The sequence below is a fragment of the Eleutherodactylus coqui genome, chromosome 3, assembly GCF_035609145.1.
Source record: "Eleutherodactylus coqui strain aEleCoq1 chromosome 3, aEleCoq1.hap1, whole genome shotgun sequence".
NCBI lineage: Eukaryota > Metazoa > Chordata > Amphibia > Anura > Eleutherodactylidae > Eleutherodactylus > Eleutherodactylus coqui.
Window position 1 is genome coordinate 23,234,852 of NC_089839.1, and position 72,089 is coordinate 23,306,940.

A 72,089-nucleotide genomic window follows, 5' to 3' on the forward strand; every position below is an offset into this window, starting at 1 on the left:
GGTCTACCAAAGGCTCCCACTTGAATGAAGCATGAGCATAGAGCACTTGTTGTGGATATTCTCAGCCACACAGTTCGTCTGTTGCGGTGTATACCCATGTCCTTATACGGTGGGCATCTGCCATTATATACAAGCGAACATCCAAAGCTGTAATCCACCGATGGCATTGAGCTCACAGAAGTATGCAACCCCAGGATATCTCACAGCAAGCCTTGGTAGAGGAGCCAGAGGCAATTCTAGACTTAGGATTTCCCAGAGTAGAAAGGCACCGCTAATAAAATCACCGACTCCAGGTTCATACCCTCGATACTCAGAAATGGCCACAGTGCCAACCAATGCCAACCTTAGGTTAGTTGGCACCCTGGGCAAAACTTATTTTGGTGCCCCTCGTCATTAGTAAAAGTGATATATATAGCACCGTTTGTATTCTGCTTGTACATACATACCCACACCAGAAAAGCTAGGGAATAAATACGGTACCAAAGCCAAGCTCAGTACATAAATACAGCACAAGAACTAAGCTCATAACATAATACAGCAGCAAACTAGCCTCATACAATAAATACAGCACCAAAACTAAGTTCAAAAAATAAATATAGCCCCAGAACCAAGCTCAGTAGATAACCACAAGACTAGAACCAAGCTCATAGCATAAATACAGCCCCAGAACCAAGCTCAGTACATAAATATAGCACCAGAACTAATCTTAGCACATAAGTACAGCATCGGAATCACACTCATAGCATAAATAGAACACAAACCAACCTCACTACATAGATACAGCACGAGAGCCAACATCAGTACATAGATACAATACCAGAATCAAGCTTGTCCATTAATACAGTAGTACACTTTAGCGGTTGTGTTGTGGTGTGCCAATGGGCTGATAGCAACACTTGGGAATATCAGAGGGGAGGAGACAGAGCCAGTAGGAGAATGATTCAAGTACCTCCACAGGACACTACTGCACAGAGGAAGAGGAATATCTGGCCATGTGGACCTAAGGGGAAGAGATCACCTCCAGCCTACATCTACCTTGTGCCTTTACCCCTGTAAGCTGATGGTTGGCATCCGGTGCGACTGATCAGGTTCAGGTTCCTAAGGCTGACCATGGTGCAACCTCATAGTAATGTCCATGAAGTCAACATCGCAGTAGCTCCCTCCCTTAGGAGGAGAAGGACGCCTGTGAGGCAGGAGACCTTTGTTACTGGTGGTACTGGCTCACAGGATAGAATATCTGAGCCCGAAGTCAGGGTGGGGGTCTCCTGATGGGGGTCTCACCAGTAAGGACCTCCGCTGTCACCTCCACATGATGGGTCTGATACCAGTGAACACTCCCCCATAGAAGCCCCCGGGTGAGGCTCGGTTTACATCAGCTCCTCTGGCCTGATTGTTCCTACGAGTTTTGTATAAACGGTCCATGACAAGAAATCTAAATGTGGGACAGGCATGAGCGGCCGTCGTCAGAGGGTCATACTCCGCTCAGTTTTCCCAGTTTTCCCATTGTTTGGCCAGTTCTGCTCGTTTCTCTGTGAGATTGGTTGTTAGATGTCTATCTGCTGATCCCACAAACACAACTTAATGGGCTTAAGCGGATAATGGATGGGAGCACTTAGTGCACCGGAGCTGCGCTCTCACATCCAGCGACCTCTGATCTCCCTCCAGCTGGGGCTCTGAGAACACGACATCCACATGTAGGCCAGACTGCCGTATGAGTCGTTATGGATGTAACAATACCAAACATGCGGTTTATAAATTTTTAACAAAAAAAAATCGAAAAATGCCCGAAAAAGTTTAAGGGGTGTTTTTTTTTTTTGCCAATTTTATTTTAACATTTTTTTAATGTCCCTTCATGAGACTTGAACCTGTGATCTCCAGTTTAAATGTCTTTACAATTTTAGGGCTTATTTAGACGACCGTATGTCGGCTCAGTTTTCACACCGAGCCGATATACGGTGTCCTTGTCTGCAGGTTGGGGGAGGATGGAAGAGCAAGGAGCAGGAACTGAGCTCCCGCCCCTTGCCACTATTTGCAATAGGAGGGGGTGAGATGGGGGTGGAGCTAAGTCCCGACGCTTAGCTCTGCCCCCGTCCCGCCCCTCCCATTGCAAATAGTGGCGAGGGGCGGGGAAGGGGCGGGAGCTCAGGTCCTGCTCCTTGCTCTTCCACCCTCCCCACCCCCTGCAGAGAGAGACGACGTATATTGGCTCAGCGTGAAAACCCAGCCGATATACGGTCGTCTAAAAAAGAGCCCTTACGTTGAGGAATAATTGTTCCACCATTTTTAAACACAGCGTTACACAGATTAGTGACCTCTGACCATCTTTGCTTCTGAGAGACTCTGCTTCTCTAACATGTTATCTTTATACAGTCATGTGTTTTCTCATTAGTACCACTTCCTTTTCCAGCCTTTTGTTACTCCATCCCAACTTTTGTGAGATGTGTCGCTGCCATCAATTTCTGCATGCCTTATTTTTTCCTTCCTTCCCCCTTTGATATGTCTTATGTTCTACTGTGACTAATATATGGTTAGATGAGATTTCCAAATTGTTGCATTCTATTCTTTTTTACATCATGTTACACAGTGTCCCAATTTTTGGTGAATTGGGGTTTGTAGTAGGACACGCTACGGGCTCATCTTAAGAGGCACTCATGCATGGCAGACCTGGGGTCTTCAGAAGGCCCCAAGTGGTTATGATTCCCAGGCAGCTCCTCGTGATCGGGCCGATCAGGACCCTCAAACTGCGACACTTGCCATGTATGACACGTGCTCGGCTTCCAATCCTGCTGCGTACTCAGACACTCGACGTGTGCCGTACATGGGTGGCGTAGGTTGCGAAGGGGTTAATTATGTCCCATCGTACGAGTCATTCATGAGGCCTCATTGAGTTATTTATAGGCCCCACTTTTTCCGGCAATAATCACATAAACTCCCTCACCTTGGCCAGGATTGTGCAGAACAATGCATCATCATCGCAGCACCTGCGAAACAGGTGCGGTGCCAGGCGGCGGAGGACGAGCGCTCGGCTTCCTGAGTTACTGCTGTCATAGTCAATTGTATCTGCATTGTTGAGACATAGATACAATGGAATTAAAGAACAGGGAGCGCCCCTCTCACCATCACCCCTGAGTGGGCTTCAGCACCTGCCCAGGGTCTTCCCATCCACAGCATGCCCATCTTGCTGCAGAGATGCCACAGATTTCACCCTCTACAATGTAACTTTGTAGCAGATTCATTGTGAGTTGGGAACTGCTGGTCTAGACTGTAACAAACCCTCAGCTGTATGAACAGCAGGAGAAGAATTGAAATACAACATACGCTACAGAGCTGCAAAACTCCCCTCACCAGTGTAGGTTTTCTTCTGTAAGGCTGCTTTCACACCGGCGTTAGGGTCAGTTCAGAGTTTCCATCTTTCTGCTCCTGTTTTGGAGGAGAGAAACTGAAATCAAACTGGGGCAAAAAATTGATCTTTTTTTCTCATCATTGATTTCAGCTTCTTTGCTACAAAAATTGAGCAGAAAGATGGAAACCCCGAACTGACCCTAACGCCGGTGTGAAAGCAAGCCTTACATGCTGCTAGTTATTAACGTGGCGCCGGTCGTCTCGCTGACTCCATTGTGTGCTGCATGGACCGCTGGGCTGTGGACAGGTTGGAGTTATGTGTGGTATGCTGCCCCTCCATGCCCAGCAGGCAGGGCACGTTACCACCAACTTATGTAACAGGGCAAGAATCCTGGCGAGCGGCCACAGACTTGGGCTACAAATTCCTGCCCATCACGGTGGACTTTATGCGGATTTCTGTATAGCGCTCCCAGGACTTGGAGGATGTTCAACACTGTGAAATATTTAGGTCACGTCGATAAGGAGAACACGCCAAACCCGGGGAAGCGACAAAGAGGAGACGAAGCAGGTCGGAATGTGCGCAGCGCCACAACAAGCTTGAGTCTTACCAAAGTCGATCTAGCAAGCAATTAAAAAAAACACGAAAATTAGAGTTTGTACTGTTTAATGCTCCCAGTTATCAGCCAATTCAGACTGGACAGGGCTGGATATTAGGAGTGGTGGCTAATTATTGCTTTCTGCTAGAAGTCAATTTAGGAAGGCAAAATACCAAGTAGTGTCCTTTGCAAGGAGTGATAGGAAGTGCAGAAGCCTCCCGACCGCCATTACTACTCTATGTCCTCTGCAGAGCAGAGACCCCTCCATAGCTGCTCCTCTACTACTAGGGTGCAGGTACACGGACGGGCCTCCTATGGGATAGGTCTGATCCTCGTATGGATCGAGCTGGCGGTGACAGAACACATTCATGGCATCACATGAGCAGTTACTCTTGGACAGGTAGTCTGAGACAAATCGCGGTACGTCCGGTTTTTAGGGGATTCTTGTTCTCAAGGATTGCCCATTATTTTCAATGGGAGCGCAAAAAAGACGCCTTGTACCGCCACGGCACGCAACTGGGAGCAGCTTTTAATTAATTTTACGTTCGGACCCATGTGTGATTTTTTTCAATGCACGAGAAAGACTGATGTAAAATATGGCGCAAAACACTTTTTTCGCACAAGCAGGAACATCGCATGAAAAAACGGTCAGTGACCTATATAGCCTAAATAACGCGAGATGTGTGTTGCGGTGTACGGTTATGAACCGCGTTCTTTTGAATGGGATCATATACACAAGTGATTTTTCTTTTTCCTGCATCGCAGTGCGGGGGAAAAAAAATTGCAGCCTGTCCCGTCTTTGGGCGTTCCCTTGGACTGCCTCGTCCATGGTCTTCAAGAAAAAAATATCACATGGCCTGCAAGGTGCGTGCGAGGGCAATGCCATGTCTGCCATTTGCTGATCATCCACTGGCTGAAACGTGCGCCGGAGGATCGCTACGTCCCTGCAGTGATGGGAGGAGTTTGACACAAAACGGCTTTGCATCCGCAAGGACTTTGCACGCTCCTGCGCGAGATATCGGGACGTGTTTCACGGCCAGATATTGCACTCGCCAGGGGCAAGTTAGCCTACACCCCGAGGCCACTCAGGCTAATATCACATGGGCGAGTGAGATATGGTGCTGTGAAAGCCGCGCCCCGTATTGCGCTCCCCACGAATTCAGCCTTGCAGCATGTCGGGGGTGTAGCGATCCTCCTCCGCTGCTGTCAGCTGTAGCTGAGCATCGCGGAGATCCTCCAATTGATTTCACTGGGAGACCTCACAGCGCGCGCACTTAGCATGTGGCGCGATGCCAACATGGGCCCCATGGATAACAATGGGGCTGTGACACGAACGCACAAGATAGGACATGCCGCGATTTGCTTCGCACATCGCATTGCGGTGCCATGCAGGAAGACATCGCTTAGGAGTATGACCTCAATCAAAAGAATGGCGCTCATATTTGTGCATCTTGCGACACACAAATCGCACGCCATTTTCTCGCCGCATGAAGGCGGCCGCACACAAGTGTTTGTTAAAAATCAAACCCGCAGCATTCGGCCCCCTGCGGGGTGCAGATTACTGGGTTATTAAATAGAGGTGTAGCAACAAGACAGACAAGCAAGTTGAGGTCACAACTTCTTCATCCCCTCCCAGCGGCATAGCAACCAGCATGACAAGTGCAGTATTACCCACACAATTGCGTATTTACCGCATTTCTGCAACCCGTTCATGTTAATGGGCGATGTAGTGCATGAAATACTTCACGACGCGCAACATAGAGCATGCAGGGTGTTTAATACTTGGGGCAAAACAGCTAGCGAGAGACGCATGGAGCCTCAGTGCTGCATATTAACTGTGTGTGAAAACCGCTTGTGTGAGAGCGGCCTTATGAAAAGGGGAAGGACTTGGGTTTAGGGTTCCATTTCGTTAACAATGGTAGCAGAGGCTCTCCCTTCATCATTTACTTCTAACAACTGGTTCTTACATAGAAGAATAGTGAGTGCAGCTCTGGAGTGTAATACAGGATGTAACTCAGGGTCAGTACAGGATAAGTAATGTATGTACACAGTGACTCCACCAGCAGAATAGTGAGTGCAGCTCTGGAGTATAATACAGCATGTAACTCAGGGTCAGTACAGGATAAGTAATGTATGTACACAGTGACTCCACCAGCAGAATAGTGAGTGCAGCTCTGGAGTGTAATACAGGATGTAACTCAGGATCAGTACAGGATAAGTAATGTATGTACACAGTGACTCCACCAGCAGAATAGTGAGTGCAGCTCTGCAGTATAATACAGGATGTAACTCAGGGTCAGTACAGGATAAGTAATGTATGTACACAGTGACTCCACCAGCAGAATAGTGAGTGCAGCTCTGGAGTATAATACAGGCTGTAACTCAGGGTCAGTACAGGATAAGTAATGTATGTACACAGTGACTCCAGCAGCAGAATAGTGAGTGCAGCTCTGGATTATAATACAGGATGTAACTCAGGGTCAGTACAGGATAAGTAATGTATGTACACAGTAACTCCACCAGCAGAATAGTGAGTGCAGCTCTGGAGTGTAATACAGGATGTAACTCAGGGTCAGTACAGGATAAGTAATGTATGTACACAGTGACTCCACCAGCAGAATAGTAAGTGCAGCTCTGGAGTATAATACAGGATGGAACTCAGCATCAGTACAGGATAAATAATGTATGTACAGAGTGACTCCACCAGCAGAATAGTGAGTGCAGCTCTGGAGAAGGTTGTGGGTGTGAGAGCTCTGCAGGAACCAGGGTGTGGTCACCAGTTGGAGAAAAACCTACCCAGCAAAGGCCACAGGTGCTGGGCTTGCTCCAGCCATGGAGTCCCAGACCTCCTCCCTCCGGCTTCGGTCGGGGGGAGGGAGGACTTCACCCCAGGAGGGGAGAGCATCTGGTCAGAGTGGCAGCAACGTCACCCTGACTCCCCTGGAGGAGCGCAAGATGACTCGCAGCCAGAGGAAGAGAGTAGAGGACCATGCGGAAAAACAACGTATGCAGGCAAGTTGGGCTGATCGCAGGGATGGTGAGTCAGTGACGGATGTGGCAACCCGTATTGCCAAATACATGAAGGACTATGGACATGTCGGGAGGCAGCTTAACAAATATAGGCAGGAACTGCACATTGCCCGCTATGATGCGGAGCGGGCAAAATCCCGTACCAGAAAATTGGCCATATCGCGGCAGATTGAAGCCTGTGAGGAGGCTATTGAGTTTTATGAGGAGGAGAGGGAAAGGATTCTTGAAAGAAGTGGACCTTTCAAAGAAAAACTGTTAAATGATGAAAGGTTCAGCAAAATGGCATCTGCAAGCAGCGGTGGCATTAAAGAGCGCTCTGCCAGGCACTCAAGCAGCAGCACGGGCGAATCGGACGGTGCTCAGGATGGGCGAGCTGCGTGCTCTGGTGAGCAGCAATCTTCGCTGCCAGGTGGGACTACTGGGCCCAGCATCCCAGCTGAACAGGTGAGCCTGCCCCTCACGTCGGGCGAATCTGACCTGGAGGACAGTGATGACAGCTGCAGCAGCAGTGGAGAGGGGGCGCTGATAATGCGGCAGATTCAGCTGCAGGAGTCCCCAGAGAGGCTGCAGTCCTTCTATTTTGGGAATGATTGTCCCCCAGACACCTCAAGTAAGAGGAGGAGGAAAAAGGAAAAAAAATATATACAAGAAAAATTTGTTTATGTCACCAAGCACTCTGGTTTGGCTGCAAGGTCAGACCAGGATGGTAACCCTGAGCTCCTAGTCCCGGGCTCTGTGGTGAGTCCGGTGCAGGGGACTGGGGAAGAGAGGGTTAATGCGGCCCAAAACTCCAAGTCCGCTTGTGCCAGTAGTGGGAATGGAGGAGTAAAGGAGGTAGAAAAGAGTGTTGGGAAAGCAAAGGGTCGCGGCCAGTCCAGAGGTGCTGGTGCTGTCGGTCACGTCCCAGTGGGAGGGGGGCGTGATCCGGCACCAGGTCCCACCTGTGGTGGCCTGGCTGTCCCCCCTGTGTCCCTAAAGCGCCTTTCAGGTGCAGAGGGGGCGCAGTGGGTGGTGGCCGGGTCTACCGATCCTCCCACCCATGGTAAACATGCTCCTGTTCCTGGAAGGGAAGTTGAAGGAACTACAACTCCCAGAGTGGCTAAGGTGGGCGGAGCTACATCCACCAAAGTAAGGAAAAATGTTAAAAGGCCAGACACTGAATCCTCTGAAGTGCATCTCCAGCCACACACTGGAGGTGCCACGGACTTGCCCTCTGGGCAAAAAGGGAAAAAAGAGGGTAAAAATAATAAAGGTCCTGGTCCAGCAGCTAATGGAGAAGTGAGTGAGGTAATGGATGTGGCTGTTGGTACCCCTGCTGCCCCTGTTCCTGCTGCCCCTGTTCCTGCAGGAACAGGTGTCCCCGGTTCCCCGGCTAGTATGCCACCTTTTGTACGGGAGGGTGGGGCTTCGGAGGGTAGTCAGGGGGTGGGTCAGGATCCAGTCGCCCCTCCAGCGGCGACAACATCTGGTAGAAGTTATGCCAGTGTCGCCGCTGGAGGGAGGGGGGATGGGTCCTCCTTGTCTTTGGGCTCTGGGGACGGCATTTTGCAACGGCGCCTCCTGGAGGCCTTGAGGAGGGGGGAGAGCTCAATGAATGTAGGGGGCAGAGTTGTGGATTTGTCTCTCTGGGTGGAGAGACATGGTCTTGGTGCCTTCCGAGAACAAAGGGGGGAGACCGTCTGGTTCCTGCCGACAACCGGGCAGGACATTGGCCGTAGGAATGTGGCTCGTCTTCAGTGGAGAGGCAATGACGCGTGCCCATCCAGGAGTAAGGTGGTGGAGCTTCTGCTGAAGATGGGTTTCAGGGCAAATGACATCTATGCCCTGATCCATCCTTATGGCACGTCTGAGTTCGACATCAGCTTTGCTCGCCCGGAGGGCCTCGAGCTCTTTTGGGGGAACTACGAGTTGATGAAGGACGAGCCCGGCTGGCGCGGTTTCGCTGCACAAGTGGTAACCCGCCAGACTGGAGTCAAGAGAGTGACCGTTTTGACTCGTTACGAGTCTCTCGCTCTTGCTATGACATCATGACTTGGATAAGTCAGTACGGAGAGGTGGTGGATATGCCCAATAAGAACCGGGACGAACACGGCATCTGGTCCGGAGCCTGGACGTTTATGGTGAAACTTAAGCGTTCAGGGAATTCTGTGGCCCACATACCATCCGCGGCCTTCCTTGGCAGGGATCATATCTTGGCCTTCTACCAGGGGCAGCCGAAGCTCTGTCACAAGTGCGGCGACCCCACACATTTGAGTGCAGCCTGTAATGTCATCAAGTGCGCTCTGTGTGGCGAGGTAGGTCATCTTGCGGCATCTTGTACAGAGATTAGGTGTCACCTGTGTGGTGACCTCGGTCACCCATTCAGTCGCTGTCCGCGCTCTTTCGCCAATGCGGTCATGGCCCCAGCGGAGGAGAGCCGTGAGGTTGCTTCTGCAGGGGAGGGGACCAGCAGAGGCGATGGAGCCCAGGAGCCAAGGAAGAACAAACATGCTGGGGCAGCCAAGCTAAGGTGCCAAGAGAAGCGCGGAAGGGGCAGGGAGCTGGTGGAAACCCAGGTGGCAGGTGGGTCAATGCTGGCCCCTGCTCCGGACGCAAATCATGTGGCTGAGGCTCCAGGGGACAGGGAGCTGGATGAGGAGGTCAGGAGGATCCAAAGGGAAGAGGATGCCACTTATTCAGATTCTTCCCACTATGAAAGTGTGGGTGAGGGCAAGGATGAGTGGCAAAAGAAAAAGCGTAAGCAGGGCTCCAAGAAAATGAAAAAAAGGGGAGGGAAATCTTCCCCTGCAACAGGCCAGGTGCAGGAAGGCAATCCAAACTCTCCTCTTGTTGGGCTCTCCAACAGGTACCAAGCTCTCTCGTCCTCGGAGGAGGCAGAGGGAGAGGTGCCTAGGACAAGTGTGGGGCCTACAGGGGGTGCTGAGCCTTCCTCTTGTGGGGCTTTGGTGACCTCCAGGGGGAGGGCTGGCCCAGAGCCCAGTGGCAAGGAGGACGAGGTCGAGGAGCCCCTTGCCATGGACCTTTCAGTGTCCAAGAAACGTGGCAAGGGGTCATCATCAGACCCGGATGAGAAAGGGGGTGGGAAGAAGAAAGCCATCTAACTCAATCACCAATGATGGCGGCACCTGCTCTGTTGACGCTGGCATCCATTAATGTTGCCAGCATTAAATCTGATATGGCTAGATTTGCAGCCTTTGATTTTCTCGGCCGCGTTGAAGCCGACATTTCGTTTTTGCAAGAGACCAGGCTGCCAAATTTGGCAGCTGTGCGTAAGGCAAGGAGGGAATGGAGGTCTGGTCCATCTTACTGGTCTCTTGTGGCCGAGCCATATAGCGGAGTGGCGGTACTTTTTACCGCAGCGGTTGAATGCCGACGGGTTATCGAGTTAGAAATAGGGAGGTGCCTGATCCTGGATGTTCTCATGAAGGGACAAAAGCGTCGGCTAATCAACATCTACGGTCCCCAAACCAAGCGGGACCGCAAAGATCTCTTTATGAGGATCAAGCCGTACCTTCTTACCAGTCGGCAGGTGATCTTTGGGGGTGACTTTAACGCAGTCACGAGGACCCGTGACAGGGGAGGCTCCCTAGGCAAGCTGACTTATGATAGCGTCGCACTTAATAGCATAGCTAGCGAAGCTCGCCTGGTGGATGTCCACATCCGGCACACCCCAGGCCACGCGGGTTTCACCTATTATAGAGGCGAGTGCAGGTCTAGAATAGATAGGTTTTATTTGAAGGAGGAAGCCATCTCTTCACCAGTTTCTGTTGTTGAGGTGGAATTCTCCGACCACTGTCTGATTTTGTTTTCCCTGAATGTTGCAGAGACCCTCCGGATGGGTAGAGGCTTATGGAGGCTGAATTCATCACTCCTGGAGGAAGCAGAGATAAGACAGTCCTTTGAGGATTTTCTGCAGAGCCAGGTACCATTACTGGATCTTTGTAGCAGTAAGTCAGAGTGGTGGGAGATGCTCAAGATCAGGGCGGCGAGGTTCTTCCGCCAGCTCTCTAGCCTCAGGAGCCTGAGTAAGTACCGTCTTTATCAGGGCCTGAGGAGGAAACTCGAGCATCTTGTCTCTACTGGAGGTAGCCGCGAGGAGATCTCCAGAGTGAAGTCTTTGCTCAAAGGGTGCCAGTATAATAGGCACGCACCTTTGGTTTTTGAGAGGGACTTCGGGAAGTACCACTCGCCCGACCCTTACAGAAACTGCAAGATGTCAGTGAATCGTAAAGTTGTCACTGGACTGATCGACGGTACGGGATCTCTGAACAGGTCCAGATCAGGGATTCTGGAAGTCATCAGATCCTTCTACTCGCACCTTTTGAGAAAGAGGGATCTAGATCGAGACGTGATGTCGGCTTTCCTGGCTGAAGCTGTTCCTGAGCCAGGGGGTGATATCTCCCTTAATGTTTTGACAGAGGAGATCAGCATAGAGGAAGTTAAACTGGCGATTGATGGGCTTGCGCTCAAAAAATCACCAGGACCGGATGGCTTAACATCCGAGTATTATAAGACCTTCAAGGACCTCTTGAGTCCCCTCTTGACTGAGGTTTTCAATGAGTGTCTTTCCTCGGACACTCTCCCAAAGTCAATGAGGAGGTCGGCTTTGATCCTTCTGTCAAAGGGTAAAGACTCAAGCCGTATTGAGAACTGGCGTCCCACAGCGCTTCTCAATACGGACAGGAAGGTTCTGGCAAAAGTGCTGTTTAATCGGCTGGTCAAGTTTGCACCCCGGCTCCTCTCGGGTGCCCAGCATTGCTCTGTTCCAGGCCGTAGCACCTTTAGTGCTGTTCTAGGTGTCCGGGAGGCAGTGGAGCAGGGTAGGGCTGGTCACTGGGAGGGGTACCTGCTGTCCTTGGATCAGGCCAAAGCGTTTGATCGGGTTAATCACGAGTACCTCTGGTCTGTTCTTCTGAGATATGGCCTGTCAGTGGGGTTTGTCAATTGGCTCAGGACATTGTACGCGGGGGCTGAGACTTTCCCGCTTGTGAACGGTTGGGTCGGCCACCCATTTGAGGTTGGGTCTGGCGTCTGTCAGGACTGTCCTCTGAGCCCCTTGCTGTACGTGTTTGCCATTGATCCTTTCCTTGGGAGGATTGATGGTGGGCCTATGGCGGGGGTCGGGATAGATCGGGCGATACCGGAAGCCACCTTCAGGGTGGCAGCGTACGCTGATGACGTCACCATCTTTGTGTCCTCGAGGGGGGAGGCAGAGTACGTGATGGCAGAGGTGGATCGCTACTCGGAAGCATCCGGGTCCGGCATCAACTGGGATAAGTGCGAAAGTCTCTGGTTAGGAAGGGGAGATCCTACATTTAGTCTCCCGGACACCCTTCCAGTGCCCCAGGACTCGGCTAAAGTTCTTGGCATCGAATTTGGCCGGGGAGATTACCCCATGCAAAATTGGGTGGTCAGGCTCGATGGTGCCACTCAGAAGGTGGCCCAGTGGAAGGGTTGGTCTTTGACCCTTCGGGAAAGGGTTAACCTGATCAAAACATACCTGCTCCCTTTATTCATCTACCTGGGCAGCGTATGCATTTTGCCAGAGCCTCTCTGGACCCGGGTCTACAACCTGTTCTTCCTAATGTTGTGGGGGAACAGGTTGAACCTTATTAGGAGAGATGTCACATACCGCACGAGGAGACTAGGGGCGTTATCTATGGTCAACCCCGTGGTGTTTCTCATAAACACCTTTGTTAAGATCAACATAGGCAACCTCTGGCAAGAGAGGGCTCCTCCGTGGGTATTCTCCTGTTGGGGATGGCTTTGGCCTTTCTTCCAGGAATGGGAGACAGGAGGGCGAGTGAAGGACCTTCGCACGCCGCATGGGCATCTTCCGGCTTACGCTACCGTGGTTCTGAAGGTGATAGGCCGGTGGGGTCTGGGGATGTGGGAGATCAGAACTCTGTCGAGGAAACTCCTCGATAAGAGGGTTCTGTTGACCCATTTCCAGAAGCCCCTGGCGCTCAAGGACTGCCCAAGTCGGGACCTGGAGGAAGGGTTACATTTATTGAATTCTGACAGGATCCCCTTGAAGTTTTGGGACTTGACTTGGCGCTGTTTCCACGGGAGACTGTCTGTAAGGGGCAACTTAAAGAGCAGGCCACTGGTGGATAGGGGGTTGTCCCCGCCAGGAGTGCAGTAACGTGCTGGAAAGCATGGAACATTTCCTGCTTCAGTGTCCCTTTAATACAGAGGTGTACAATCGGGTGGGAGCCTCCATTGGTTGGCACGCCTCTCGTATGCGGAATGGGTCTATGGGGCATTCAGGAACCTTGGTGGCAGGGACCGGTGCACTTTATTCTTAGTCAGCCTAGTGGTCAGGTTTCACATTTGGAATGCACGGTGTCTAGTGTCGACGGAAGAGAAAATCCTCCCCGCGGATGAGGTGAATAGGAACATCCTGGGTGACCTGGTGAAGGTGCGCTCTCTGGATTATGAGAGGTTGGGCACGACTAAAGCCTCTCTATGGAGAGGGTTTGTCTTTCGTTAGGGACAGTTTTCTTATTGTTAGGGTCTTTTTAGGGACAGAATAGGGAGAGGTAGGGACAGTTTTCTCTGAGGGTAAGTTTTTAGGGAAGGAGTAGGGACAGATTAACCATAGGGATAGTATTTCTCTATTTGGTCGGTGCCCGGCTTATCATATCCAGTCCTGGTGGAGGGCTGTGTGTGACACTAGTAGAGTTTTTGTTTTCGGTCAAAGATGAAGTATGTATGGCTGCAGGTAACTGAACCTTAGGCTTTCGGGTATTAATATGTAGTGTTGGTTTGTAGTTATGTAATATGAGATGTTATATGTTTTGTTTATAGGGTTAGGGGTTATAGATAGGTTGGGTGGGGGTTTATTGGGGGGAGGGGGGATATATGCCTTAGCCCTAGCTTGACAGGTCCCGGACAATGAACACTGGGCACGGACTGTTGGTGCGGGCGTGGCCCTCAGGCTGCGGCGGGCAGGGTGTGTGTATGCGGTGCAGCTCGGCTCGTCCTGGACATAGACATTAAGCACGGACTTGGGATGCAGGCGTGGCTCCCAGGCTGCACCATAGGGGTTTTGTGTGTGTGGGGTCTGGTTATATGGTTAGTTTAGGATTATGTAAGGTTTTATTATTTAGGTGGTGGGCATCACAAAAAAGAATAAAAATAAAATTAAATAAAAAATTACAAAAAAAATGGGTATTGGGTTATTATTATTACTTTTGGTATTGTTGTAAGTATTATTATATAATTCATTTGGCATGGATTTTCAGTTATTAGTCAAGTTCTTTCTTTTTTGGGATTTCCGGCTGAATCCTGAGAGTTATGAATATGTTTTCTTACATGTGGGTATATTGGTATATGTAGTATGTAGTGTATATGTATTGGTGAGGATGAGTGAGTGTAGTTTTGGAGTGCAGGTTGGTGTAGTGTGCTGTGTGTATTATTTGGACCAGATGGACCCTTTGCTTTTGTTCCTTTTGTCCTGCAGTAAGGCAAAGTACAGTTAATATAAGTGATAGTTTGCTTTTGTTTTATGTTTATGTCTTATGCCAAGTGAGCGATATTTATGTTCTGTTTATTGTTATGTTTTTCACTTTTATAATAAAAGATCTACAGGATGTAAATCAGGATCAGTACAGGATCAGTAATGTGTGTACACAGTGACTCCACCAGCAGAATAGTGAGTGCAGCTCTGGGGTATAATACAGGATGTAACTCAGGAGCAGTACAGGATAAGTAATGTATGTACACAGTGACTCCACCAGCAGAATAGTGAGTGCAGCTCTGGAGTTCTCCATGGGGAGCGCTGATAACATTCTTTCTGCAGCTGTCCCACTGGAGAATAGAGATGTATTTAGAGAACAGACCACCCACTGTTCTCTAAACACATGCAAATGAAGCTAGTTGTACAGAATGCAAAATGCCCAGCATTTCATGCAGGATTTGCGCGGGCGGTGGTGAACGGAGCCTCCGATGTAGATGTGAGCAGAACCACAAGTAAATCTGTGCCATTTCAAAGTGACTCAGCTGTTTGGGTAGGCATGTGCACATACAGACAAGCTGGACGCACCCTTTAATAGGAAATTCTTCACCATTCAGGCACAATCAATTGCATCTCGGTTGAATGATGAAATACAAAGAGAAGACGTCACAAAAAAAAGTGACAATTTTAGGTTTCAAATTTTTTTATTGAAAAATATTAAAATAAATTACATTTTCCATAACGATATTTACATACAGTGAGCCGGTGCCACACAGGACAGGGGTTCAGGCAGCAAGACATTCAAGACTACAAAGCACAATGGCAGCCAGCGTAGAGCAGATCATAAAACAGATGAGGAAGAGCCTCGAACATTGTACTCCGTCTACGAGGTTCAGGAATTATGGGGAATTCTGAGGGTTTAGAAGCAGCAGATAAGAATTTAGGTCCTCTAAGTTTGAGGAAATAGAATGAACAGAATAGTACAGTCCAGTTTTGAGTTCTCTATTTTACAACCTTCTTATAAAAAAGGTATTGTCCACTTACAAACTATCAATGGCCTATCCTTAGGTTAGGTCATCGATGGATGAGCAGGGGTCCCAGAAGACAGACCCCCTTCAATCAGCTGTGCACTGAGATGATATCTGCAAGAAGTGGATATCTCTGTTCTCACTGCAGTGGCCAAACTTGGTACTGCAGGTAAAGTTCCCATTGAAATGAATTGGAACTTTGAACTGATTTTCACAGGAAGCAGACCGCTCATTTCACTCTGCTGCGGCCGTGCGTGGTATTACAAGCAAAGTTCCCATTCAATTCAATGGGAACTTGACCTGCAGTACCAAGCTTGGCCACTGCAGAGTGAATCGAGCAGTCGACTTCCTGTAAAAATCTGTGCATGAGTGCATTGGCCAAGAGAACAGACATCAGCGGGTATATTTGGTGACAGGATAGGTCATCAATAATAGATTGGTGAAGGGTGTAAGGATAGGCCATTGACAGTATACAAGTGGAAACCTCTTTAAAGGGGGCTCTTCAAAAGTTGTCAAACTTGTACTGATGCAAGCACAGTGCTATAATGAATTACAGGTGGAGAACGGGTCACCACGACTAGAGAATAAATGTACCTTAGCTACTTTAATATTCTCCATATAGAGGACGACTTCCAAGATCAAGTCTTGAGACTAATGGCTACATATGATGCGCCGTCAGCAGACTAAACCCCTTTGACACCATAGCAGGCTATGAACTGGATCATTTCCAAAAATAATAAAAATGTGATCCAAAAACATTGGAGTTGTAAGGTTTACACAAGTTAGGAATTACAGATAACATCTATTATCCCATTACTTCATCACAGAGCAAAAAGGAGGAAGCAATAAGAGCAACAAACCAGGCATATTGGACTGTATACAGCAAACACTTCTCTATAATACATTTCACATTGTAGTCTAGGCTTCCGCATTGGGCTAAATGTCCTTGCGCAAATGTCAGTTCTTGATGGGTGGAAAGTATTGTGGTCATAGATGGAGTGTTGGGGAATTGTGGGGTTGGGGGGGGGGGGGGGGGGGGTTTAAAAAAAAAAAAGTCTACAATGACAATTAACGGGCCTGGTTTGAACATGGACTAGTCGAAAGAGGCTTATAAAGACCCATAATCAACCGTGAGTTCTGAGAACATTACACATCATTCCAGACCCACACTGACATTGTCATCTGTTAGCGGCAAAACGTTTCTCAAAAAGTTTCAATTTATTAGGAAAGCAGCAGCCATTACTAAAAGTGTAATGTCCAGCCTGGTAGGGTTTCTGACCAGGATGGGACCTCCATCACCTAAAACCCAACTTACAGAACCAGAAACACCATCTCCAATAGCTGGCATTAGATGAATGAGGAGTTTGGAGTGTAACATGTAACCGCTGCAGATCACAGACCATGAAATGAAGGATGAGAGATTGCCCATTGTAGACAAACCCTTGAAACATTATAAAGCCAACATGAAGACTTGAAGATCTGGCTTGCGTACCGCTGTGTGCCTAAAGAAATGTGCCAATAGAAGCCACCACCAGTTTCTGATTTAGTAGTCCCTGAACGACAAGACGCTTCACATTTACCTGATCTCTCAGCAATTAGGGAAAATATATATATTTTTTAATTAGGGTAAGAGCCATTAGCAGCAAATTTTTGAATTCCATGGAGTTCTAGATACAGAATATGAAAGTTGTCCTACCTACAAAACATGCCAAGAAACCATTAGGTGGCATTATAGACCAAATGGGACCCACTGACATCAGAATATAGCCCGACTTTTACAAGTCACGTTGCAGAACTCAAAGTAACTTGTATCTCAAAAACCGAGACATCCTGGCATGGAAAACAAGGATCTCCTATGGCGGGAACAGCCACAAGCTGCTACAATGCAGAACCTGTACTGTAAGGCTACATCCACATGGAGCCGGAGTGCTGTGGATTTAGCCTCAGCACAAAAGCCGTACCATTTGGTGCAGAATTCACCCCTCATTAGAAGATGCGGACTCCACACTGCTGCTGACATGCCGCAGACTAACTCTGCACCACATCTCAACTTCCACACTGATTTAGCGCAGAGTATGGACAAGATTTTGAAAACCTCATCCACATTACTGCTACTGCAGGTGGAAGATTCGCAGCACACCCAGCCCATTAGAACATGGCCCAAGAGTGACCACGAGCAGCAGGAAGACATGAAAGGGTTGTCCCAACAATTCCAAGTCCTTACTGATTCTTCGCTGGTCTCCATTCTTTCTGATCCAGTAATACTGTATAAACATGGCTGCTGCAACCAATCATTGGATGTACCACCAATGTGTAGATACCATTGAGGTCACCATTGTGGCCAGGGGTTGGATGCAACAATCACAAGTCATTGCTGGAGAAGACCAGACTGGTGGAGGACTGAGGAAGTAATGGCATGGGTGCGACAGGGGACTGTCAATTACTACTCATGGTTTGGGGTATTCAAGTCTATAGAATTGCTTCATATAACAAATTGTTCAGAAGGCTGGTCTAAAAGGTCCCATAAGCTAAACACCTTCAACAACTGTTGAACTAACCATCATTCATCCAACAGTTACCGGCTGCCCCACACACACATGAACATTCGGCTTGGCCAACTGTTCGAGTTTATGAAGTTAAGCTGCAGTCAGACGGCTCTGGTCCTAGCTTATTTCCCAGGAAACAAAAGGATCAGGCGTTGAAATTCAAAGTCATCCACCTCTGCCGTTATTGGTGGGTTCCAATGACTAAAAGCTCTTTTATGCGGGCCAACTGTCTGGCGCAAAAGTGCCCAACATCCATCCCATTTATAGTTGCTCAGTGAATGGAGGCTGCGTGATCTGGATATAGCAACAACTGCCTGTTTAGACCAAATGATGACAGACCAATAGGTTTCAGGTCTGCATGAAAGATCCAATCAGCGATTTATGGGTGGTCAGTCCTTCACTGCACGATAATTGTTAGGGGGTACATGCTTGCAAATGGTTTGTGCCAATGGACAACTTGCACAATTGTGCTGTGAAGAAGGGCCTTAACCTCTGCAGCACGCGAGGGCCTTAAGAATAGACCTAAATTGTGATGTGGAGCATTCCACCTCAACCCATGTTCTCCCAAAGATTATATACACGGGCAATACTTTTGATCAAGATATTCAGGCATCTTCTCTGCTGCACCATAGAGGAGATACATCATCTCATCACAGAGTCTCTCACCTAAAATCAATATGGCTCTGCCAATAAAAACCATCATTTTAAGAATGTGTTATGAGTGCAGATCATCAAGTCCTCCAATTTGGCCTTCATTATATATACCAAGAGATATTTACATGGCTGCAATGTTGGAAGCTTCAAGTTTAGGATACAGTACCAACTGCATGACACAAAATAGACATTACAAATAAAAAGACAAAAAGAGGGGTCCGTTAACAAAAAGTTGGTCAATTTGCATAACTCAGGAGTGGAAGTTAAGATTGGCGAACAATCTCTGGATTGAGTCAAGTATATGGGAAGCGGGCATATGATCTAGAACCAACCTTTTGGGTTACTCATTGAACGTTCTATGGGACCAAATAAAAGCTACTCCGCTTCATCACAAGTTCTTTGGGAAAGGGTGGGCAATCCCATCGACCAGTTATATCATCGCAACATTTAGGAGGAGAGTAGAAGTGGCAACATATGTGGAGATGGCTTTATAAGTTATGGGTGCAGTTTGTTTTTTGAAGACCATACAAAACTTCTAAAATCTTAAAATTTTTCTAGGACAAGGCCTTTAAAAATAAATAAAAAAAGTTTTCCCCATGTCGAACCCCTCATCACATAAATAAGGAATACACCAATAGGTTAGAAGACAGATTAAAAATACCAGATCTACACATACGCAAAAAGTCCACAGCTCTATTAAATTCAAGTATCTTCACAGGAGGAAATAAAAATGGACACAGGAGGCAGGAGAAACTCGGAATCAGACGTGCACAGTTTGTTGGAGCCACATCTTCGGAGAAGACAACTTGGCGTTGCGTTTTTTCCTACATTTACTCTACAAAAAGTCCAGTGTAAGAAGGAGCCAACACTCAGTACACCAACAGTTTCTGGATTGGACTGGCCAACGCAACCTTCAACGGGTTTGGAGCCAACCTACGCGCTTAAGTCATTCTAGTGATCAGCCAGATCTGGCCAACTACTGGTCTAAATGACAAACAAAAACATTTTCCAGAACCAGCACCATTCTGAAAGGAACCAGTCAGATATCAAGTCTGAGGAGCCGTCTGGTCACGTATCGCCCTTGTTGTTAATTTTATTGTACTCGTTCACAAGTTGTTCGTACGGAACAGAATCCGTGTCATTGCTGGAAACGGAAGTCTCGTCTAGACAAGTAAATGTATCCAGTCTAGTTGGAGTTTCAGGGTCTTCGTTATTTTCCTCTATGGAAGATTTAGACTTTTCTTCATCTTCAGAGTTATCACATTCTTCCTCCTCATCCTCATCTTCTTCCTCATTCACAAAGTTGATATTGTTCTGAAAAATCAAGGGTTTATAGTCTTTTGACTCCCAAGGTTCTCCTTCCTCTTCGCTGATACGGTCTAACTGGTTGATGAAGATGGTGGCTTCTTTGTCCTGGAGGGGCCTCATTCCATTCTCCTTCTGATGACCATTGGAGAAGGTTACAGCATCGTAGCCAAATCCGTTGCGTTTAGTATAGACGACCATCATCTCCTTGCCTTTATTCGGCACGGTACCAGGTAGATCACCTTTCAGGAGTCTATCGCCGCCGCTCTTTAAACCATTTTTGCCAATCTGTTTAATCAGATCATTGTAAGTTTCCTCTTTTTTAGACAGGAAGCTTAGGATGTTGATGTCCTTTGAATTCGCCATCGGGATCTGTTTGTTCTTTTTGGTCCGCGGGTCGTTTTCAAAGAACTCTTTCCTTTTTTTACGTCTCTTTTTAATGGCCTTGTGGACCTCCACAAACATGCTGACCTTCCAGTTCACAAACAAGGATAGCCAGGCCAAACCGAGATAAATCCAGATTTCCACAAAATATCTGTAGAGGGCGCCGTAAGACACCTTTGGATTCACACCTGACAAACAAAACAAAAGTGTGAATAGTATGCAGCATCACATTATATGCACATGCAAAGACTAAGTGGGCAGTTTTAGACAAGTTCAGTGGTCACAGTTACGACCAATCCAGAGTATGCAAAAGCCCCCCCTCACCACTGTAGCTATAGTACCGTAAACCCCTGTGCTGCTGCTCTATCCAGCAAGGTAGTAAGAAGTGTTAGTGAGCACTCAAGCTGCTTCATCGGGTTATACATCTCCATGCATAGCTGTCCTCTCCTCATTTTCTGCTGGCCAACACTTGCTGAGCAGGAGACGGGGGAGCAGAAGGCCTGTGTTGTGTACAGAGCAGCATAGCCTGAATGAAGTCGTGAAGTGTGGATGAAGACTGATCCAACTGTTCCGCTCTACAGAGCCTCTTGTGGCTAGGAGGCACTGCGTTAGTCACAGGATGGAGAGATTGTGCCGGGATGAATCGTGGCTGGAAGAAGTCTTCATGGTGGTCTGGGCTCAAGCCAAACTTTTGCACCAGGTACCATGAAACTTTGGCCATGCCCCTTGGCACCTCCATAGGCTATGAATACACCATGACCTGTGGCACCTGGCAAATTTTGCCTTCAGTTCATTGCATCCACAAACACATGACACCTCACTAACATGTACCATGCACGAGAGGACAGGGACTGCAATTGCAACAGAGCTTGTTCACACATTGGTTATAATGGATGGAAGAGATGACTGGATTAGATGGTGGATGATGCAAGACTACTCGACTTCCCTCATACAACCCATACGATTAAGTGCAATCGTTTCAGCTTGGACGTTATGGAATACACAGAAGAGACAAACCTGCTACGTAGTCTCCAAAACCAATGGTGGTAATGGTGATGAAGGAGAAGTAGAGGCCTTCTATGTAGTCCCAACCTTCCGTCCTCATAAAGATGAATGGAGGAATGACCAGGTGAACGACGACGCCCCATAAGATGAAGATGGCCGTGCAGGTGATCTGGGCTTTTCTCTGCAGGGAAAAAAAAATAGAAGTTATAGATTTTTCCTTCATATAGGAAAAAGCGGACATTAAAAAAGAGCCATATTGTGAGCCAAACCAAATATAAAAGGGGGGAGGGGGGTTTGCTTATCCAGTTTTAAACCCCTTACGTAAAGTCTATGTCAGCAGTTGACTAAACAGAACAAACAAATGTTGCCTTTCTATATATGTTTTCCGAAAAAGATCGTCTGCTTTCAAAAACTTCCTGCCCAGACAGCTGCAAGCTACAAAGTCTACAGTCAGCAAGTATTAAGCATAAATAATATATACTGACCCTAAACGGCCGCAGAAAAGACAGAAAGGCACATGTTTATCCACATGATGATCTCCATAGACAGTCACAGAACCAGTTAGTTTTCCAAGTTCCGAGTTACATATTGTGTATTATACTCCAGAGCTGCACTCATTATTGTACTTCTGGATGCCAACAGCACAATAAGGAGTGCAGCTCTGGAGTATAACACAGGATGTAACTCAGGATCAGTACAGGATAAGTAATGTATGTATACAGTGACTCCACCAGCAGAATAGTGAGTGCAGCTCTGGAGTATAATACAAGATGTAACTCAGGATCAGTACAGGATAAGTAATGTATGTACATTGTGACTCCACCAGCATAATACTGAGTGCAGCTCTGGAGTAGAATACAGGATGAACTCCGGATCAGTACAGGATAAGTAATGCATGTACACAGTGACTCCACCAGCAGAATAGTGAGTGCAGCTCTGGAGTATAATACAGGATGTAACTCAGGATCAGTACAGGATAAGTAATGTATGTACACAGTGACCCCACCAGCAGAATAGTGAGTGCAGCTCTGGAGTTTTTGATTCTGCACATTTTCTTACCAGAGTGACGCCTCTTTTAGTGAGAAACTGTCCCAGTCTTTTTGCTCGTCCTGCAAAGAACTTCCCTAAGGCGCTGATCCAAGTCAGGCAAAGTGGCACCCCAAATAAGCCATAGATTATGCAGAAGAGCCGCCCGGCCGATGTCTTCGGGGCTATATTACCGTAACCTGGAAGGAAGATTATTACATAAGTACAACAAATAATGAACACGGGGCTCTTCTCTACTGAACACACTCATGAATCACTAACTATTGGGTCCCCTACTGTAGGGGCCCGGAATACCCCTACTTCTGCATTAGTGGTGGTTAAGGAGGTGGAGACCAGAGTACCATCAGGTTGACAGCGTTTAATGGTCATTCACTAGCCGCAGCCAGGACCCCCAGTCTGATGGCTCCCACTGCTCTATACAAGCCCTTCCATCTCACACTCACCGATCGTAGTGATGACTGTGGCGGCAAAGATAACAGCGTTTGCCCAGTTCCAGTTGTTGAAGGTAGTGTTCCCAGTGATCGTCACACCTTGACCAGCAGCATTAGAGACAGTCTGTGGACAGAAACAGAGACTTACAATCAACTGAGTCAAGATATGAAATCTCTTAACTGCCATTTGGGGAACATCAGAGAAAGGAAAGAATTGGGCAGGATGGGTTTGACCTTCCATTGATTTCATAGGAAATAAGTGGCAGCAGAGAGGTCAGCAACTGCTCGGGTCCGGTTAAACTAAAATGGGATGAAGATGCATGTTGATGGGACCTCATGTGTAGCTTTGAGTGATCTGAACCAGTCGAAGCTTGTTTAAAAGGAAAACACTCACTAGCTTAAAATGTATGGTGGTCTAAGGTGTGGGTGGCAGGGAGCACTAAAAATTTTTGCAAAATTTTTAAAGCCCCATGCACAAACTTCTATGGGAGTGAGCAACCTTGTCCAGGCTGAACCCACCAAAGATGGCAAAGATGTAACCCAGCAGTGTGGATGACGGGTGACATGGGACCTCTGTTCTTTGGATCGGTGGGGGCCTCAGCTTTAAGACCCCAACGAATGAGCAAGTTATCCCCCTATCCACAAGAAAAGGGGTAACCTTCATTCTGGTACAACCCCTTTAAGGAACTTTAGACGTTCTTTAGGAGTTTATGAGTGAAGGACAGTTCCTGCCAACAAAGGTTACTTTTTTTAATCTACAGATCAAGAGAAAGGGAAAAATAAAACTATAAAAGCATTAATAACTAACTCTGCTCTTGACTTTGTACCACTCTGTATCTAAGCTGGCTGACCCCTTCTTATCTCCAACATGAAGGATTAGATGGTTGTTTATTTAGTGCTAAAACTATGCCAAATCCTGGCACCGACCGCCCCAGTCCTCTGAGATATACAAAAACACACCCGTCTCCACGCCACCTAAATCAGGGCATTTACTCTGAGCATCCTGTTACTCATTTCTATAGGAAGAGCCCTATAAGAGGAAGAACAGTCATCTGAGGGATTATGTAACGGATTACTCAGAAGTGGTGGAGCTGCCACTGACATCAGCCGGATTTACAGGTTCTGATACTTCTTCCAGACAGTAGCGTTTCCTCTTGTAGAGAGCGCCAAGTGGGCATAGAGACATATAGGCCATACAACGCTTCCCTGGGAAGTTTGGTATGCAAATGAAGGTATATGCAGCACCACTAACTGGAAGGCATCTTCCCCATAAGGAAATGTTCAACCTTCTAACAGATGTTGTAGCACCAAAGGATAGAAGTCAAAACTAGTCTTCTCTAGAAGGAAAAACACAACCATTTACAGACAGCTGTTTCAGGGTTCCTGCCCTTCAGCAGTATAAAGTAGGGTTCTAGTTGGGTGGGAGGCCTGTGATATGGGTTCTAGGAGTACCGCTTCTCCTTGTGGAGAGCACCAAGTAGGTGTGAGGAGACATAGACCACGCAATGCTCCCTGGGAAGTTTGGTATGTAAATGGGGACAAGTCCCCCTATTCCAATTGGCACTCTCCACAAGGAGATAAAGTAACTCTCATGGCTCCCACCCAGCCAAGCAGAACTCTACTGTGTTCTAATAAGGGGCAAGAACCCCGAAACAGCTGTCTGTAAATGGTTGTTTTTTTCCTTATGGAAAAAGATTCTGGTTTGGCTCATATCCTTAGTCATGTTATAAGGACTATTAAAAAGTGGAACATGGACTACCTTTCAATAGGAGGCGCTGCAGAGTCATTGTACCATCTTCAATTCACATCCTATATTGGGGAGGGGGGATTGTTCAATATTTGTTTTTTTTGCACAAATTCTGCCACTTTATAAAGAGGATTAAGACTTGGCCATACGGATCAACCATATAGGGGGAGCAATAGGATTCAACATATGGATATAGGGCACTCACCCAGCTATTGGCCCCTATATCTTCCTGCCACATGACTAAGCACAACACGTGTGGTCAAACAAGATGACCTCCAGGCAACTCCGAGCGCTTGACCCACAGTCTACAAGGTCTTCTGGATATGAACAGGAGATTAAAAAGGCAGGCTTTTCATTTCCTCCTTATCCTAATTCAGAGACTGGAAAATCAATTTAGGACTCATGGAAAAAAAACATGAGTCCAGATGTGGAAAGAAAAGTCTCTCGGGTCTTACAGCAACAAGGACAAAAACTAAAAATGTTCGCCGTCTGCCCCATCTATGGTGAACGCTCATCTCTCCCACAACACAAGCCTAAGGGACCGCGGAACAAAAACAAGAAACCCAAGAGGAAGGACGTGTATTCTGCACCATCAAGCCTAACAGTTTACTTAGCGTTGACGCAATGGGATCAGATTTAGAATCGATTTCCATAGTTAAAATTATCCGGATGTTTTGGAATGAAAGTCATGTAAACACAAACAACCAAACTCATGGGAAGGACAAACAAACCCATAAGCAAGATCTGTCCTGGGTCATGTTCAGAAAGTATGGCAGAGCACTCTAAAAAGCACTTAACAAGTAGTGCCTATTATTGGCAGACCACAGCCCGATGACATCATCGTCTTGTCCTGTGTCATCAGTATCCACCACGGGGGTCAAAATCCTGAGGGGGGAGGGGGGGGGGGGGGGAGAGACGGGGGACTCCCCTACCTTGACAGCATGTCTTCTGTTGCCTCCAGCTCTACGGATGCTCATATATAGTTAGAGCAGCTGGTCCAATCTAGATTCAGGCGCTCATGTCTCCCAGCACAGAAGGCGCATAATAAGGAGTGCAGAGGGTAGCATTCAGGCCATGGAGCTTTAAGGGACCCATAAGAGACCAATAATATAAATAAAGCCATAGTTGTGTGGTCCTGTTGAAGCTGCAGGGCCCCAATGCAAAATCTACAAGTTACAGGTTGGGGTTGCTGCAGACCCCATTATGGTTCTGCATAGTTAAAACTTTCCCCTTGATCTTGTCCAATCTCTAAACTAAGGCTAAACTCCCAAAACAGGCCTTTATTGGAGAGGGTGGAAGGCTTCTCTCCGGCTTTGCAGCCCTGTATATGCCCAGGCCTGCCTACTATTTGATCTGTATCTTGAACATGGTCCAGATTGTAAGACCTACATCTGAAAGCTTGAAAGGGTTTAGTCACTTCATAAGTTTCACTTGTACAGAGAGATTATAATACTAACCCTAACAGAGTCCCCCCTGAATAGAGCAGGAGCCAAAGGACTTCCTCTCCCACGTGCCTCAGGGTTCGAAGGAGCACTCCTGCCCTAATAGCACAAGGGCTCCCTTCCTCTTCCAAGTGCACCAGGGTGCAAATATTCCCCACCCTCCCCTCAAGTGCACCAGGGTGCAAAAATTTCCTCCCCCCTCCCAAGTGCACCAGGGTTTAAGTACATCCTCCCCTGGAGACAACTAGCCCCTCAACAGCACCATGATTGCACATACATCCCCCACTACACCCCAGAGGATGCAAGTGTAATCACAGTGCCGTTGAACCTACAAATGACTCTGTGCTCCGGGGGACATAGTGACCCTTCTTGTACCAGTTCTATACAGTAATATTTAAGTCCTGTTTAGCGCATCACTTATAGTATCTACTACAGACAGCCCCATTATGGGTAATGCCCCCCATAGGTCATCTAATAAAAAAAGATGACGTAATGGCCATCTAGTAGTCCCCGCAAAGGCATAATGAAGGTCACAGTGTTATCTGTTGTACCAGCAGCTTCCCCTACATACAGGAGCCTATAGCCTGCCGCTCCAGGGAGGACATCGCAGGCCATGCAAGGAGCTGGCAGTCTCCAGGCGTCTTATTTAAGAACAAACTCCAAAAGAACCCCTTAGGGTCAGGAATGAAGACATCTAGGCATGAAAAGCAAGATTATATACATATATACACTACCAGCAGCTGCTGAAACCGACACCACAAAATGGCCAAATAATAGACTTTAGTGTAATAGATCAACCGAGCGTCCGGATCAAGATCGCGCTGCAGAGCCAAGTGTTCACTACGGGGAAAGTCACATGACTCGTCTGAAGTGCCGAGGAAACAGACGAGGACTTTGTACAAACTTTATACAAGACGAAGGAAAAACGGCCATGTTCTTGCTGACCGTATAAATGGCGAAAGAGTGAACACTTATGGATCGATGACCCAAATCAGAGCCGTTTGGGCTGAAACCAGTGACCACCTCGGCAGGTCTGGTTCGACAAGCCTACGATACAAAAAACAGTCTCCCATAAGCCACATCCATAGAAGAACAATGGTCAGCTTACAAAAACGGCAACAGGCGCTATTTACACTTGTCTGCGCAACGGACCAATAAGATTGCATCACGACCAAACAAGACACCCCGCACGGTAATCATTTGATCGATGCGTTCCAGGTCCGCAGGAATGTGCGCGCTCAGCACTCAGGGTAGTTATCCCGGAGAAGGTGATTAATAACGCGCCGTGTCCCAGACGCGATGTGCATCAGGTTAATAAGTGACCCATCAGCCTTGGATGTCATCAACTGACCTGATAAAGAGGGCGAGCAAATATTGTCACACAAGGAAAGAATAAACAGGAAAAGGCTAAAAAAACGCGACGCGCGGCATCCAAAAAACACACAATAAGGATGCAAGATCGTGGAACATACCCTAGTATGCAAATGTGGCTGATAACAAAGAGCAATATACTGTATACGCCCATCGTACAGTCTGGCTCTTCCCCAGACTAGAATAGCTGATAGTCTTCGGTACGAACGGACAAAAAACCTGGCGCAAAAAAAAAAAAAAAAGAGAAGAGAAGGCCCATTTACACGCAAAAGACACTTAAGGATTGAGAGACTGACAGTTTAAGCAATTGTTTCACTTTGAGCGCTAATGAACACTAATGTCCATTAGCACTTTATAATCTTCACTTGCCTGTAAATGAGCCTCCAGGAGCTGTTTGCAGAGCATAGCATGTGGTCTGAGCTCTGCCCACAGCGCCATTGTTCTCACATGGGCTTTCGGCAGACTACAATGTAATCTCTAACTCCTGTGCATTTACACGCAACGATTATCACTCATTTGCCATCGTTTGAATGATTTGAGGGCCAATTGTTGCGTGTAAACGGATCTTTATGGGATTCAGATGCCAGTGTGATGTAGACGTCCCCAGACTGATTTAATCTGCGGTTAGCTCAAAAGGATTACCTATTGGTCAATACATTACAAGGGTGCGCACACAGCGGAATCTAACGAGAATCTTTCCTGCGAGGACTCCGCCTCTAAAACCGAATATATTTTGCCATGGATCCACATATGGATTTGGCGCTGAATGGGTTAAATCCATGCGCAGAATCCCATACGCGGATCCTTGTTTAGGAGAGACGTGTCACTTACCCATCAGCCATGCTGAACGCCCAATGTGAACATGTGACCACTGCTCCATTGTCCGAGGACAATTGCCAAAGGATGCACGTGGCAATCTGTCCCATAGATGTGACTGGAGCCGCGGTCGAGCATGTGCGCTGCCTCTCCATCTACATTGGGCATTTGGAGTAGTCACTCTAGAAGTCGCTGGGTCCCCATCAATCGGACCCCCAGTGATCAGACATTTATCCTGTGTCTTTGATGGTAAAACCCCCATTTCAAGTATTCCATAGACAGAGTTTTCACCTTTCTGCCGGAAGCGTGAAAACTGATAGATCATTGGAGTCAGACTGCTGGGACCCCCACCAATCCCAAGAATGGAGGTCTACTTGGTCTCCAAGGGAAGTGCAGATGCACCGACGTTCCATTCAATGGGAGTCCCAGTGGTTGACCCCCCCAGTCTATCAGTCTTCACCCATCCAGCCAATGGGTAAAAACTTGGTACCCCTTAAAGCTTTACGACACATACAAGTGCATCGGATGCCATTCTCCCCCCACCAAATACAACATTTGACACCCTGCTAGTCCATATTATGTAATGGAAAGAAGAATTTGGCGCAACTTCCCCGCCCACCCTCCTAATCATCTTAACAGACTACTTCATCCCCCCCTGAATCCAAGAGCCCGGGAACACTGGTGATCTGCATTTCCCTCCCACAGACTGAGGACAATCAACAGGAAAGAGGAATGAGGATGCAAACGTATTACGGTTATAATAATACCGCCTTCTATATCAGGGTGACAACTGATCGCCATTATGAAGGATTAGACCCCCCCCCCCCCCCCCCCCCGTGCCAATTACTTTGTTTACTCCCTTGTGGATGACCCCCAATCAGCAATTCACATTAATTCCCCCAAGATGAAGAGGATGTGTGGTCACCGTTCAGCCACACATGAAGCCGCTCATCACGCCGAGTGCCTTAATCCGCAGATGTCGTGGCAATAAACCAGCGTTCTGTCGCCTCTGTCCCAGCTGCCAAGTTTTTAGCAGAAGAAAGGAGAAACTGATTCAGCAGCTTCTGCAGTAACCGAAGCATCCAAGGAAGACGTCTTGTCTATATCTGTTACTTATGAGAAGCATTTACATTCATGGTAGTCATAGCCACGCCCACTTTATAACCATCACTTAAAGGGCAAGTCCATTCAAAAGGATCACATGGTCTGTAGTAGAGGCAGGTGAAATCCGGACTGGAATCACCAACGGCAAACTCAGCTGCGTTGCCAAGAAATCTATACTAAAAAGTTTAAAGATTTCACAAAAAAAAAAAGAGGGGGAGATGACCCTAAACTTTTGTAACCAGGTCACATAGTGTACACAATGCTGGATGGAAGGGGTGCAAAATGAGGACCCAACTCTCATCTAGTAATTGAAAAGCTGGGAGCAGCCGCTTTAGATGAGCGATAGGGCGGCTGCCAGGTCAGTGTGCCCCGTGTGGCGTCTGGAACAAAAGGCCCCATTGTCTGATCTATTAGAGATGAACTATTAGAACGATCCACAGAGATGGACACTGCAGATCGGCTGGGCATGGAATAAGAAATAAAAGTAACGAAAGGGGAGGGTGGCAAATATCTCTATAGTATGGATCGTTACTCCTTCTGCACGCGAGGTCACATGACTAACGATCCTCAAGTGCATGAGCAGTACGTCTCAGAAGGTAAAGAAGAGCTGTGGTGTGTAGGCGCGGGCAGGGTTTGCTGCGGTGCCTATGTGGGATTACAGCGAAGAAGAGAAATCAGTATGCATGCCAACCAAAAGGGACGTGCCTGGTGCCAATATTAAAAAAAAAAAAAAAAAAAAATTTAATACAGAGCAAGAAAGTGTCAGACACAGATTGTAGGGGCACAGATTACAAAACTAATTAGCGATAAAGAGATCTCGTTAGCAGTGCTGTTAATTGTTCATCATAGATTGCATTGTAAAAATTATGATGGGTTCCCTTTATTGTTAAACCAATAGAGCGGCTCAGTACAGTTAGCTGGAGGGCCGCAATCCACAAGAGCCGCTCCTGCTGGGATGTCTTGTTGGAACTTGTAAGTCTTCGCCCCCCCCCCTTCCCAATAAACATCCAATGCAAGGAAAGAGTTCACATATAAAGTCGGCAACTTTCCATATTGCAGCCGGGGTCCCCGCAGCGAGCGTCTTCTCTGGCACTTTGATAAAACCAGATACACTTACAAGTTACAACTCCCAACTCTTGCAACGTTGTTACATGACTGATAAGCTACAGAGCCCCCACAATAGAGCTGATCACGGGGGGGGGGGGGGGGGGGGGGGATGAGAAAGCTGCTTGGCCAAATGTGGAATCCCTCATTGTGACCCCAAAAATGTAGTTGACACTACCAGGTCACCGAATAGGACAGAGGGAACGTTTGGGGGTGCGTCCTGCTTCAGGGTCCAAATATGACCCCAAACTCTGCAACCCTTGATAGAAGCAAAAAACATAACTGGCCACAAGGGGGCATCCTGCCACAATGAGGAAAGTCAAGAGCAGCTTCCACCCTTCAACATGACAACTAGTGAGTCTGCATGAAGGTTCCAGACTCCAAGCTGAAGTTCTTAAATTGTCACCTGCTTGAAAGACCTCAATAACCTGCTGTCCAGGTTACTGCACGGACCCCCAATTTGCAGGGCAACTCACCAACAGCCCTCTGTGACCCGCCTGGAAGAAGTCTTGCAAGATTCCAGATTAGTAAACATCAGGCGAGATCCCAGCCGTTGCGCCGATCACACCGGACGTCACTGCAAGACTGTAGGTCACATGAGTCAAACAAACAAGGCTGACATAATCGCTGTACGCAAAACCACATGACATGTACTTCAGTGCTTGCAGATTGCAACCAAGCTCAGACTGGCCCATAGGGGAACAGGTGAATCCCCCTGAGCCAGGAGTGGGCCCCAGTCCACCAAACCCCACACAAGAGGAACAGTACACCTACAGCCAGAGGCGTAACTTGAAGCTTCTGGGCCCCAATGCAAAACCTGTAACAGGGCCCCCAACTATAATGCTTTATTCATAGTACTGGGCTCCCTATATGGAGAAGAGAGGCCTTAAGGGCCCCCTAAGGCTCCTGGGCCCAGGTGCAACCGCATCCTCTATAGTTACGCCAGTGCCTACAGCACTACATACAGTTAGCTTTTGAAAAGCTGTCCATTGCCTAATATTTGCATGCAAGTGCTAATTGGCCATCAAAAGTGATTTTTACTGATGGACCCTGGACACCTCAATCCAATACTAGATGTAACACCAGCATCCTGAGCCCCCAGGTTAACGCCTTCACCTGCACCCCCAAGCCCCAAACCTAAGAAAGCTCTGGACAAAAGTGGTATCAAGCCAAGAGGTACATCTACCCCAAAATCATCGATGCAACCCTCAGATAGCTCTTCCAGTCACTGCCCCAAGCTTAGGGCGAAGCTTTTACGATCAGCACCTATCTCACTTCTATTGTGTGCAAAAGTTTGCAAACATCACAAGTGTGGGGAAGGAAGGGGGGGGGGGGGGGGGTCCAAAAACACAAAAAGGTTAAAGATAAAGCGCCACATGATAAACCATTTATTTCAGTGAATGTGGAATGTTGTGAGCAAACACAGCAGTGCAGGAAGTGATGGGGTTTCCATTGACACTTCCACTAAAGTCAATAAACCACTCCTTAAAGAAGCTAAGGCTATGACCTGGACATAGACAGTGAGGAGTCAGTAGGGTAAAGGAGCACACTGGTGCTCAAGATGGAGAGAAGACATTCAGATCTTGCCTGAATCTTCAGAATTTGATCCTTCTCCAAAAGGTCCCGCCATGGGCATCTACTAAACGCCTGTTTATCCATGTTGGATTTCACTGCTGCAGGTTTGGAAGCGATAGAACAATGGCCACCAGTTAGAACTAGGACAGCCATCATGTCAGAATCAGCTTCTTCAATTTCATTTCCCTGCAGAATCCCCTGGAGCCAGGAAGATGCAGAAGGGGAGCCAAATACAATGTAACAAGTCTATGATAAACTGTAACAATGTATCTATAATAAACTAACATCATAACACACGATGCAACAGTCTAGCAGTAAGGTTTATTCATTCACACATGAGGCAAAGATCAAGTATCAGCACTCAAGTCATTACATTAAAACTCCTGTTGGCTGCACTCTTACCAACCCCTTCAGATGTAGGTCGCCTTCTCCCCAGCCATTGCTGTGCCAGTCAATATGTGACTACAGTGCAAGATGGGGATGAGAAAGGCTGACCCACTTGTGGTCTACACGAAGGAGAAAGCAACATGCAGCAATTCAGTTGTGGTCGGTTCAGATACTCATTGCAGACTTTGTGTGCAGTATGGAGAAAGTGTTCTGCTGCGATGTAATGTGTACGAATGGATAGAGAAGTTCAAGGAAGGACGCACGAGAGTCAGCCATGAAGAACCAGACGCCCATCCGCACCCACGACTACACGGAGCGTGCACGTGAACAGCTTTTATGTTCTATCGTATTGAGATGTTAAAGCATCCTCTACAGTCCTGAACTCGCCCCATCACTTGTTCGGTCCTCTGGAAGAAGCCGCAAGAGGACGAAGATCATTACATGCGAGTACATTCCCATTCCACATACTTTCACCCGATCATACTTGGCCTCACCCTGCGGTGGGACATTATTGGAGGACCTGAAGTTTTACTTTGAGGGTCTGAATGTGGTCTACAGGCCTGACCACACTAGAACATCACAAGCTGAAGTCTACAGTCACGCCAGAGGGGATCCAGCCCCTCTGAAAGCAACACACTCACATGAAGCCCATAGATGTATACATTCACGTCATACGCCAACAATGCATCCCTCTCCCCACAGACGTCACCAAGAAGATCAGACACAGAAGACAATAGAAGCACTTTACATCAGGAGACTCAGATCACAAAGGAGATCCCTCGCCATCAACACCCAGAGCAGCGCTGAAGGAACGGAACATCCGACACAAAGGGAGCTCTTTAGCTCAACCACAGCAGTTTCCACAGTAGGTCATCCACCGTGAGAACCTACACAGGTCAGATCCAGCAAAGTGTGGGCCCTGAATGACTTTAGTCATGGAGGTGGATCCATGTGGACCGAGGAACGTTCTACCAATAACCCTCCCACCATAAGATTCATTTCTTGTGGTTGAGTAAATTACTGATGAAGAAGTCATGTGATCTATAATACGTAACTAGGCAAAGGAGGAACAAGGCACTACTGACAAAGGTCACAATGATGATTATCCTACTGGTTCAGGTCTATAGAGCAGTATTCTGGTAGTTCTATTCTTATACATAGGGGGCAGTATTCTAGTAGTTCTATTCTTCTACAAAGGGGTGTGTGAAGGGTTTTTACCTTTCCTTTTGCATTATTCCACAGATTGAGTCAGAAGAGGTGTCAGAGGTATTGTTCCCACAGGCTGTTAACCCTGTAGACTCCAGCTATACATGATGACCGGAGACGCAGGATCAGGCATTTATGTTACACAAGATATAAGGGAGAAGATATTATCTGGCCGCTGGGCCACATGTTGAGCAGCAGAGGATACAGACATGTGGATTTCAGACTTGAGGCAGGAAGCCGATCTCAGCTTTTCCATGTCAAACAGAGGTGACTTAAGAGCAGCTGGTAGACTAGTCAGATGGTAGGAGGGCTTCATATGGTGACCCCAGAGGATAGATGGGCTTCTGCAATTCATCAAGTATGAATGAAGGAAGCTGCTGTGAATACATCTTGGCCGGTGCTATGGAACAGCTGGGTGAGGATGCAGTCAGTCCTGATGGCCACCACTAGTCACGCAGCTCTGCCACAGACACTAGTAGATGTCCCAGAACTAGTCGCGTGCACTCAACACCGATAGCATAGAACAGACAGTAGGAGCGCAGCCGACAGGTCACATGACGCCAACCATCTACAACCGCCAAGCCCTGGGAATAGAGTCCAACGCACAAGTCTTGGTGCTTTCACTGCATGGGAATAGGATGTCAATGTGTAAGTCAGGAAATCCTGGACTTGTGGACAAGAGACCTACAAAATAGACACCCAGCTCGGTGCCATGAGCACACTGCTTACCTAAGGAGCAAGGAATGCAACACCGACTGACTGCCATTAGCCGGGTAAAGCAAGAAAGTCACACGGGGGTCCAGAGGAGGATGGGAAGGGTCTGCGCAAGAGGCAACACCGCCCAAGGAAAACAAGGGGCAACTGATCCACCGATATTACTCACTTCCATTCCTGTAACCGCAGCTCTGATGGATCTCACACCAATGGTGTCCATAGAAGGACAGAAGTCACATCACCGTAGGTCCTGCAGCTGCCAATTAAAATACGCAGTGGGGGGGGGGGGGGAATAAAAAAATACATGCATTATATGCGGGCAACACGCGTGTGGGAGCCCTTAAAGGAATGTTCCACCTCGGCCAGATATGAAAAAAAGACTCCCCTAGTGTGCTGCCTGTGCAAGTGTCAGTCTCCACTGCAGTTCTGCCATTCTGTTCATGAACCAGGAGAATGCATGGAAAGGTGTACAGACAGCAAAAACAAATACATATTGATGACAACATGATAGGTGACAGTGCCAGGAAGAACTCTGCAGATTGGCACTGGATGGGGAGGGGGGGGGAGGGGAGGGGACGGTGACCAACGATTTTTGCAATGCAGCCTGCTGGAGAAGGACATTTATAATTTGGGTTTCAGGCCGGCCGCTGCTGATTGTCACTAAATCTTGCAGACTCATCCTTTCCTCGCAGATCAGAGGAAGCCAGGAAACCCCAGGCTGATGTCAGCAGAACACACTTCCCCTCTGTGGATGCAGGTGCAGAGGGACAACACTGCAGGCGTCTCTACAAGGAGTATCTGCCCCCACAAGTGTATCCCGCTGCGGATGAACTACCAGAACCGTCACATAACAGATCCGCAGGCTAAAAACACTCTTCCAGGAATCCCCATAGATTGCACCAGTTATGCACCAGTTATGGGGAACCTACAGTTCTGTTTCTTCTGAGCTTGCTGATTGATGAATAAAATTCCAGAACTACAGTGAAGACTGCCACTTGGAGGAAGAGTAGAGTATTGTATAGATCTATATGAATTCAGAGTCCAGAAACTTAATAACCCATACAATATCCAGCAATGAAAGACTAAGAAAAAAAAAGGAACACTGTCCCTTTAAGTGACAGATTTATAACAAGCAGCACAGAGTGCATACTTTCTGTTTCAGCTCAGCAGAATCACAGCACTTACAGACTAGGAAACTTCTGGAAGTCCCCGATGGACTCTGAACAGAAGGCGCATTCAGAGACTCCTACAATTTGTGGACTCTGCAAGACAGACGAGTATTCACAGGAATTCTATACCATTGCATACTCTTAAAGGGACGCTCCACAAATCCAGTTTTGGGGCAGGAGAGGGGTATATTACCTGCACGTGTTATTCTCCGCTGTCCCTCCTATCTGCCGGTTCCAAGTCCCATTTTCAGCCATCCAAGAAGGCCAACGCAATCTTCAGACTACCTAATCCCCAGAGTGCATTAGTTTTTGACATACCTGCTTTTATTGGCCAGAGCTGCTCACTTGATCAGTACCGACCAAATCACAGATCAGTGCAGTGTGCATTAGGTAGCTTGAACGGCTGAAACCGGTGAATTGTAGGGTAGCAGGGAAGAATAAGGTAAAATTCGCCCTCCTGTCCCAAAACTGAAGGCTTTAATCACTAAAGAAAGCAAACTATGAACAAGAGACATCACTGAGGCATCAGATTACTAGTCATCTCCAGTCTATTCGGGGGCGTCATGCCCAGCTGCAGCAGAGTACACAGTAGACCTAAGCATGAGAGAGGAGAGTCCATTCCAGTACAGACAAGTCCACGTGAGGTCACCAGGTGATGTCACCAGGTGGACGTCGGGATCAGAATGTGCGCCAAGAACCTTTTAGCGGTGACACCAGGTCATATTCCTCCCTCATCCAGAGTTTGCATATATACTAGCGCCTGCAGAATGCCGCTGCCGCTTTGTGTTCCGCTCTCCTTGGATTTCATGTTCACGTTCTGATGGAAGACACATTAGATATTCGCTCTTGGAAAGCGCACAGGGCGAGAAGTAGGTCAAACACACTTCTGCCGCTCCCATCTCTGAAGAGCAAGCCGACCTCGTTCCACTCAGCTCCCTGGCAGGTCCGCAGAGCGAGACGAGCTGTTAAGACTTAAGACAAAGGCCAAGAAAAACAATCTAAGGAAGAAATCGCTGCACGTTATTAGCCGACCGCACGCTGTCAGCGGAGAAACCCGGCAGGCTCTATCCAGCCACATAGCACAGCCAGGCAGCGAGGGGTAAATCTTCATATTTGGGTTAGGAGTCTGTGGGGCTGATTTCAACAAATTGGATGGGGAAGAAAAGTTGAGTCTAAGGGTCTTGGCCGAAACTTGCCTGGGACACCCACCGGATGCTGTCCATTCCGCGGGGGTACTGCTCATTGCCCATCCATGATCCTGATGTGGAAACGCAGTTTTTTTTATTCCCTAGCGGAAGTGTTTTCTATTGAAGTGAATGTAACCGATTTTGCTGCATTTCAGCTGCGTGTGAACGCACCCCAAGCTCTTAGCCACAAAACCACATGGCCAGTAAAAAGGGGGTTCCTAGTTATTTTATATAGTTTTGGACTCAAACTATATAAAATATAGTCATTGCAGCATCAGACCGCCGTATCCGACAGGTGACAACGCGCCACCAGAAGGCTTGACAGTGTCCTGTAAACCAGTTATATGGTCTTCTAATGCGACGTCCCCGTCACTCCTATTGGTTGCAGTGGTGACATAGGGCCCACATGGTGCGCAATATTATGGAATAATCAATGTGCCTCCTGAGATCTGAGTATGGGCCCTTTAAAGAAACCCTCTTGTTCTGGAGAAACCAAGATGACCGCGCCAATTCCCACTACCTGCATTGATATTACAGAGCCAGAGGGTGGCTTTAACATGAGCCAATTCCTGACAAATGTCAATCAACGAAGGAATGGCTCTTGTTTAAATGGCCCTAACATAGGCTGACGTCGGAGGTCTTGGGACGAATGATCGTCCATACGATTCGGGACTTCACACCGGCGTTGTGATTTTCTGCCGCATCGCATGAACGAGAGGAAACCACAACCAAATCGCGGCTAGATTTCCTGTTTTGTCACCCATTCATGCGGCTGGGTGCGGCGTATATACACTGGAGCCTGGAATTCCATGGGCCATCGGGAGAGACTTTAGCGCTGCTAAGGTCAATCCCCCTTTCCTTGCCAGCTGACCACGGCAATAGCAGCTCCCGTAGAAGCTTAAGGGAGCTGCCAGCAATGGGAGGGAGAGGGACTTTAGCAGCAGCTCCCACTAATCAACTCCCTCCCCCTTCCCTTTTCTGACTGCTCTCATAGTAGTCGTATTCCAGCAAAGAGATGGGCCAAGACTAGAGATGAGCGAGCGTACTCGGTAAGGACAGATACTGGAGCGAGTATAGTCCTTATTGAGTATGCTCGCTTATCTCTAAGCCAAGACCTATATTTTACAGCTGCACGTAAAAGTGGGCGGACGAAATCTGCAACGTATGTGCCATCTTTTTGATCCGATTTTTGGGTGGGTGGGTGGGGAGGATGAGCATGAATGTTCATAAGAACCATCAGCCCATGTAAAAGGGTTGTAATCAGTCCTAAAGGAAAATATTCTCTCCCTTCCAGTGAATACGGGTCGGAAAATGGGCCATATGTGCCACGAGAGCAAAAGTCAAGAACAAGTCTACAGATGCCCCTGGTCACTGTACGGTCTAGACAATACAGAGTCCGTAGCCAACATCCATCCTACATGAGGAGCTAAGTAATCAGGGACCCCAGAACATCACTTTTCTGTTGGTGCCTGCGAAGCTTCATCTTGGCCACTAGAAGACAATACATTGACACTTGTAGGGCCTACAGGTCTTAGTCCATCCCTGTCCAACAGCCTGACATTGGCGGCCTGCCCTGTTGCCACAGCAGTACCACAAGCCAGCAATGTTGCTAGATGTTTCTTTGACTAGTAACAATGTTTTCCCCTCCAGGGCTGCAGTTGTCAAAGGAGAAGCTGAGATCATTGTTCAATCAACAAGTCCTTGTCACATCCCATCATCCAAGAAGCCAGACACACTTAAGAGTTGGGGAACCAGTTTTTCCAGTCACGGATCTGAAGATTAAATATGTGTACAAACTGCAGTTTCCTACAGGCACAGACTCCAGTTGTGCACTTAAGGCAAGAGACAGCCATCACAGATCTTCAGGGAACCTTTATTTGCCCCCAGTTCCCACCCCAGTAAATACCCCATGAGCACCCCCTAAGATAGGGGCCAAATAGCATCCTGAGTCTTTGCAGCATCACAATGGAGCATGTAGCTCAATGTCAGCCAACGAAGCAGCCGTTGGCTTCCATATCGGATATGCAGGACTTCCACCAAGGCTTCTCCCATAGAAGACATTGTAGCGTGACTATGCGACTCAACCGAGCACAATCCAATAAACTCTGCCAAGTTCTAAAGATACACTGAGGTTCCTTATACACTGAATGATAATGATCATTCATTGTAAATCTCTTGTGTGCTTTCACACAGGTGCAATGATAATTCATTGAATGGAGGCAGAGCGGTCCGGAGATACTTTTGGACCATCTGCCTTCATTCACAGTAAACAGGCAGTCCATTCATAGAGGAGCAACGACTGCCTGTTCACATAGGCCGATTGATATTTTTTGCTTGCCAAGACTGAATGAGGAAAGATAAAAGGAATGAATTCTCGTCTGGCATTCAGTCCCTTGCAGTGTTTACAATGCACAATAATCACTCCGTGTAAAAGGGCCCTTATCCAAAGAAGCAGGTGAGCCGGCCAATGAAGACAAAGGAGCTTAGAGAAAGTCAACACAGAAGGAGGCCAGTTGTACTGTCACTTCCCAATAACAGACGTCACTTCCACAAACCTCATCCTGAACGTCTGAAATAACTTCACAGCTACCGCCGCAGGTGGAGCGGCCTTTAGGGGGTGTCACAACCTGCAGAAAAGGGAGGAACAACTTCTCACAATATGACAGAAGGGGAAAAAAAAGTTTTGTAAATGTTTTTGAAAAGTTTTGTAAACTTGTATAATTCGCAGCGCCCCGTTTGTTCACTTTTTTTGTAATTCCACCAGATTATCTGCGCTTTACTGGCTGCTGACAGCAGGAAAAACTGACAAGTCGCAGCTCTAACCCTAGCGCCTGTGAAGAGATTATCTCACTGACCACACCTTCACAATGAGTGTGGGGAAGCGGTTAAAGACAAGAGCTTGAAGGAAGGAGGGGGGAGAATCATCTTCACAGCTCCCGCCTTTCCCGCCCACCAACGAATATAAAAGGACCTTAAAATAAATAGATTAGCTACAAGAATTTTACATTTCCTCGGATCTACAAGGCACCCCTTATAGGTAGAGAACAGCCCATGATTAACCCCTTCACCACAGAGCAGGACTTGCACTTGTCAGCTGTGCAGACTTTCCTAGAAGAATTTTAAAAAGTTTCCAAAAAGTTCATAAAGAAAAAAAAATGTCATGTCACAAACTTCTCAGACACATTCCCTGGCACACCCACTCCAGTTGGAGTGAAATACAACTCTCAGCATTCTGGGTGCAGAAAGTAGTTACACGCCAGCTGGAGATACCAGTTTGGAGACCACAGGAGTGTGGAGAGCAGAGGAAAGAGCTGACAAAAGGGGCAATGATGTGAATAGAGTTGTGTGCATGAGGCAGCTGCACCATGCATAATTGGATATGGTGTGCATAATTGGGCATACAGCATAATGACTGCCCACAAACTAACACTGGCAGTCTGTGCTGCCCATCCTCTACCATATGTGTACGGTCCCTGGCGTTATATGCCATCCCCTCACACTACACTGGCCACAGATGGAAAGATCTCCCCTCGTCCAAGTATTTTGGTCACCAGGAAATTCACACCTAACCAGATATTTCCACCCAGGGCATTGCTAGATCTGAAGACATCTGGGGCACCACTGACTGCGGAGATTGTGGGCATAGACTAGACTCAGGTACAACCTTGTGCCAGCTGCCCCTACAGGGAACTTTTTGGACATTATTGGATGAATTCCTTGCAGTTGTCAATTTGTGAATCACAACACAATAACTGACATTGGGTTCTGCAACAACGTGGCAACACTGCGATCTTCGGATGCACAGTGCGTATTACAGCCAAAGTCACCATATAGCACTAACCTAAACGTTAGGATCGGAGCCTGGGCAGTTAACGGCCAAGGGCATTTTTTGAAGTATTGGGGTGCTATGACACAAGGTCCGTTACTGCTCATGTAGTAGTGCCTGCAAGTACATAGTGGCAGCTATGAAGCAAATGCGTACGCTAGTGCGGCGTAAGCAACAGTTCACCACCACTAAACACAGGCGACGCTATGCCAAATGCAGCTAGTACCTGCACACATCATAGTAGTTGAACTGATGAGTACAGGCAACGGCCACAACCAGCATATTGTCGCCTGCACTTTGCACATGGAGGAACGCTGGATGTAAGAGCGCCCAAACAAATGTTAACAAAACATGAATCATTCAGTCTATGGCTGGCAGCTGAAGAGATGAAGCAGGCTGGGACGGCGCAGAATAGAATGATTCAACAAGACACTAGCATTTCAAAAGAATGTTCCGTTTATGATTAGTTGGCCACGAAGAGCCAATCCTGCGCAGGCAGACGATACAAAGTAACAATTCTTCTGACCATAAAACATTATGACCAGATTACAGTCCTTGAACTGTATACAGTCAGGGGTGCAATGGCATGGACTTCAGCACTGGAACTGGAAGACTTCATTATCAGGCTAAGGAAGAAAAACGGCGCAGGTGTGACAGCCGCAAACAAACATTTAGAAAATGGGGAGTGGCAGCAAAGCCAAAACGCTCATTGTCTAAGTAAATACCCAAAATAATACCGCTAAGATATATGTAAATGGCGGTCAACCCGTGTCCGATACACTGAAAATTGTACCAAGCTTTAAAGCTATGTCACAGATAGTCTAGTTTAGAAAAATGGCGCGACTTATACCCCATTACTATAAACAGAATGCATCCCAGAGAGTTTAGTAAACTTCCCACAAAGTTTATAAGGATCCCCACAGCAGCCGATCTCACAAGTAGCAGAAGTCCAGATAAAGTTTATGAAGTCGAGTACAAACATAACAAACTTTTAATTGTTAGTTGAAGAAGAAGCGGATTTGTTTTACTTTTGGGTGCAGCGATTACAAAATAAACTTTACCCCAGAGCATTCAAGGAGAGGCAACCTAGTGATACGTTATTGCATCAGACGCTGAATATGGACCAGAGATGGATGGAAGCAGTAAGGGGACAGATCTGGATGGGTATAGGGGGATACAAATCTTAAGACTGGCAGATCTGGATTGGGGAGGGTAGATCTGGATGGATATAGTGGGTCACAAATCTGAAGGGAGTAGATATGGAAGAGGGAAAGGGGACACAGTTGGAAGGAGGGTAACGGGCAGATCTGAATGGATCAAGATAGGATTGGGGGACACCCCGCTGTTAGTTACCCCAAATAAATCAAGTTATTCTGCGGGTGACTAATCTCCTCATGTCTTACCTCCAGAATCTCCTCCAGGTCTTTGAGGGTCAGGCAGGTGTACTTGTCTAAGATCTTCGTCTTGCTCTCATCAAACTCCTTGGTCGCTTGCTTCCAGTTGGGCTCCTCCAGGACTTGGAAGATTGCTGCCCCTATGGACAGGTAGAAGATGATGGCAGAGGTCAGGAGGGGCCCCCTGTCCACCATGATGGCTGCTGCACTTACACTATCCTTGTGCCCCTGATGGAGCCTGGCATGGGGTGGCAGTAGGTAGCAGCTGGACCCCCTCCCCTTGCACCAGCTGTTTGAATATGGTGCACCCTCCGCGCATGCGCGCTGGCCGCTCTAACAACTTTTTCTTTGCTACAATGTGACTTTGAAAGTTTGTCTCCGAAGTTTCCAGCTGCGCTGAGAGTTCAGGGATCGGGAGCCGGCAGCAAGGAGAGCCGCGCAGTGTAGCCCGGAGAGCGCCAGCATGGAGGGGGCTGTGCGGAGCAGCATTTAGTGCAGCAGACACGTGTCTTGTGCTGCACTGACTCACTGCGCTTCATATTTGTAGAGAGTGAAGTAGGGAGGAGAGAGCGGCAGAGACCGCCCAGGGCGATACCGATACCGACATCGGACATCACAGAGGCTTCTCCTCCCCTAACTTCTCCAACTCCGCGGAAAGTTCTCAAACTACCGACCCGCTGCTCAGCGACCCCCAGAGGACCCCACTGCTAGTGACACTACAGGACAGGGGACCCCGCTGCTAGTGACAATGCAAGGCAGGGGATCCCACTGCTAGTGACACTGCAGGACAGGGGACCCCACTGCTAGTGACAATGCAGGACAGGGGATCCCACTGCTAGTGACACTGCAGGACAGGGGACCCCACTGCTAGTGACACTGCAGGACAGGGGACCCCACAGCTAGATGACACTGCAGGACAGGGGACCCCACAGCCAGTGACACTGCAAAGGTAGAGGGAACACCACTGCTAGTGACACTGCAGGACAGGGGACATCACAGCCAGTGACTCTGTAGGACAGGGAAGCCCAATGCTTGATGACCCTGGAAAGGTAGAGGAAACACCACTGCTAGTGACACTGCAGGACAGAGGACCCCACTACTGGAGACACTGTAGGACAGGGGACCCCACAGCTAGTGACACTGCAGGACAGGGGACCCCACTGTTAATGACACTACAGGACAGGGGACTCCACTGCTAGTGACACTTCAGGACAGGGGACCCCACAGCTAGATGACACTGCAGGGGGGACCCCTCTGCTAGTGACACTGCAGGACAGGGGACTCCACTGCTAGTGGCACTGCAGGACAGAAGACACCACTGCTAGTGACACTGCAGGACAGGGGACCCCACTGCCAGTGACACTGCAGGACAGGGGATCCCACTAGTGACACTGCAAAGGTAGAGGGAACACCACTGCTAGTGACACTGCAGGACAGGGGACATCACAGCTAGTGACTTTGCAGAACAGGGAATCCCAATGCTAGACGACCCTGGAAAGGTAGACGGAACACCTCTGCTAGTGACACTGCAGGGAGGGAACCCCACTGCAAGGTGACACTGCAGGACAGGGGACCCCACTACTCGAGACACTGCAGAACAGGGGACCCCACTGCTAGATGACCCTGCAAAGGTAGACAGAACACCACTGCCAGTGACACTGCAATGGCAGAGAGAACCCCACTGCTAGTAAAACTGCAGAGTAGAGGAAACCATTGCTAGGAGACATCCTGACGGGAATGGGATAAAGGACAATAGGGGTAAAGCGGACCCCAATGTTAGGTGACAACTGCATGGTAAAGGGCACCCCAATGCTAGATGACCCTGCAGGGGTACAGTGAACACCCCTGTCAGGGCCATATTTACAGTTCATGCTGCCCTAGGCACTAAGCCTAAATATGCCTCTTTTGAAGCCTGGAATTGGATAACACCCCCATATAATGACTGGATAATACCCCCGTTCGGTGACTGCTGGCACTGCCATATTGTGTTTAAATAATACCATCCTTCTACTGGACAACACCACTATATGGTGACCAAATAATGCCACTGCTCTGTGAGTGAATGAAATAGAGAGGATAGAAAAATAGTCAACATACTGTAAGTAAATATTACCACAACACCACAGGGTAGGGGATAACTGGCAGAGTAGTGGGGGTCTCACTGCTGAGACCCCAGCCGTTATCAAGAACAGGGCTCTCAAGTTCCCCTCTGCCTATTGCTGTGGGGGCTACTTCTCCCCCCGCAGTGAACTCAGAATGAATGAATCACTGGTCGAGCATGCGCGTCCGTGCTCCATTCATTTCAGTGGGGCTGACGGAAATGCCCAAGCGCGTGGATGGGGGATAATTTGTAACATTGGTACAACCCCTTTAATTTCTCTCAAAGATTGTGCAACTGGCCTGTGTTAAAGGGAACCTAGCATGTCCCTACAGCACCATAACTTAGTTTATGGTGCTGGTGGGATGTGGCAGGTTTCCTTTAAAAATTCCCCCTTGTGCCCCACAGTAATAGTACCCCTATTTGTGCTTTCACACATTAATAGTATCCACTTTGTGCACCAAAGTAGTAAGCCCCCTTTGTACCCTTGACAAGTGATAGTGCTCCGCAAAATCATAGTGACCCCTCCGTGTCCCCCACAAAACAACAATAATCCCTCTGTGACCCTACCCCTCTTGTCAAGTAACTCTGACCCCTCTGTACCCCTGACCCTCTCTTTGGGTAATGGTTTCCCACTATGCTCCTCGCCCAATACTAGTGGCCCCTCTGTGCCCCAGAACGAGGCAGACGCTATCTTAAATGAGCCGCCCAAGGCACTGGACGTCCAGTGCTCAGGTGTAAATATGGCCCTGACCCAAGTGCTAGATGACATCCTGGGGGTAGAGGGAATCCCCTAGCTTGACGACATTGAGGGGTAGGGGGAACTCCATTAGTAGATGACACTGCAGGTGCACTGTTAGATGACCTTGTGGGTGTTTTAGGGAACCCCACTGTTAAATGGCAGTGTATACTGGGAATTTATCCTTAGGCTGCTTTCACACGGGCACCAAAAACCCGAGATTTTGCCTCGATACGATAGGCGTGAACGACCCATCTCAAACCTCCCCTTCATCTCCAAACTACTAGAACGCCTGGTTTACTCCCGCCTTGTAAGCTATTTATCAGAGCACTCTCTCCTAGACCCCCTACAGTCTGGCTTCCGACCTCAACACTCGACAGAAACTGCCCTTACTAGGGTATCCAATGACCTACTGACAGCCAAATCGAGGGGCGATTACTCCCTACTGATCCTCCTCGACCTTTCTGCAGCGTTTGACACTGTTGACCACAAACTCCTCCTCAGTATGCTACGCTCCATTGGCCTAAAGGACACTGCCCTCTCCTGGTTCTCCTCTTACCTATCTGACCGCTCTTTCAGTGTCTCCTTTGCTGGCTCTACCTCCCCCCCTCTTCCCCTTGCTGTTGGGGTCCCCCAGGGCTCGGTCCTTGGCCCCCTTCTCTTCTCTATCTACACAGCCCCTATTGGACAAACCATCAGGAGTTTTGGCCTCCAATACCACCTGTACGCTGATGACACCCAGCTATACACCTCTGTCCGTGACATCTCTGCACCCTTCCCCCAAAACATCACTAACTGTCTGCCCGCTGTCTCTAACACTATGTCCTCTCTCTACCTAAAACTAAACCTCTCTAAAACTGACTTACTGGTATTTCCGCCCTCCACTAACCGACCTCATCCTGACATCTCCATCTCAGTGTGTGGCGCCACCATAACTCCTAGACAACATGCCCGCTGCCTTGGGGTCATATTTGACTCTGATCTCTCTTTTACCCCCTACATCCAATCTCTCGCCCGAACATGTCAGCTGCACCTCAAGAACATCGCAAGAATCCGCTCTTTTCTCACTGTGGAGACGTTAAAAACGCTCACTGTTGCCCTCATCCACTCTCGGCTCGATTACTGCAACTCGTTGCTGATCGGCCTCCCCTGCACCAGACTCTACCCTCTCCAATCCATCCTGAATGCAGCAGCCAGGCTCATCTTCCTGTCCAGCCGCTACTCGGACGCCTCTGCCCTGTGCCGGTCACTGCACTGGCTGCCGTTAAATACAGAATTCAATTTAAACTCGCTACCTTCATCCACAAAGCCTTCCACAGCGCAGCGCCCCCCTATATCGCCTCCCTTATCTCAATCCATCAACCAGCCCGGGCTCTCCGCTCTGCTAATGAAACCAGACTGAGCGCCCCTTTCATTCGAACTTCTCATTCCCGCCTCCAAGACTTCTCCAGAGCAGCACCGGTCCTCTGGAACGCACTACCAAAGGCTACCCGAGCAATCCAGGACTCGCAGAACTTCTGGCGTGCTCTAAAAACGCACCTCTTCAGGGAGGCATACCGCATTCCCTAAACAAACCCCTCTGTACTCCGCCTGATAACATGCTCCCTGACCTACTGACTGCAATCCCTGCTAGCCATCATAAACCGCTCCTGCAGTCACACTGTTTCTGCCGTCACACGGCTAAATGTCTGACCATTGTCTGTGTATAGCATCGCTCACTCTCCACCTCGCCATACCGTGCATGTCCCCAGCCCCTTTACCCTCTGTATCACCCCATTACTTGTAGTATGTAAGCTCGTTGGAGCAGGACCCTCACCCCTATTGTTTCCATCAACTGATTACTATGTAACCGTGGTTCTGTAATGTTTGTATTTTGTCTTTCTGTATTCCCCTTCTATGTAAGCGCTGCGGAATATGTTGGCGCTATACAAATAAAGATTATTATTATTATTATGTATGTGAAGCCCATGCTGGCTGATTCTGTATAGGTAGTAGAAGACAATACTGTGTAGGGGGCCGAGCTTATAGCTGACACAGTATGGGGAGTATAGTTGGGTGGGCTGATTCGGACACAGTTTAGTGGTCTCATTTCCTGAGGGGGAGCGGGCACTTTTAGAGAATGATTGGCCTCGCTTGTACCTGGCCCTGAGGGAGGGGTTCTTGTCTCCTTATATTTGCATGCAGGATCTTCCCTGCAGGGCTCTCTGGTTATTGGGGTTTATAAGGGAGGGGGAGAGGGTTGGGATTAGACATCTGGAGTTCTAGCCGTGGGGTGGTCTTCAGGCAGGACATGTCAGGACTAGTCATTCTCCAGCAGATCACAGAAGGGAGTCGTTAGTATATTATAACATACCAGTATGTGTATAACGTGATAGTGTGTTTCTTGATGAGCAGATCATGCTGAGACTTGTGTTCCCAACAGATTTAGGCCCATTGGACTTGGCAACATGCTAGCTAGTTCACTATATACCATATATATAGTGAGCTATCTGTATATATAATAAGTAAGTGCCCCCTCCTCATATACGGAGGGAGACCTTTTGGGACCCTGAGGCTCCAGGGCCCGGATGTGACTGCATCCTCTATGCCCACTATAGTTACACCCCTGGTGAGCAGCACTTGTGTATTTGCACCCTAAGCATATACTTTTTTTTATCCATAGATCGTGCCCGCCCCTCATAACTCTCTGCTACAGGCTAGGTAGAGGCTCCGATGCCCCCCCATGGCCCTGCACTGCCCATGATACTTGAATGTGGCAGAGGGCGATGGTGAGCGCTGCAGCCCCCTCGTCTGTCCGCACACCCCGTATTCCCAACAGTCCTTGGACGACATTCTCGCACTCTTGCTGTAGATTTGCACATTGATGACATTAACTTTTCCACTTGGTGTCACTGTTGCTATACTCCTATGTTAATAATTTAATTAACCCTGCACAGTAATGTATGGAGCAGGTAATGAACTACAACAGGAACCCATCATATTTACAATACACCCATTGTTAGAACAATCCCTAGAAGTTGTCGAATGCAATGGAAGTCTCTCTGTGTGATTGTAATGTTGTAAGTGACTCCAATATCAGAGCAAAAGGGTCATTATTGTGGAGAACTGACCCCTTGTAGGGAGGCTCTAGTACCCTGTTGTACCGCCTCTAGCTTGGATACAAGATGTGATACGGGCAGGCATGGAGGCTCTAGTACCCTTTTGTACCGCCTCTAGCTTGGATACAAGATGTGATACGGGCAGGCATGGAGGCTCCAGGACCCTGTTGTACCGCCTCTAGCTTGGATACAAGATGTGATACGGGCAGGCATGGAGGCTCTAGTACCCTGTTGTACCGCTTCTAGCTTGGATACAAAATGAGATACAGGTGGGCATGGAGACTCTAGTACCCTGTTGTACCGCCTCTAGTTTGGATACAAGATGTGATACCGATGGGCATGGAGACTCTAGTACAATGTTGTACCACCTCTAGCTTGGATACTGGATGTAATTCGGGCAGGAATGGAGACTCTAGTACCCTGTTGGGCCACCTCTAGCTTGGATACAAGATATGGTATGAGTAGAGATGTAGGCTCTAGTACCCTGTGTGGGATGCTTCTAGCTTGAATGCAGGAAGTGATACGGGTTGGCATGGAGGCTCTAACACACTATTGTACCTCCTCTAGCTTGGATACAAGTTGTGATACGGGCAGGCATGGAGTCTCTAGTCCCCTTTTGACTCACCTGTATCATGGATGGAAGATGTGATACGAATGGACATGGAGGCTCTAGTACCCTGTTGGGCTGCCTCTCGCTTGGATAGAAGATGTGATACAGGCAGGCATTTAGTCTTTAGTACCCTGTTGGCCCGCCTTTAGCATGGATAGAATATGTGATATGGATGGATATGGAGGCTCTACTACCATGTGGAGTAACCTCTAGTTCATATGCAAGATGTGATACGGGTGTACATGGAGGCTGTAGTACCCTGTCTAGCCACCTCTAGCTTGGATACAAGATGTGATACAGATGGACTTGGAGGCTCTAGTACCCTGTTGTGCTGCCTCTAGCTTGGATGGAAGATGTTATAGGGGTGGGCATGGAGGCTTTAGTACTCTGCTTGGCTGCCTCTAGCTTTGACACAAGATGTGGTATGGGTGGGCATTGAGGCTCTAGTACCATGTTGGGCCGCCTATTGCATGGATGGAAGATGTGATACGTGTTGACATAAAGGCTCTAGTACAGTGTTGGGTCACCTCTAGCTTTAATGGAAGATATGATACGGGTGGGCAAGTACGCTCTAGTACCTTGTTGGGCCACCTCTAGCTTGGATTCAAGATGTGATACAGGTGGGCATGGAGGTTGTACTACTTTGTTGAGTTGCTTTTAGCTTGGATACAAGATGGGGTACAGTTGGGCATGGATGCTTTAGTACCCTGTTGAGCCACCACTAGCTTGGATGGAAGATGTCATACTGGCAGGCATGGAGGCTGTAGTATCCTGTTGACCCATCTCTAGCTTGGATTAAAGATGTGATACAGGTGGGCATGGAGGCTCCAGTACCCTGCTGGGCTGCCTCTAGCTTGGATACAAGATTTGGTATGGGTTGGCATGGAGGCTCTACTACTCTGTTGGGCCACTTCTAGCATGGATGGAAGATGTGACATGGGTGGACATGGCGGCTATGGTACCCTATTTAGCCGCCTTTAGCTTAGATGAAAAATGTGAAATAGGTGAGCACTAAAGCTCTAGTACCCTTTTGGGCTACCCATAAATTGAATGCAAGATGTGAAATGGGTGGGCATGTAGGCTCTAGTACCCTGTTAGGCCACGCCCAGCTTGGATACAAGATGTGGTACGGTCAGGCATGGAGGCTGTAGTGTCCACCCGTATCACATGGGTGGACACTACAGCTGTAGCTTGGATACAAGATGTGGTATGGGTGGACATGGATACTCTAGGTCCCTGTTGAGCTGCCTATAGCTTGGATGTAAGATGTGATAGGGTGGGCATGTAGGCTCTAGTACCCTGCTAACCCACCTATAGCCTGGATAAAAGATGTGATCCAGGTGGGCATGGAAGCTCTAGTACCCTGCTGGGCTGCCTCTAGCTTGGATACAAGATGTGGTACGGGTTGGCACGGAGTCTCTACTACCCTGTTGGGCCACCTCTAGCATGGATGTAAGATGTGATACGGGTGGACATGGAGGCTATAGTACCCTGTTGAGCTGCCTTTAGCCTGGATAAAAGATGTGATATAGGTGGGCACAAAGGCTCTAGTACCCTTTTGGGCCACCTCCAGCTTGGATACAAAATGTGATATGGTCAGGCATGGAGGCTGTAGTATCTTGTTGGGTTACCTCTAGCTTGGATACAAGATGTGGTATGGGTGGACATGGAAACTCTAGTATCCTGTTGAGCTGCATATAGCTTGGATGTAAGATGTGATAGGGTGGGCATGTAGGCTTTAGTACCCTTTTGAGCCACCTCTATCTTGGATACAAGATGTAATACAGGCGGCATGGAGGTATACAGATTCCATATGGTATCCTGTGACATATTGCTCCACATTTGCTTTAACTGAGCCTCTAGATCATGTAAACTCGTAGTCTGTCAAAGTTGGCATCCCAGATGGGTGATAAATCTGGCGGCTGGGCAAACCATAGAAGTGTGACATTGTTGTGAAGACTTCCTGTGATACCTTCGTGTGTGCGGACAAGCATTATTTTATCTAGAAGCACAGCCATGAGAGGAAGACATGTGGTTGCAGGAAGTCCTGAGCATATCGCTGAGCTGCCACTACTAGGGGGGACCGACTGTCATACAATCCCCCCCCCCCCCCACACGACCCTCACACCAGCAGGGGGCAGTGTGCCACTCCACAGCAAAGGCAGGATTAAGGCGCTCACCCCGAGGTCTCCAGAAACAAACACAGCCGTTGTCAGCACCCAAACTGTACCTGGATTCATTACTGAAGACAACACGGTTCCACTCAGTAGCGTCCAGTTTCATAGTTCATGACACCAATGCAAACGGAGGCGACAGTGGGTGTCAGAGGCTGGACATGTAATGGGGGCTGCAAGACCAAATGTCCTTAAGTCAAGTGCCTGGAAATGGTTCCGACAGACACAGGGGTGTACGAATAGCGCCACACCTGTCTCTGGATGGCGGACGATGAAATAGTTGAGCTACTCATGCTTGTCAGACATTTCAAAGATCCTCTCTACTGTTGGACTGTTGAGGGCGTCTTGAGCCCGGTCACCTTGTGTGTCCTCACACATCCACTGGTCCCAACACCTCCTAACAGCCTGGTCAGATGCTCCTCTCTAATGGTGGTCTGTCAGGGGTCCTGAGCCCGGTCACCTTGTGTGTCCTCACACATCCACTGGTCCCAACACCCCCTAACAGTCTGGTCAGATGCTCCTCTCTACTGGAGGTCTTTCGGGGGTCCTGAGCCCGGTCACCTTGTGTGCTATCACACATCCACTGGTCCCAACACCTCCTAACAGTCTGGTCAGACGCTCCTTTCTACTGGTGGTTGTCGGGGGTTCTGAGCCCGGTCACCTTGTGTGCCCTCACACATCCACTGGTCCCAACACTTCCTAACAGTCTGGTCAGGCGCTCCTCTCTACTGGTAGTCTGTAGGGGGCGTCCTGAGCCCAGACACCTTGTGTGCCCTCACACATCCACTGGTCCCAACACCACCTAAGAGTCTGGTCAGATGCTCCTCTCTACTAGAGGTCTGTAGGGGGCGTCCTGAGCCTGATCACCTTGTGTGCCCTCACACATCCACTGGTCCCAACACTTCCTAACAGTCTTGTCAGATGCTCCTCTCTACTGGTAGTCTGTAGGGGGCGTCCTGAGCCCGGACACCTTGTGTGCCCTCACACATCCACTGGTCCCAACACCACCTAAGAGTCTGGTCAGATGCTCCTCTCTACTGGTGGTCTGTAGACGGCATCCTGAGCCCGGACACCTTGTGTGCCCTCACACATTCACTGGTCCCAACACCTCCTAACAGACTGGTCAGATGCTCCTCTCTACTGGTGGTCTGTAGGGGGCGTCCTTAGCCCGGTCACCTTGTGTGTCCCCATTCACTGGTCTCAACACCTCCTAACAGTCTGGTCAGACGCTCCTCTCTACTAGAGGTCTGTAGGGGGCGTCCTGAGCCCGGTCACCTTGTGTGCCCTCACACATCCACTGGTCCCAACACTTTCTAACAGTCTGGTCAGACGCTCCTCTCTACTGGTAGTCTGTAGGGGGCGTCCTGAGCCCGGACACCTTGTATGCCCTCACACATGCACTGGTCCCAACACCACCTAAGAGTCTGGTCAGACGCTCCTCTCTACTGGTGGACTGTAGGGGGCGTCCTGAGCCTGGCCACCTTGTGTGCCCTCACACATCCACTGGTCCCAACACTTTCTAACAGTCTGGTCAGACGCTCCTCTCTAGGGGTAGTCTGTACAGGGCGTCCTGAGCCCGGACACCTTGTGTGCCCTCACACATGCACTGGTCCCAACACCACCTAAGAGTCTGGTCAGACGCTCCTCTCTACTGGTGGACTGTAGGGGGCGTCCTGAGCCCAGTCACCTTGTGTGCCCTCACACATCCACTGTTCTTAAAACCTCCTTACAGTCTGGTTCATCTAATCACATCACAACTTTGCATATCTGCCTGAGATGTAACTGCATGCTGAGGTTTACAGCAAAATGGCAACCTCTTTTAGGGGCTGGACTTTTTTTGACCAAGAGTGTACTTTATCATCCTGGTCTGGGGTCAATACCCTTTGAAGGGGGTCTACAATCTTTGTTTGCAGTAGGGAGGGGTCCATGTTGTTTAGTAGCTGAATGAGAGTCCCAGTTGTCTACACCTTTCTAATAGATGATGATGACCTGTTTCCACTACTCATCCTGATTGGTGTTAGTGAACATTCTTCCTTACATACAGCAAAATAATAACTTTCCTTTACACTTCTCACAGCTGAGGGTTTGTTACATTGTATCAAGTCTAGACAATCCTCTGTGAGGTGAACACATCACAAGCACAAATCTCTCCTGTGCTGATAGTGTTTTACAATGTATCAGTGCAGGTAAGATGTATTGGACCCTTGTGGTAAGTGATTGCTGCAACGTCTACTCTAAATGGGATAGTCATCTTCGGGCCCTAAGGGGGCCATGAGTGGGTCAGAGCTTGATACCATGGTGGGCCAGTCTGATCCTGTTTAGCCTCAGTCTGTGATGTCAACACATTTATTGACCTATGCTATAAACTAGGATCCTTCTATACTAGCAGAACATTTGCCCATGCAACAAGTGCTGACTAAAAATGAGTATGTTGGCTGGCGCTTGTTCTTCATGTCTACACTGGCAGATGATCTTCAGTACGAGGAAGGACAGTGGCAAAGGGATTTTTCAGTTGTAAATTCATGATGGCCTATACTCAAGATAGGTCATCAATAGTAGATTGGTGGGCTCCATCATCAGAGACCGTCACTGATCAACTGTTCTCTGGCCCATTGAAGTGAATGAGAACTTGGCCTGCAATACCACATCTGGCCACTACAGTAAGAATGGAGTTGTCTGCTTCCTGCAGAAATCAGCTCTGTGCATGCTAGAACCGATTTAGTGAACAACTGTTTAGCAATGTTTCATTGCCTGGGACACCCACCAATCTATTATTGATGACCTACCTTGAGGGTATCACACTTTCTCATATCTATAAGCAGTGGGCTTAGATACAGCGACTCAACTGTAGTATATGTCTATATAATGCAGTCACCATATAACGGTCAGATACTACACAGTTCTACACAGTGATAGTATTTACATTGCAGTTAGCTCCAGTGATAGTGATTACAGTGCAGTTAACTCCAGGGATGGTGATTACAGCACAGTTACTTCCAGTGAAAGTGATTGGATGCCAGTGCTATACAGTGATAGTATTTATTGTGTGGTTACCTCCAGGGATGGTGATTACAGTGCAGTTAACTCCAGGGATAGTGATTACAGCACAGTTACTTCCAGTGAGAGTGATTGGATGCCAGTGCTATACAGTGATAGTATTTATTGTGTGGTTACCTCCAGTGATAGTGATTACAGTGCAGTTACCTCCAGGGATGGTGATTACAGCGCAGTTATATAGTAAAATAGTATGCAAGGCTGAAAAAAGACAAATGTCCATCTAGTTCAGTCTGTTTTCACCATATATTGAGCAGAATGGGGCCTAATACGGAACCCTGTGGCACCCCATTAGCAACGGTGGCCCAATCAGAGTATGAACCATTTATTACCACCCCCTGCTTTCTATCCCTGAGCTAGTTCTTTACCCAGTTACACATGTTTTCACCAAATCCGAGCTGCCTCATTTTGTATATCAGCCTATTATGCGGCACGGAGTCAAATGCTTTAGGGAAGTCCAGATATACAAGATCAATAGACTCTCCCAGGTCCAGCCTAGAACTTACTTCATCATAGAAGCTGATCAGATTGGTCTGACATGATCGACCCTTCATGAACCCATGCTGATGAGGAGTTATTCCGTTGTTTTCCTCGAGGTATTGCAGGATAGCGTCTCTCAGAAAGCTGGTTACCTCTTCTTTCTCATCTCTCAGAAGCCCCTCGAATATTTTTCTAATTACTGAAGTGAGACTTACCAGCCTGTAGTCACCTGGCTCTCTTCTTAACCCCTTTTTGTATATAGAAACCACATTGGCAATGCGCTAATCAAGTGGTACAACCCCGGTCTCAACAGAGTCCCTAAATATATGAAATATTGGTCATATTTATTATGTAACTTAGTTCCCTTAGAACCCTTGGGTATATTCCATCTGGGCCGCGCAGTTTGATGATTTTAATTCTTTTTTAACCGTCTGTGCACTACCTCCTGCATTAGGCAGGTGATATTTATTAGGGACAGAGTTAATTTTATCCCCCTGCATCTCGTGTGACATTTCTTTTTCTCTCGTGAATACACTAGAAAAAAAAACTATTTAACCCATTTAGGAGCAAGCACAGTAAATTTACGGCACTTGGTCCTGGGCTTTAAACCCAGCTGATAGTAAAAATACGGCGGGGGGTTAAAGCCTATGCTTCTGCAATAAATCAGAAGCATGTTGGGTTGTCAGCTGTTAGTGACAGCTGAGGACCCATGGGAGAAGGCAGGAATGGTTTTTAACCCTTTCTGCATTCTCCTTTCTCTGGTACACAGCGCTCAATCAGCGTTATGTACTAAAGAGTCAAAGTGCAAATCGTTCTTCCACTATCAGCTCTGCCAGTGACTACTGTCATTACAGGGGATGTTTTCCCTGTAACTGATGCTACTATGGATGCCCCAGCTACAGTGGGAAAGTGTAAAATAAAAAAAACCAAAACAAAACATGTGAATATCCCCCTTAGGTCTTATATGACGTCATGGGGAACATAGATAGTAATTTTTTTTTACATAAATAAGTAAAACAAAATTACAGAATAAAATAAAAATATACATAAAAGAGAAAATAACTCAAAGCTGAGCCAACCAAAGCCGTCACCGTATGCGCCTTGTAATCCCAAAGTATACATATTAAATTTTAAAACGTCCGAAACAAAATGCGGAACTCATTCCTGTACTTTATTTTAGTGTAAATATATTAATTAAAATTTAAAAATAAAACTAAAAAACGGGGAAAAAGTCAGTGAGAAAGATAATTTAAAAAATAGCCCTACATGTCACAGGGAAAAAAAGCAGCAAAAATAATTTTAGTAGCTGAAGGAAATAAAAATAGGGCAGTTAAACCACCACATGGGTAAAATCCCTAAATAGTGTCTGGTCCTTCACCCCTTAGTGACGAAGCCTATTTGCGCCTTAGTGACGGAGCCAAATTTTGGAATTCTGACATGTGTCACTTTGACATATTATAACTCCGTTAAGGTTTTGCATATCCCAGTGATTCTGACATTGTTTTTTCGCCACATATTGTACTTCATTTAGGTGGTAAAAATAGACCGATCTAATTTGTGTATATTTATTAAAAACGCCAAAAATGGGAAAATTTTGGAAAAAATCTTATTTTTTCACATTTTCAACTGCAATATCTCAAATATGTGCAAACATGCTCTACACATTTTTGCTAAGATATATATTTCCATCCGTTTACTTTATTCTGGCGCATATTTGAAAAACGTTTTTTAACCATTTAGGAGATGTACAAATGTAACATTACTTATCAACATTTTGAGGAACACTTTGTTTTCCTGCACCGAGCCGCAAAGGCTCATAGGTGTCAGAAAGGATCCCCCTGTTTGTCCCGTGTTCAGAAACATACCCATTGTGGCCCAAATCTTATGTCGTATGCACAACGGGACCCAAACTGAAAGGAGCAGCCGGTGGCTTTCATAACAGAGATTTTGCTTGAAGGTAATTTAGGCCCCATTGCCCACTTGTAGAGCCATTGAGCGCCCAAAACGACAAAGAACCACCACAAATGACCCCATTTGAAAACTAGACCCCTTAATGAATTCATCTAGGGGTGTACTGCGTATTTTGACCCCACAGTTTTTTAATGAATCTAAGCAAAGCAGAAGGAAAAAAATTATGATTTTCATTTTTTTTTAAATAATTGTGTCCTTTTTTGTACAGCACATGTATGAATGAAGACTTTCACCACAAAATGGATCCCCATATTTGTCCTGTGTTCAGAAATCTACCCATTGTGGCCCTAATCTTATGTCTGGATGCAAAATGGGGCCCAAACTGAAAGGAGGATTGAAGTTCAACTGTTTTTAACTTTTACGTGATCGCTGTTATCCGTTGGATAACGGCGATCACGTGACCTGAGACCGCTCATCACGGCCCACGGTCACTGCTCCAGGCTCTCAGCTACCTTTAGTAACCAGGAGCAAGGAGATTTTACATTTCCTGGACCTACCCCAGCTTCTGTACTTGCATCCGCCATTTTGCCAATGAGCGCATGTGCTAAAGTTGGGGAATGGTCAACGGATGAAGATCCTGTAAGTAATTTCAGCTCCCCTTATGAATTGGATCTGTGATGGGAGGTGAAATTTTAACTTTTTTTCATTTTATGTGATAGTCGTTATCCATTAGATAGCAGTGATCACATGACCAGGTAACGCATACCACGGCACCCCGTGAAATCTGGAGGCTCTCAGCTATGTTTGGTAGCTAATAACAGGGAAATTTTAAATTACAGGGGCAATCTGCAGCCTTTGCGCATGCATCCGTCACTTTGGCGACGGGCGTATGCACAGCAGCCAGGATAAGGTCCCCATATAAATCCGGAGGCCTTAGGTACGTAATTTCATCCTCCCTCACGGATATGATCTGTTAGGGGAGATGAGACTTTAACTTTTAAAACTTTTTTTTTTACACTTTTTAAACTTTTTTTTTTTACTTTACATGATCACTACTATCCATTGGACAACAGTGATCATGTGACCGGGAACCGCATGCAGTGATCCCCAGTGACAGCTCTCTGCTCCAGGCTGCACATGCTGGCCGGGAGCAGAGGGATTTTAAATTTCCCAGGGCACGAACCCTTCTTAGCACGCACCCACTGTTTCCGTCGGGCGCGCATTCACAGAAGTCGACGCAAGGTCCTGGAAGGACCATATCACCGTGGGACATCACGGAGCACGGAAGTATGTATTTTCACCCCCCCTCATGGATTTGATCCCTCATGGATCAGGGGAGGTGAAACTTTGACTTTATTTTACTTTTTAGAACTTTTCCGCAAATATCGTTATCCATTGGATAGCGGCGATCACAGGTCCGGGACTGTTATTTTTGAGGACATTGTCCCAATAAATTTGCCTAGAGAAATTCTTAGCTGATCAAATTTTGTTTTACTGAAGTTTAATTTTTTTGTCACTCCCTGATAGGGCTTCCTATTGAATGACAAATGGAAATTAATTATATTGTGGTCACTATTTCCCAAGTGTCCCTCAACCTGCACCCACATGATTTTGTCTGGTTTGTTAGTTATCAATAAGTCCAGAGTGGCCCTCGCTCTAGTTGGCTCCTGCACAAGTTGGGTAACGTAGTTGTCTTTAATTGTTCTCAAAAACGTATCACCCCTGTGAGATTCCCAGATTTCATCTTCCCATATTATATCCAGATAATTAAAATCTCCCATAATATGACTTTGTTGCGATTTGACGCCTCTTCTATTTGTCTTAGCAATAAGTTTTCAGTTTCTTCTTTCTTATTTTTGGTGGCCTATAGAAAACTCCTATCAGGATATTACTAGTCTTTTCTCCCTGTATTTCACCCGTAGAGCTTCCACGTTTTCATCTCTTACACCTATATTTTCTCATAGCCTCCGCATTAGGCAGGATTTAATAGTTACCTCCAGTCATCACAGGGGACGTCTTCTCTGATTGATGTTGACTTTTCTTTTTTTTTCTTTACCTGGGCCCAGCCCGCCATGTATACTTCCTCCAGCCATGACTTTTCTCAGTTTATTCTCTCCATCCTGCTGCAACCTCCACAGCCTCTCTCAGTAAATCCATAGAATTAGTGTCCCCTCTATGGCCCCACAAAATAACATGGCCCTCTTCTGTGGCCCCACAAAGTAACAGGGCCCTTCTCTGTGGCCCTACAAAGTAACAGGGCTCTCTTCTGCGGCCCCACAAAGTAACAGGGCTCTCCTCTGTGACCCCACAAAGTAACAGGGCCCTTCTCTGTGGCCCCACAAAGTAACAGGGCTCTCCTCTGTGATCCCACAAAGTAACAGGGCCCTTCTCTGCGGCCCCACAAAGTAACAGGGCTCTCTTCTGTGGCCTCACAAAGTAACAGGGCTCTCCTCTGTGACCCCACAAAGTAACAGGGGTCTTCTCTGTGACCCCACAAAGTACCAGGGCCCTTCTCTGCGGCCCCACAAAGTAACAGGGCTCTTTTCTGCGGCCCCACAAAGTAACAGGGCCCTTCTCTGCGGCCCCACAAAGTAACAGGGCTCTCTTTTGCGGCCGCACAAAGTAACAGGGCTCTCCTCTGTGACCCCACAAAGTAACAGGGCCCTTCTCTGTGACCCCACAAAGTAACAGGGCTCTCCTCTGTGACCCCACAAAGTAACAGGGGTCTCCTCTGTGACCCCACAAAGTAACAGGGCCCTTCTCTGCGGCCCCACAAAGTAACAGGGCTCTTTTCTGCGGCCCCACAAAGTAACAGGGCCCTTCTCTGCGGCCCCACAAAGTAACAGGGCTCTCTTTTGCGGCCGCACAAAGTAACAGGGCTCTCCTCTGTGACCCCACAAAGTAACAGGGCCCTTCTCTGTGACCCCACAAAGTAACAGGGCCCTTCTCTGTGACCCCACAAAGTAACAGGGCTCTCCTCTGTGACCCCACAAAGTAACAGGGCTCTCCTCTGTGACCCCACAAAGTAACAGGGCTCTCCTCTGTGACCCCACAAAGTAACAGGGCTCTCCTCTGCGACCCCACAAAGTAACAGGGCGCTTTTCTGCGGCCCCAAAAGGTAACAGGGCTCTTTTCTGTGGCCCCACAAAGTAACAAAGAGCCCTCCTCTGTAGCCCCACAAGGCAGCAGTGGCCCCTCTGTAATGTCCCCTGTGTGGCCCCTGAAACCAGGACAGATTACAAAAAAGACTTATTTTGGCTCATATGCTAACCAAATCTATGAAGGACTATGACAGCACACAGAATGAGACAAAACCATTTAAGTTGATGAGTATGCAAAAAAACGGATAGCACACGGACGCTACCCATGTGCGGTCTGTATTTTATAGATCAGTCGCAAAGAGACACAGAAAAAAAGACTTGGGGCCCCACAGGCGACGGAAAAAAATGGATGACATACAGAAGTAAAAATGGATGGAACTGCTCATGGATGAAAAAATGTTTGTTTCTTGAGGACGCAGCACTGAGAGGCTTTTTACACTTGTGTGAATTCAACCTAAAGACAATATATATTATTTAGTGACCTTATGAGTCTACTGCAATGAGAACTGAATGCACCATCTGCCGCCCCTTTAACCGCAGGGCCCCGAGCTCTGTTTACACCTGAAATAGTCCATAGAATGATAGCAATCATTACATGGTAATTGTTTTCATGTCTATGGGGAAGTAACGAGGCATCCTGTGCCTCAGGCGCTAAAAAACTGCCATCCGTCTCTTGTGCATTGTGAGCCTCCGAGAAATGTCAGTGAACCTCAGAAACCTCCGTCCTCTTGTGTTTTTCCATGATGGGATGGTTTACATTGGAAAGATGAAGTATTATAAGTCTTATTATCATAGCTGGGATCCGGCTGTGCCGTGCAGATGGGAAAAGTACTGTGATGTTCCCCTGACCTCGGGTCCTGCAAAGCTTACAATCTAGCCGGGCTGGGCAGCAATAGAGTGGGGGTGAAGGGGGGGCAGTAATGGAGTGTCTCATGTGCCCATTTAAGAAGGAAATATACACTATGTTGGTAAAAGTATTACCCCCACCACCAATTCTGCGCTGCCAGACGAAGGCAATATGTAGACCGGATTTGTGAGCATTAAGTATAAGGAGAATATCACACAGGAGATCGCAGTATAGAAACCATCAGATGCCACCAGGTGTAGAGCTGACAACGGGGATTGGTGGTGGGATGTCACCAACCAATCAGTGCGAGACATTGTTGCAATTTTGGACCTTCCAAAGTCCACTGTTGGCCATGTTATTGGGAGATGGGGACCATCCGGTGTGTGCGGTGCCGCCTCATCCTGGGAGATCTCGGAAACTGACAGAATGTGGACAACGAAGCCTTGTAGGAGCTGTGAAGGCATCACACACACATCATCTGCGCTCGTCAGGAGGTCTCACAGGACATTGAAACTTCCATTAGGACCAGAATCCTCCATAGGGATGTGAAGGGTTACCATGGACAAGCGGCTGCACACAACATCACAGCAGTGACTGCACAGCGGCGCCTGCAATGGGGCTCGGAGCGACAGACTGTAAGTGAGTGGAAGCAAGTGTTGTGGACGGCTGAATCATGGTACACCATCTTCACTTGAATTTGGCGGTTGCCTGGAAAGTGGTTTCTACACGACTGCATCAGCCCAATAGTGAAGTTTGGAGGAGGTTCTGCTATGCTGTGGGGGTGTTTCTCCTAGGAAGGACTAGGGCCATTGGTTATAGTGAAGTCCACCTTCAACACCAGAGACATTCTAGACAATGTGGCATCACCTACCGTGTGGTAATACTTGGGTACAGCTCTGTGTCTCTACAAACATGACCAAGCAACATGTCATATAGCTCACAGTGTTCAAGCTGGGTTTGAGGAGCAGAACATCTGCAAATGTCATTGACCAGCATAAAGTTCAGATCTCAATCCCATCAAGCATCTTTGGGACAAACTAGAATGTCGTACCCGCGCATGCCCAACACGTCCATCATCCCCGCATCACTGTCTAAAGTTTTCCTTGAAGAATGGAGGCAAATCCCTCTACACATCTATGGGAATTTGGTGGAAAATGGCCGAGGAGGGTTACTGCTGTCAATAAGGCCAAAGGCGGCCCAAAACTGGATTGAAAAAAATGTGAATAAAATTGAATTTCATCACCCTCTATGTGCGTCCCAATACTTGTGTCAACATGGTGAATGTATCAATGTAAGTCCCAGACTTGTCCTCTTGTGTTGTCTCTAACGACCACCTGATCAGGAGATGTTTTTCTGCTGCTCAGTGATACAATTTTTTGCACTCTTTTGCCCGCTGGAGTCTCGCCCTTCTGTTTCTCTGAGGGCTTATTCAGACGGGCCTGCACTAGCTCCTGTCCCGTCCTGCCTCCTCCCCTTGCAGAGAGGGGCAGTGTATATTGGCCGGACGTGAAAGCCTGACCGATATACGCCCATCTGAATAAGCCCTTGAACACAATGGCGCTGGAACTAGCCATTTGCTATTATAGTCCATCCGTGATAAGGAACGGTGAGTTGTGCATTCAGACATGTTGGAGCACCAGTGTTGTATTCAACTGCTCCTGACTGTGCAGCGCCTGTTGGTCAGAACGATTCCTGACATCCTCCTCTGACCCCAATCAGTGTTGAGTTGTTTCCGTCCACAGGATCCCCTTTTGTGGCATGTTTTCCTCTATCATGCCATTCTCTGTATACTCTCCACACCGTGAAGCCCTCCGGCTAGTCCAGCACTGATGACCCGGCCTCGTTGGAAGTCGCTCCGATCGCTGGATTTTCCCATCTAATGTGGATTCACACTGAAAATGATCCACAGAAAACTTGTCACGTGATTTTATGCTCCGGGGTCATGGGGAGAATTACCATCCAAGGAAGCACCAATCATGAGAGGACCGGGGGCTTTAATAAAGGGGCCAGTCAATGTGTATAGTAAGATGTATGCACCTTCTGATATAAGTCCTGTCCTGGGATCACCACCAGATATCACTGCAGCCATGACTGGGATTTATGCCGCTCCTGGACATTATCTGCTGGTCTGGAATTCCTTCTCATCTAAAATCTCATGAAAATAACACTTTTCAGGAATTCTTCCAAGTATGGAAATATAACAAGACACAATACTTATAACCAGCAGGGAGCATTGAAGACCTGTCTCCTGGGGCTAAAGATGCCCCTCTGATGACCACACCGTTGTTTTTCCAATATTGGATAATTTAGCTCAGTGTCTCCCAAACTGCAGTCCTCACGAACCCCAACAGGTCATGTTTTCAAGATATCCTATAGAGAGAAAACCTGTGGCAATGTCTGAGGCGAAGACAATAATTACATCACCTGTGCAATACTGAGGAAAACCTGAAAACCTGACCTGTCCGTGAGGACTGAAGTTGGGAAACACTGATTTAGCTCCTTGTTGGATTATTAGAGTTTACCATATAAGAAGAGAAGGGTCCAAAAGTAAACATCTAAATGGCCCTCCTGGTGCTGATTCATTAAGCCAAATCCACATCCCAGGACACCCTACCATCTAATGGTTGGGGTAACCTGGCAAAGCACCTCCTCCCCAGGACATGCACCCTAGGGCAGACCACGTGCCCCCTCTATGGTACGTATGGCCTTGTGTATAGGTCATTATGAGTCCTATCTTGTTGGCGCCTACTATCTCAGAACTTGGAATATCAAGGAAGCTTCTCAGACTCTTCGCCCTTTTTGTTTTCTTTTCTTTCTCATCTTGGATAGTGTTGACGACGTCTTAATCAAGCTCCTCCAAGCGCTGCAGATCTCTCCTTGCCAAATCCATCTCCGTCACCTGAGACCAAACACATTGATTGGACACGTGGATGAGGGCGACTGTTCCTGCCAGAGAGATCATCTTCTGATTTCTAGTCCATCGCTCCAAGTGACCACTCCCCGAACTGCTTACGAATGCGTAGGACCATGACAAAGCCAAAAGTGACATAGGCCTGGGAGCTGCCTCGCCCTGCATTCATTCAGCTGTGATGAGGCCATCTCCACCGTGTCATCTATGACGACCTGGCTTATTTGTTATTCTGTTTATGCAGATTATTTAGGAGATGCTTTCGTAATGCAGGTCATCTGCAGAATATCAGTCCCGATGCTTGGGTAATTTATGGGACCTTAAGATCCCGAGAAGATAGAAGAGAAGGAACGTAAAAATCTAATTGCATGGCTTATAAAAGGAAACATGTCTCTAGGATGGACGCATTAAATGAGTGGATCTAAGAGGGTGGCAATGAACCCTTCGTATCCCAAGATCCGTGGGCCAAACTCTTGTGCATCCTATATGCAAATAGTAGCATCTTGGCCAATCCGAGTGCCGGTACAGTAGAGACTTATCCGAAAAATAGCCCTTTGGGAAATGAATGGGGTTTCACATAAGCATGGGTGACCACACAGGTGCGGCCACCAGCTTGTAGGGGGAGAACTGGGAGGATATAGATTGGGGTGATAGCACCCCCCTTTGGTCTACCTGGCAAGGTGCTCTTTCTCCATGTGGAGCTACATGAATCATCCTTCTCCAGCCAGCAAGGACGTTCAAATGGGTGAACTACTGAAAAAGTTACAGAACTTTTAAAGAAAAAGCGACGAAGCTTCCTTTACGTAGAAGAGGACAACTATTCTGCCTTGTTATAGGCAGCAGAAAAAATATGAGCATACAACAAAGACAGCTGCGCTATGCAGGCCGCAGGATTACGCCGCCTCGAATAGTCGCTGACTGGTGATTTAGACAGATGGTCTCCTTTCTTCCACCAGATAGAAGAATAGAATCTCAGTGCCTGTAAATGCAGAATGTGGGGGAGACAGAGAAAGCCATTGTTTCCCAGCTTCTGTCATGTGCTCCATCCCCTCCCCCACACAGGGTACTCCTGACAATGGACTAGACCTCCCTAATCTGTCCTCCCCTACCTATATAGTGATACCACTCACCAAGGATTGAGTACAGGAGGACACAAGTCCTCTCGGGGCACATATATGTAGCATAAAGGTACTACAGTCCACAGATAATAAACCAGAGAATCTGGAAAGTTCTTTCTAATTCTTTGATTATTGAGCTACCAATTATATAAGAGAGTGGATTATTTTTTAGAACACATCCGGAGACTAACGAAATGAATTAGAAGGAAACATCAGAGTTAGAGATGATCGAGCATTGTCCTTAGCGAGTACCTGCCCGCTCGCAAGAAAAGGTTCGGCTGCCGGCGCAGGTGAGAGGTGAGTTGCGGCAGTGAGCAGGGGGAGCGGGGGGAGAGAGGGAGAGAGAGATCTCCCCTCCGTTCCTCCCCGCTCTCCCCTGCTGCTCCCCGCCCGCCGCCGGCAGCCGAACCTTTTCTTCCGAGCGGGCAGGTACTCGCTAAGGGCAATGCTCGATCGAGTAATTGCCCTTAGCGAGTATGCTCGCTCATCTCTAATCAGAGTTTATTTTTTAAAAAAGAGACTTTGTTGAATGATTACACTGAAGACCATGTTATACCGGCTGATAAATCGTTCAGATTCATGTATCCAGCAAGAATCTGAGGGATTATCGCCCAGTGTAAATGCCCGGACTGAAAGACGGACGAGAATTCATTTGCTTCTTGTCTGGCGTTCAGTTTCTTCTTGCATAAAAACTGAACAACTATCAGCTGTTAAAACAGGCAGTCAGTCACCGATGAACGACGGCCTGTAGAGATGAGCGAGCACACTCGTCCGAGCATTAGGGTACTCGAGATGCTCGTTACTTGAGACGAACACCACGCGGCACTCGAGTCAATTGCATTTCCTTCCCTGCATGTTTAGCGCCATTTTCCAGCCAATAGACATGCGGGGAAGGCATTACCACTTCCTGCTGTGACGTGCCAGCCCTATCCCACCCCCCAGCAGTGAGTGGCTGGGCCGATCAGGTGACCACTGAGTACTTAAACTGGTCCCGCCCGCGGCTCGCCTCAGACGCATGCTGGCAGAGGTTAGGGAAAGTGCTGCTGCTCATTCATGGATAGTGTTACAGTAGGTCCTGTCTTCAAGAACCCCAACGGTCCTTCTTAGGGCTACATCTGACCGTGTGCTTTACAGTTGTGGCTGGCTGGGTGCAGTAGTGCATCAATTTTCTTTTTTAAGCATCTCGGGCTGTGCAGGCCATTTCAGCTATAGCGTTCTCAGTCTGCAGTGTATTACGCAGAGTTTAGGGACAGAGCTGCTTCTATAAGGAAAGTTATACAGTCCTGATCCTCCATACAAGAACCCCAACGCTCCTTCTTAGGGCTACATCTCACCGTGTGCTTTACAGTTGTGGCTGGCTGGGAGCAGTAGTGCACCAACTTTTGTATTACGCATCTAGGCCTGTTCCCAGCCTTTCAGTAATAGCATTCTCAGGCTGCAGTGCCGTACAACCAGCTCTCACCGTGAAACTGCTCTCTAACATTTCTTAGCCTACTGCAAACTAGTTCAGTTATACCGTTCTGTGTCTGCAGTGCATTAGACACAGGTCTCACTGCTAAACAGTACTGTAATATTTCCTGGGCCACTGCAAAGTATTTCAGCTCTGCCGCTGTGCAGAGCGTCTCACAATACGCTTTCCTTGGTGGGGTTGAGATAGTCGCAGTTACCAGCACTATCCGCTGGCTTTAGAGTCTTCTCCCACTCCACACAGCCTCCACTATCTACAAGTCTCTGCGAGCGGTAAATTACCCCTAGGTATCGGCGCAAGACAGCTGGTTACTTTTTTCAAGTCACAGCATAGAGCCTCCGGTATCTACAGGTCTCTGTGTGCGGTGAATTAAGCCACAGTTGTCAGTGCTGTACAGTGGGGTAATTTATTTGGGCCTTGCTCTATTCTTAATCCGCCATGATGAGGAGTAGGAGTAAGGGTCAAGGACGCAGACGCGGCCGTCCAAGTGAGGATGTGGGCACAGGTGAATCACATCCGGCTGCTGCGGGATTAGGAGAAAGGCAAGTTTCTGGGCCCCCCAGCTTCATATCACAATTTATAGGTCTGCGTGGTAGACCGTTATTACAAACAGAGCAGTGTGAGCAGGTCCTGTCGTGGATGGCAGAAAACGCGTCCAGCAATGTATCGACCACCCAGTCTTCTACGCAGTCCACTACTCCTGGCCTAGGGACTGCAACTCTGAATCCTCTGGCTGCTTCTCCTTCCTCCCAGCCTCCTCACTCCATGAAAATGACATATTCTGAGCAGGCAGACTCCCAGGAACTGTTCTTGGGTCCCTGCCCTGAGTGGGAAAAATGGTTCCTCTCTCACCTGAGGAGTGTGTCGTGACCGATGCCCAACCTTTGAAAAGTTCCCGGAGTCCAGGTGATGAGGCTGGGGACTTCCGGCAACTGTCTCAAGAGCTTTTTGCGGATGAGGATGATGAGACACAGTTGTCTTGCAGTGAGGTAGTAGTAAGGGCAGTAAGTCCGAAGGAGGAGTGCACAGAGGATTCGGAGGAAGAGCAGTTGGATGATGAGGTGACTGACCCCACCTGGTTTGCTAAGCCTACTGAGGACAGGGCTTCAGAGGGGGAAGCAAGTGCAGCAGCAGGACAGGTTGGTAGAGGCAGTGGAGTGGCCAGGGGTAGAGGCAGGCCCAGAATCCACCAACTGTTTCCCAAAGCACCCCCTCGCGGCAAGCCTCTGTGCAGAGGGCTAGGTGTTCAAAGATGTGGATGTTTTTTAGTCAGAGCGCGGACGACCGATGAACAGTGGTGTGCAACCTGTGTTTCGCACCAAGATCAGCTGGGGAGCCAACACTACCAGCCTCACCACCACCAGCATGCGCAGGCATATGACGGCCAAGCACCCCACAAGGTGGGACGAAGGCCATTCACCGCCTCCGGGTCACACCACTGCCTCTTCCCCTGTGTCACAACCTGGTACACAGATCCAATCCCCCTCCCAGGACACAGACACGAGCGCCTCCCAGCCTGCACCCACACCCTCACCTGCACCGTCCTCCACTCCATCCAGCAATGTCTCTCAGCGCAGCGTTCAGCTGTCGCTAACACAAGCATTGGAGCGAAAGCGGAAATACGCTGCCACCCACCCGCATGCACAAGCTTTAAACGTGCACATTGCCAAATTAATCAGTCTGGAGATGCTGCCATACAGGCAGTTGCCACTATTTTTCCAGGTGTGCCGTCCCCGCCCTACACCAGCACGTCTCCTGCAACATCAATCGTGCCCTCACTAACGCGGTTACTGGGAAGGTCCACTTAACCATGGACACGTGGACAAGTACTGGCGGGCAGGGCCACTATATCTCCCTGATGGCACATTGGGTGAACTTGGTGGAGGCTGGGACCGAGTCAGAGCCTGGGACCGCTTACGTCCTACCCACGACCAGAATAGCGGGTCCTACCTCGTGCTGGTATCTGCAGTGTTTTATGACACCTCCTCCAAACCCTCCCCCTCCTCCTCCTCCTCCTCCACGTCTACCTCTTAATTAAGTAGTGTGAGCACGTCGTCAGCAGTCAGTAGCGCGCGGCGTGGCAGCATGACGGGGGGGCAAGCATCAGGAAGCTGTGCTGAAACTAATCAGCTTAGGTGACAAGAGGCACATGGCCCCTGAACTGTTGCACGGTCTGACAGAGCAGACGGACCTCTGGCTTTCGCCGCTGAGCCTCCAACCGGGCATGGTCGTGTGTGACAACGGCCGTAACCTGGTGGTGGCTCTGCAGCTCAGCAGCCTCACACACGTGCCATGCCTGGCCCACGTCTTCAATCTAGCGGTTCAGCGGTTTCTGAAAAACTACCCCCACTTGTCTGATCTGCTCGGCAAGGTGCGCCGCGTCTGCGCACATTTCCGCAAGTCCACCACGGAAGCTGCCACCCTGAGGACCATGCAATGTTGGCTTCAGCTGCCAGAGCACCGACTGCTGTGCGACATGCCCACACGCTGGAATTCTACGCTGCACATGTTGGCCGGGCTGTACAAGCAGCATAGATCAGTAGTGGAATACCAGCTGCAACATGGGCGGCGGAGTGGTAGTCAGCCTCCGCAATTCTTTACTGAGGAGTGGGCATGGATGGCAGATATCTGCCAGGTTCTCGGAAACTTTGAGGAGTCTACCCAGATGGTGAGCGTCAAAGCGGGAATCATTAGCATTACCATCCCGCTGCTTTGCCTGCTGAGAAGTTCGCTGCTAAGCATAAAGGCCGACACTTTGCGGTTGGAACTGGAGACGGGGGATGACAGTATGTCATTTGATAGCTAGACCACCCTCATGTCTATATCTCAGTGCATTTTGGAGGAGGGGAGGGGGCGCAGGAGAAGGAGGGGGAAGAGACAGCTGGGCACACTGCAGAGGGTACCCATGCTGCTTACCTCTCATCTGTTCAGTGTGTATGGGCTGAAGAGGAGGAAGAGGAGGAGGATCCTGAAAGTCATCTTCCTAGTGAGGACAGCGATGTGTTGCATACTGGGACCCTGGCACACATGGCTGCCTTTACCGTGACCCTCGCGTTAGACACATTCTGGCCAACACGGATTACTGGGTGTACACCTTTCTCGACCCACGGTATAAGGAGAACCTTTCCCCTCTCATTCCCGAAGAGGAAAGGGGTACAAGAGTGATGCAATACCACAGGGCCCTGGTGGAAAAAGTGATGCTAAAGTTCCCATCTGACAGCGCTAGTGGCAGAAGATGCAGTTCAGAGGGCCAACTAGCAGGGGAGGCACAGGGATCAGACAGCATGTCCAGCACAGGCAGGGGAACACTCTCAAAGGCCTTTGCCAGCTTTATGGCTCTCAACAAGACTGTGTCACCACTCCTCAGTCAAGGCTGAGTCAGAGGGAGCACTGTAAAAAGATGGTGAGGGAGTACGTAGCCGATCGTACCACCATCCTCCGTGATGCCTCTGCTCCATACAACTATTGGGTGTCAAAGCTGGACACATGGCACGAACTTGCGGTGTACGCCTTGGAGGTGCTGGCCTGCCCTGCCGCTAGCGTCTTATCAGAGAGGGTGTTATCATGTGTTCAGTATGTCATCATGCTGAACTGCCAATTTCTATGCAGCCCAAAATGCTCTGCTTAAAAGTTTTATTCGTTTTTAAAGTTTTAAAAGTTAAACTTAAACCAATTTTTGCCAAAGGCTGCCTCCAGGCTCTGTTACAAATTACCCAACAACGAGCTGTATCTTCAAAAATTGTTTGTGGGTTTCACCTGCCCTCGCGGTTGAGCAATTTTTCAGGGGTGCATTTGTACTCTTGGTACACCAATTTTTCAGGCCATTGCCAATACTGTTAGCAAACTAATTTTTCCAGGCTTCGCCTACACTCCTGGTAAGCAAATTTTTACAGGTGTTCGCCTACACTATTGATACACCAATGTTACTGGAGTTCACCTATACTCTTGGTACAGAAACGTTACAGGGGTCCGCCTATACTCTTGCTACAGAAATGTTACTGGGTCCGCCTATACTTTGGCTACTGAAATGTTGCTGGAGTCTGCTATACCTTTTCTACTGAATGGTTTGAGGGGTTCGCCTATACTCTTGCTACAGAAATGTTGCTGGGGTCCGCCTATAATCCTGCTACAGAAATGTTACTGGGGTTTGCCTATACTCTTGCTACAGAAATGTTACAGGGGTTCGCCTATACTCTTGTTACAGAAATGCTACTGGGATCTGCCTATACTGTTGCTATAGAAATGTTACTGGGGTCCACCTATATTCCTGCTACAGAAATGTTACTGGGGTCTGCCTATACTTGTGATACAGAAATGTTACTGGGGTCCGCCTATACTCTTGCTACAGAAATGTTACTGGGGTCCGCCTATACTTTTACTACAAAATGTTACTGGGGTCCGCCTATGCAGTTTCTACTGAATGGTTTGAGGGGTTCACCTATACTCTTGCTACAGAAATGTTACTGGGGTCCGCTTATACTCCCGCTACAGAAATGTTACTGGGGTTCGCCTATACTCTTGCTACAGAAATGCTACAGGGGATCGCCTATATTTTTGCTACAGAAGTGTTACTGGGGTCCGCCTATACTTTGGCTACAGAAATGTTACTGGGGTCTGCCTATACTTTTACAACAAAATGTTACTGGGGTCCGCCTATACAGTTTCTAATGAATGGTTTAAGGGGTTCACCTATACTCTTGCTACAGAAATGTTACTGGGGTCCGCTTATACTCTTGCTACAAAAATGCTACAGGGGTTCGCCTATATTTTTGCTACAGAAGTGTTACTGGGGTCCGCCTATACTTTGGCTACAGAAATGTTACTGGGGTCCGCCTATACTCTTGCTACAGCAGTCCAACAAATAGAGGTGAAGGCAATACTAGCGGTGCAAATAAGGAAATCCTTTTATTCCTTCCAACACAAACAGATGATACAAGTTTATAACTACTATAATACTGCCCGTATGTACAAGTATATACCTACTATAATACTGTCCCCCATGTACAAGAATATATCTACTATAATACTGCCCCCTATGTACAAGAATATACCTACTATAATACTGCTCCTATGTACAAAAATATAACTACTATAATACTGCCCACTATGTACAAGAATATAACTACTATAATACTGCCCCCTATGTACAAGAATATACCTACTATAATACTGCTCCTATGTACATGAATATAACTACTAATATAACTACTATAATACTGCCCCATGTACAAGAATATAACTACTATAATACTGCTCCTATGTACAAGAATATAACTACTATAAAACTGCCCCCTATGTACAAGAATATAACTACTATAATACTGCCTCCTATGTACAAGAATATAACTACTATAATACTGCCTCCTATATGCAAGAATATAACTACTATAATACTGCCCCCTATGTACAAGAATATAACTACTATAATACTGCCCACTATGTACAAGAATATAACTACTATAATACTGCCCACTATGTACAAGAATATAACTACTATAATACTGCCTCCTATGTACATGAATATAACTACTATAATACTGCCCCCTATGTACAAGAATATAACTACTATAATACTGCCTCCTATATGCAAGAACATAACTACTATAATACTGCCCACTATGTACAAGAATATAACTACTATAATACTGCCCCCTATGTACAAGAATATAACTACTATAATACTGCCCACTATGTACAAGAATATAACTACTATAATACTGCCTCCTATGTACAAGAATTTAACTACTATAATACTGCCCCCTATGTACAAGAATATAACTACTATAATACTGCCCTCTATGTACAAGACTATAACTACTATAATACTGCCCACTATGTACAAGAATATAACTACTATAATACTGCCTCCTATGTACAAGAATATAACTACTATAATACTGCCTCCTATGTACAAGAATATAACTACTATAATACTGCCCCCTATGTACAAGAATATAACTACTATAATACTGCCCTCTATGTACAAGAATATAACTACTATAATACTGCCCACTATGTACAAGAATATAACTACTATAATACTGCCCCCTATGTACAAGAATATAACTACTATAATACTGCCTACTATGTACAAGAATATAACTACTTTACTACTGTCCCTTATGTACAAGAGTATGACTACTATAATACTGTCTCCTATGTACTGGAATATAACTACTATAATACTGCCCCCTATGTACAAGAATAAAACTACTATAATACTGTTTCCTATGTACAAGAATATAACTACTATAATACTGCCTCCTATGAACAAGAATATAACTACTATAATACTGCTCCTATGTGCAAGAATATAACTAATATAATACTGCCCCTATGTGCAAGAATATAACTACTATAATACTGCCCCTATGTGCAAGAATATAACTACTATAATACTGCCCCCTATGTACAGGAATATAACTACTATAATACTGCCCCCTATGAACAAGAATATAACTACAATAATACTGCCTCCTATGAACAAGAATATAACTACTATAATACTGCTCCTATGTGCAAGAATATAACTACTATAATACTGCCCCTATGTACAAGAATATAACTACTATAATACTGTTCCCTATGTACAAGAATATAACTACTAGAATACT

At 47.6% G+C, this 72,089-nt stretch overlaps 1 protein-coding gene across 1 annotated transcript; it reads right to left on the reverse strand.

Moving 5' to 3' along the window:
• Positions 1–16,503: 16,503 nt before the first annotated feature.
• On the reverse strand, positions 16,504–42,374 carry KCNK5 (potassium two pore domain channel subfamily K member 5). The gene is made up of 5 exons (XM_066595304.1): positions 41,879–42,374; positions 22,840–22,951; positions 22,409–22,575; positions 21,362–21,530; positions 16,504–20,532 (listed from the first exon to the last, which is right to left on the reverse strand). Exons 1-5 carry the CDS (start codon positions 42,062–42,064, stop codon positions 19,724–19,726), a joined length of 1,443 nt encoding a protein of 480 aa, XP_066451401.1. The 5' UTR covers positions 42,065–42,374; the 3' UTR covers positions 16,504–19,723.
• Positions 42,375–72,089: the final 29,715 nt, after the last annotated feature.

What these genes read in the sequence shown, in the direction of transcription:
- KCNK5 (XM_066595304.1), bottom strand. Translation starts at nt 42,064, where the DNA reads ATGGTGGACAGGGGGCCCCTCCTGACCTCTGCCATCATCTTCTACCTG. An exon ending in CACAGTCATCACTACGATCG is followed by an intron (nt 22,576 to 22,839) that starts GTGAGTGTGAGA and finishes TCTTCCTTCCAG; the next exon opens with GTTACGGTAATATAGCCCCG. An exon ending in TTTTGGAGACTACGTAGCAG is followed by an intron (nt 20,533 to 21,361) that starts GTTTGTCTCTTC and finishes TTTGTTTGTCAG; the next exon opens with GTGTGAATCCAAAGGTGTCT.